The sequence below is a fragment of the Ziziphus jujuba genome, chromosome 12 (genome assembly GCF_031755915.1).
Source record: "Ziziphus jujuba cultivar Dongzao chromosome 12, ASM3175591v1".
In the NCBI taxonomy this organism is placed as follows: Eukaryota; Viridiplantae; Streptophyta; class Magnoliopsida; order Rosales; family Rhamnaceae; genus Ziziphus; species Ziziphus jujuba.
In genome coordinates this window covers 4,696,170-4,753,939 of record NC_083390.1, presented here as the reverse complement: position 1 = coordinate 4,753,939, position 57,770 = coordinate 4,696,170, and the positions used below count along the sequence as shown (strand labels likewise).

Below are 57,770 nucleotides of genomic sequence, written 5' to 3'. Positions count from 1 at the left end.
TAAAATTTTAATATATTATAAGTTCTATAATAAAATTTAATATAATATTTTTATTTCCTCCACATATAACTATTTTCTTAGTGAAAAAATCTACTGTACAATCAAAGAACGTGCTCCCTTTTTGATACAGGAATGGACTCACACAGAGATGAAACCCATCCCTATTCCAATATTAAAGTGGAAAGCAGGTACTCCACAAATACCATAAGTATTTTCCTTCTTAGTATCACGGGCTTAAAGTTAACATCGGTCGCAACACTAGGCCATAACCTAGCTCATGGCATGATGCCAAGCACTATGCCCCTGTTGAGGAAAATAAACATTTGATATTTTTTTTAGTAATAATAATGCTAAATTTATTAAAATCTTCGTTAAATTTATTTATTAAATGATATGATAACATTTAACTAATTTTTTTGTTAAATTTATTGATTTATTTAAACTTTTATTTTTAATATTTAAATTATATGAATATGTCAACTAATAATATTTTAACACGTATCATTTGATAAATAAATTTAATAAAATTTTTATACTATACAATATCTGTTTTTAGCAATTAATCATAGCCTTACTTTTTTAAGATGTGCTATTTGTACCGTCTGTATTGGGAACACTTTGCGACCCTTGGTTCTTCTTTATCTATTAATTATCACTGAAAAGGTATTTCTTTTTGTTTTTACTTATTTTATTTTACTTTTGTATATTTACGTTATACTTTCATAATTTGATATCTTTTAAATGATTTTTATTTTCTCTTGAATATAGGGTAGTATTAATTTAACACCATTAAAAAACTGTAGCATAATTGGTTATTAAAATTTTAATAAAAAAATTTAGTACATGAAGTATTGCTCTTAATTTATATCTAAAAAAGTAGTTGGCTTTGAAACAAAATTAAAATATTTTTGGGAAATTTAAAGAATATAAAAATCTGGAATTGTTTGTTTAGTAGATAGGACAACATATATTAACGTGATGACCGTGTATAAGATTTTCATTGTATTCTAAATGATCACACATTTTAATTAAAGATAATATATCTACATATATAGAAACAATTGAGTGATTAGTAGAAGAGGTGTAATTAGTCTATGTGATCAGTTCGTCTTTTTTATTTTTTATTTTTTTTATAATAGGTTTTTCCATTTATTTTGTTAGGTTAAAAAATATTAATTGTTCTTTTTTTTTAAGTGAAAATTAATTATTCTTTTGAGAAAATATATGCATCCAATTCAAGGTGAAGACCACGCGAAGTAATCAAACTTTTATGGGAATAAATTGTGTTTTGTACCAAAACTTGGACCAGCAACTATGCGGTGCCTCTCTCTCTCTCTCTCTCTCTCTATGGGCAGCCCCTTTCTCCTTCCTTTTTGAAAGAAAAATTAATTACTGTATCCAGGCCCATTATTTGTCTCTATTCTCCTTCTAATTTTGCCTTTACTCTCCTTTTGTATCCTTCATACCTGGATATATCAGTTTTTTTTTTTTTTTTTGGGGATAAATTTCATTTAAATCCCTTTTATTTTATATTAATTACATTTATAGTTTTTAAATGTAAGAAATTAGAAAAAAAACTGACAAATGAATTCTAAAAATAATTTTTGAAAAATATAAATTTAGTTGTAATTAGCATAAAATTAAAGAGGTTTAAATCAATTTTTTTTGGCCTGGAATGGATGGGTAACCAAATCTTGGTTGTAGTCTTCTTTCTTAAATGATCCCGTTATTTCACTCTCCCACATTTATGTGTGGGTTTGCCTGGACTGGATGGATAACCAAATCTTGGTTGTAGTCTTCTTTCTTAATTGAACCCGGTACAATTGGGCCCGCGCTTTAATTAATTGACATCTATTATAACAACTTGCTATTTAATTTTTTTTTAAAAAAAATTCTTATACATGCTTTCTTCTACACGAAAAAAATTTGTTCCAGCTAACAATTTTATCTTTACGACTTTTACAGGCAAAGGATATTTAGAATTCTTTTTTATTTTCTTTATTTTGCTGCATAAGCCATAAATAAATTCAATTTAGATTTCAAAAAAATTTTATAAATATTTTTTTAAAATGATCAATGCTTGCAGAATTCATAAGCTTTTATGAACTTTTATAAGTTTATAGAATTATAAAATCCTTTTATGATATAGAGATCCGTATGATTTTATCATGCATGTATCATTATTGACAACTATTTTTTGGAAGAAATCATTATTAATAATAGCACAATGATGGTTTGTTAAAAAACATCTTCAATATTGATGATTTCTTAAACTATACGGATATTCACACTATAAAATAACTATAAAATTATAAATAACTCTTGTATGGTTTTATTTGTTCATAGATTTTTGTAGACTTTTGAAGACTTTTGTAGAATTATTAATGACTCCAATAAACTTGCATAAACTTTCATTTTAAAATATTTTGATAGATTTTTATTAACTTTATAATATAATATAGATTACTTTGTATTACCAAATTATATTTGCCATATTAGTAATAATATTTTTTAAAAGAATAAAAAATATAAGTCACCTAAGAAGTAAAATTTGTTTACAAAATATGGTTGTGAAATTTTTTAATGTTTTTACAATTTTTTTGGTATTAAACATATAAATATGTGGGATATTTCACTGTTGGTACTAAGCAAAACTAAATGAAAGATATAAAAAAGAATGAGGAAAATAGCCATTGAACCATTTTTTCAAACAAAATCACAAGTTTATTGCGTTTTGATATATTGTATATATTTAAAAAAATCAATTGATTTTTAATAAAAAAAAATAGTAAGTTAAGCCCATAGATGTAATAAAAAAAAAATGATGGATTGAAAAAGATCATGTAATTCTTATAAAAAAAATGAAGAAATATTTATTTCATATCTTCTGTATATGGTAGACAGGGAAGTAGAGACAAGGGAGGAGAGGGAGAGGGAAAGTTTTTAAGATATTCTTACATTCATATTTTTCAAAAGTCTTTAAAAATTTTGTGATGAATGAGAGAAGAATTTGAAAAAAAACTTCTATGTTTCATTTAAAAAGTCAATTAATATCTATGGTTTATTGAAATCTATAAAAGTTGTTGATGATTTAAATATTTCTTGAGTTTTATATATTTCAAAAAGTTTAAATTGAATAACAGTAATTTTTATTAACTTTTTTAAAGTTTATAAAAAACTAAATTGAATATTGCATGATTTTTGTTGATTGTTTTGAAGTTTTTTAAAAATCACATTAAATACTTAGCTTATGACTTTTATAAGTCTTTAAAAGTCTATACTTAATACATTTAGACTTTTCAATTTCATAAACATCAATTTTAATCTCAATTAAATACATTAATTATTATCAAAAAATCTAATCTAAGAAAAATATTTTCTTAAGAACATTTTCCAAATTATACTGAAAAATATATTGATATGGATGATAAAAATGAAACTCATATTATTCCATTAAAAATTTAAATATTTGTTTTTCCATTTTATATTTTTAGTATTGAAAAATTAATTTTTATTAAAGAATTAACCGTAAAATAATATAGATTATCATGTCTCCCATAATAACTTGGAAGATAGTTTTCAAGACATAAGTTCTGCTTACCTACTATTAGCTTTTTAATACCAACCTTAATGGAAAAATTTAAAGAGATATAATTCTATTTATGGTGCCAACAAAAAGAGCATTTGTCAAGAATTACGAAAGAGGAAGTTTGAGAGACTACAAGAAAATTTTAATTGACAAAATATACGTGAAAAAATTGACCAGCACCACACGAATTGATTTTCATGACTCAAAATTAAAGTGATCATGGTTGTTATATTCAAATTAACTAAAAATTATTGCAGAGAAGAAAATAACATGTAGTGCTTTGCCACTAAAGTGTCCAACATTATATTATACAAGCAATATCCATTTTAGTCCTACCAAGCCTTAATTTATTCCACAAACTATATACAATTGAAATTGCAGTTGAAAAAAAAAAAAAAAAACCGCATGACCATGATTGAAGGAAATCAAGCGGAATCAATCGAGGAATAATAATTTTGTTCAAAAATGAACATATTTTTTTCCTCCAATGTAACCCACGCTTCAATTCCATCACCTAGTTTGGTATCCACCAAAACCATTGTGTTCTTGAACGCTACACTCGCGCTACTTACCCAAACAGGCTTTCCAAATCCGAAATCAGTCTCATATAATGGAAATTTGCACCAACTTGTACAGCTATAACGTTCCATTTCCTTAAAAGCTTCTCTCCTTTTGAAGAACTCACTGATCAAAGAGAAACCTTCTTCTCCTTTAAACTTGGATGCAATCCTGCTAAACTCGTTGACTGCTTCCTTCATCTTACACACCATGGTTCTCAAATCCATCGTGCTTTCTTTTATAACCACAGGAACTAACCAGAAAAGGTTCCCAATGGTGTTTTTAGGCAAAGGTGGCTTCATCCTCCTCCTTAGATCCACCGCCTGAAACAGCACCGATGGTCTCGACCCTGATAACGATTGGGAAGCAGCCATGGCCACTTTCAAGATCAGAGCCGAAACCACTTCGACACGGGATGGGTATAGTTCCCCAATTGGACCAACTTGCGCCTTGAGATTAGCAATCTTTGAGGCTTCGAACACGAACCTCTTCGTCTTCAACTTTCCTGGAGGTGGCATGAAATTTTGTCGTGACATGAAGGATGGTAGTCCTCTAGGCTGCAGCAAAGAGTCTCCTACGAACACCGGCGACGGCGGCAGCGTTGCTTCGCAGAAGCCACGTGCTGTGGAACTCCAGCTATGAAGGATGTTGACCAGAGAGGATACATCGGTAAGCTTGTGGGAAAGACAGACGCTAATGGCAATCCCTCCGCATTGAAAGCTCGTGAGTTGGATAAGAGCCATGCAACCTGGTACTAGTTCAAGGGTTTTCGGATCGTTGGTTGGAAGGAAATGGTTAAGCAACTCAGCGTCTGGTTGGGTGAGAACTTCAGAAAGATTGCAAGCCATCTTGGCTTCAACGAAAAGAGCTCCTTCATCATTGCAATCGATGGAAACAGCTTCGTCATTGAGACGGCCGGCCATGGGGTAGAAAGAAGTTAGGGTTTGGGAGAGAGAGTTCTTCAAGCGTTTGGAGTAGTAACTGTACTTGTCCAAACTTTTGAGATGATCAGTACTACAGTTGGTTTCGGTGTCATCGGCCGAGTAGAAGAAGATGATAAGGCCGTAGATTGGAAGTTGTATCTGATCCAAAAGAGAGAGTTTGAAGTTTTTGAGGTTATAAGGAGTTGGTGAGGAGGGTTTGATTTTATTTTTTGCTATCATGTCAACTTTCATCTGATCCATAGTATCGTTTTCTTGCTTTAATTGTTTATGATCTGCTGCTTCTTATGCTAATGTTGTAAATGAACGAGTTTCTTATTTATAGAGCCTTTCCTTTTTTAAGGTTTCATTTGGTATAACTTTATAAAAGTTAAAAAAGCTTTCGAGTTAAAAACCCATTTTTGAGAGTATTTGGATATTGGAACAACCCACCTCCACTTGTGTGACAGATTGTCGTGAGTGCTGATATCATCTCCAATTTGGGATCGTTAACTAATTTAGTCACCGTATTTGTCCTTAATTTGGAGTTGTTAACCGGTGCAAATATTGTCCTCAATTTAGTCCAGTACTCGGATATTGTCTTCAATTTGGGATTGTTAACTAATTTAGCTACTGTATTCGGTATATAACTGGTGTAGATATTGTTCCCAATTTGGGGTTGTTAGCCATCCCATTTAGTATAAGATTGTTAGCCAGTATAGATATTGTCCCCAATTTAGTTACAATTTTCAATATAAAATTGTTTGTTCAGAATGTTTCAGTATTAAGTGAAAATAAAAAAAGATCATAATATGAGTGAGCAGATAATTTTAGCAGATATAATAATTTTTAATTTATTTTATTTTGTTTGGTTCAAAAGCAGGGAGAATGTGTGTAATAACTGATAAGTTCATTTCCTCAAAGAAAAAAAAATGAGTGTAAAAGGGTAATTACAGTTAATATAACAGGATGGTAGAGGGGTACTGAGCCCATGCTCTTGACGCAACCTGAGGATAATTATGGTGGGCCATATTTCCGATTAATGGTATACATAAGGTTGGTAAACGACGCTCTCGAAGTAGTTGCAGTCCCCATGGAAATGGGCTCATTGATAATTCAAATATTTAAGGGCGGTTAACCATAACTTCTCAAAAATCCAACGAAAACTGATTAATTTGATTGATTGATTTTGTATTTAAAGAGATATCATTCTTAACCATTCGAAAGAGTCACAGATATCTTCTTGGACAAGATTAATAAACCATTGGAACTTGGCTTATTGACAATTCAAATATGTAAGTGTGGTTAAATATATCTATCGGAAAATCCAACCAAAACTGATTAATTTGATTGACTAATTTTGTTTTTGAACAGATGTAATTATATATTAATTGGTCGAAAGAGTCACAAACATCTTGTTGGACAAGATTAATAAACCAAGATATCCCATCTTCCAACCACACAATCATACCATCACAACCTAATGAATGAATTTTTGGCACTGGATCTCATCAGTGTATTAAAGAAGGGATCGAGTTGATACATGCATCCAGAGTACTGAAGATTTTTTTTCTAACCTACTAAATGTTGGGGGGTCTCAAGGCCAATAATTAGAGCTTCTTTTATCACCAAAAATTAAGTGGCTAGAGGTATCTATCAAAAAAAAAAAAAAAAAAGAAAAAGAAAAAGTGTCTAGAGGTGACAAGGTTGACAAATGGTTCACATAACGTTGAGAGAGATTTTGATTTTTCCTCTTTGCATAAAATATGGCGCAAATTCCATCTACACCCACTTAATTTTGCTATAATTACAATTAGATTCACACTTTTGAAAGATTATATTAATCTTCTTTTACTTTTTTATATTTATCAAAACGGATTTATTTGTTAGTCTTTTTTTTTTTTCCAGCCAAAGATGAAATAAACGTTAAAAATTAATATTTCATAATTAAATAATTAATGTTGTAAAAAAATATAATTATAACCTATAATTGTTAAAAAGAAACTCATGAAAACTAAAGGTAGAAGGTTAATGATAGTATTTAAAGTGTGTTTAATTATAATTAGGACAAAATCTGAAAAGCTCTAAATGAAAAATTCCCTATAATATAAAACTTTTTCCAAAATCTAAAAAACCCTTCTTTTTGCATAAAACTTTGTGAAACAACCCTAAATCACCTTTGTTATTAGGAGCTCTCTTTTCTTGACCAAACTATACCTTCAATTTTCATGCCCATGCTCTTGTTCCACACTAAAGAATTAATTAGCTCAGGCCAATATCCTTACCAGGGAACCTTAAGCAATCATATTAAGAACCATTGTTCTATCCACTAGCTGGACGGGTTTATTAAGAACAGACTTCGTGAAATAATGATTTACAGAAGTCGAAAATAAGCAAAAGAATATTTTCTACATGTTCACAAGCCCTGTGCATATTAATTTCCATTGTATGAGATAAATTTTGGATGGGGAAATCCTGTATTTGTTGGCTCCGCTTGTCTGATATGCAACCAAATTGTTGCTTTCTTTGATACAAAGTAAGGGATAGAAATGAGGATTCAATTAATTTGGATGGTAAGGACATGACTCTGTTTGAAGCAGACTAAGAGCTCCTTGCTATGTTTAATCTAAATTCGATCTGAATTCGTAGGTTTATATAATGATTATTTCAACATTTGTTGGTTTGGTCATTTTGTTTTAATTTTTGAAATTTATAGTCCTCTTGTTATGAACTTATGCTTTCTCACTCTCAATTTAGGCTGCAAATCAATCACTTCAATCTGACTTGAATCTCTGAAACATAGAAGACATGCTGGAAGTTGATGAAGAAATTTTGAGACTGTTTGCAAATGGAAAAACAACAAATGTATTTTTTTCAAAATTTTTTTAAAATATTTTTTTATTTCTGAAAAATAATTATGATATCAATACGATGTCATGCTGATGTTAACACCAATAATTTTAATTTCAACGTTAAAAATTGAACCAATTTGCAATGATTTGAAACTTAACATCCAATTTACACAATCAAAAGTTCAAAATAAAAATCACACAATCTTAAAATTTTAGAATACTAAGTATAATTTATCTTAAATAGTTTTAATATTATAAAATTTGTAAAATAATAAAAATATCCATTTTTAATGAATTTAATAAATTTATTATGTAGTATTGTGTTTTACCCGTTAATATATAAGAGAACAATAATACAAATCTGATACAATATTGCCAATCTAAAGATGCAAATTATCTTACGGGGAGAATTTGCCAATTCGACATTTTTGGGTGCGGAAATCAACTGTACTGCTGTTTTACTCATAAAAATGTCAATCCCTTTCATGACTACATTTGTCAAAAGTCCATTATGGCTGGGTTATTATTGTATCTTTCCAATAATATATGATTGCTTGTAAAATGCTAAGGCCAACCTTTTCGGTTAGTCAGCTTCATAATTAGAAAATTAACAATATGGAAAATATCAGCCTACTCACTATCATTTTAAGTTCATATTTCTTTGTGCAAACTTTTCGATAAGATAATCTTCTCTTTGACTTTATGTGTATCCTATTCTCTATATATACCACTAGTGGTGTGCCCTGCACTCCGACATTCAATTTCCGATAGTCCTTTCTCCGTCTTTACACAAAACCTTTCCTAAAATGAAGAATATTGATATCCAAGTGATCTCCAAGCAGAGCATCAAACCCTCTGCTCCAACCCCAGACCATCTCCGCCATTACCAGCTCTCTTTTCTTGATCAAATTGCACCTACAGTTTTCATGCCTATGATCTTCTTCTACCCTAAACAAGCTGATCATATCAATCTCACTAAAAAACAACTTGTGGACAGGATTAAGAATTCTTTATCCGAGTCCTTAACCTTATTCTATCCTCTTGCTGGACGAGTCAAGAACAAGCTCTACGTCGAATGCAACGACGAGGGAGCTTGCTACTTTGAAGCCGAAGCCAAATGCAAACTTTCTGATATTCTTCAGAATCCAAACCCTCAAGACATGAACCATCTTCTTCCATTCGAGCTGGATGACGTTAATGGCTTGCCATTGATCGTCCAAGTCACTTTCTTTGAATGCGAAGGAATTACCCTTGGTGTTGGCATGAACCATGAAGTTGCAGACGCTTTGTCTTTGATCAACTTCCTTAACACCTGGTCTGCTTTCTCCCGTGGAGAAACTGATTTTAGACCTCCAATTTTCGGGACTGCCAAACTCTTCCCTCCGAGAGACATGTCAGATTTCACATTGAATTACGGGATCGTAAAGGACAATATTGTAGCCAAAAGGTTCGTCTTTAATGCTGCAAAAATAGCAGCTCTCAGAAACAGATGCGCAGAAGAAAAAGACACCGATAATTATCAGAAACGTCCAACTCGTGTTGAGGCATTATCTGCTTTCTTATGGAACCGCTTCATGGCTTCCACACAACCAAAAGAAACCAGATCAAACAAAATCTACACAATATTACATGCTGTGAATATTCGTTCGAGGATGGAACCGGTTCTTGCTGAGAATTATTTCGGAAATATAAGCAGGGTTGCAATCTCGGTTCCGTCGATGGAAAAAGAAGAAGGGTTCGAAGGAATTTTGAAGCCGGTGAAGGATTCGATAAACAACATCAATCCTGAGTTTGTGAAGACACTGCAACAGACAGATGGTGGGCATTTGGAATTTCTGAAACAACGCTCTACGCAGGTCAGTAAAGGAGAGGTGATTTCTTTCAGCTTCACGAGTCTTTGTAGGTTGCCTGTTTATGAGACTGATTTCGGGTGGGGAAATCCTCTTTTTGCTGGATCGACCCGGTTGACATTTAAGAATCTGGTTACTTTTTTTGATACTAAGATAGGGGATGGAATTGAAGCTTGGATTAATTTGAAGGAGGAAGATATGGCTAAGTTTGAAGTGGATGAAGAGCTTCTGGAGTTTGTTTCCCCGACCCTGAATGCCAACAAAAATTTAATTAATTAACTAATTGAAGAATATGTGGATTATAGGTTGAAAATTGTTAATTTTCATGCTAAATAAAGGATATATATATATATATATATATATGTATGTATTATCATTGAACTATTTAGTCTTTAGTTTTGCTTGTTGGCTTGTATCCCATGTATAAGGCTGTGCATGGTATTGTTGAATATATACATTTGTACCTTTGTATTAGTTAATGTTATTTGGTATGGATCTTTATTAATCGTTTAGATGCCTCTTTTTATTATTTATTTATTATTTGTTAATGTTGTTGTTTCATGTAAGTCTGTTTGTGTTTCCAAGGTTCTAATTGAAGTCCGTACGTCAATGACGTATCTTCAACTTTATTCAACGTTTATTATTTTAAGATTAAAAAAAAAAAAAGGTTTTTTCATTCTTCCTTATTTCCGGAAAAATTGATCTATGCCAACTGGAAGCAAGAAAATAATATAATTAATTACATATCGGCAACCTCGTAAAGCGTACTAGGTAAATTACTTGTTCTAATTAAGAAAAACTAATTTACATTTATTCTTTGGCTTCATGTATATGTAATTCAAAAGTTTAAATATATAATATACATAATTAACTAGGGGTCTTATGGTTACTTCGAAAAAAAAATAAATAAAAAAAATAAATAAAATTTGGTTCGTGATAGCCCAGATGGGGCCCAGCATCTCACGCAACTCATCATCTGCAAAAGGTAAATTGGTTTTCTTCCATGGCTGGCTTTTGCCATCTCCTTTCTTCCGTAGCATAAATTTTTCGGCCCACTATCATTTTCTTCCTCTGTAGCGTTTTGATCCCCATACCTTTTAACTTTTTGAGACAGACCAATTTGCGGACTTGCACAAAATTTCAATTTTAAATCCCAATCTAGATTAGAGTTGGATGCATTGTAACACCCGATGAAGTGGGTATATTACTAAACTCTCTATCTTCATTATTCCTTTCCAATATGATTTGGATCTATTAAAATATTCCATAGTCATTTTAACATAAAAAAAAAAGAAAGAATCGATTTACAGAGCTAAGAAAACTCACTTTCTCTACCTAATGGTTTTATGAGATTTATGAGAGGGGTTTGACAATTTCTCACAAGGGATTATATTATTTTTGTTTTAGTTTTATTATTATTGTTTTTATTTCCTTTCAAGCAACATGCAGAAGATGGAGAAGAGAGCCTATGGAAGAAAGGCATATACAAAAGATTATTTTCCAAAATAAAAAAATAAAAAAATCAATTGGGATGGGGATCTTCGATGATCAAGAAGTTGCAAAGCGGTGAATAAAGTTTTATGCTATGGAAAGGAAAAGTAGGCGAAAAGCCAGTTGCCAGCGACAAGAACGAGTGTGTGAAAGATTTTACGTTTTTAAAAATAAAAAGTAATTGAAAAAAATGATAATTAGCTAGTCTCTAACATGTCCAATTTTAAACACATGGTAATCAATGACTTAAAAGTGGTACGAGCTGACATGATACCATTGATACGTGTAAGATTTTCTCTTTTGGAAGGCTCTTACTAATCACCATAAATGGGCCACGTTGCTCAGTAGAATAAATCTCATATGAATTAAATAAATTATCAATAAATTCACAATATTTCTCATCAACTAATATTGTCTCAATCATTACATCTTCTCATAGAAAAGATATGGATGGAGAAAAATAAGTAGAAGAACCTAATTGATTACGGTTATATAATCTTTCTCCAAATACAATAATTAATTTCCATGTTTTTTGGTTTGTAAGCTTAACAAATTAAGAAATTATATGAGCCAAACAATGCCACGATACGCAAAACAAGAAATGATAAAAGGAAAAAAAAAAAAAAAAGGTACATCAAGTAGGTTTGATTTATACTTTCTTGATGTTTTGTAAATTTAATCTCCTTAATTTTACACGCTATGTGCTTACTTTTTGACTTTTATGATTGTCTTGTATTCTCCAGTAATTTACTTATGAAATTTAACATCTTTCTATAATATATATATATATATATATAATAATAATAATAATAACATCTTTCTATAAAAATATATATATAATAATAATTTACTTTTCTTGTCAACGTTAGCATTTCATTGATTCAACCACAATATGATCTGCATAAAAGAATCTCATTTTCCAACAAAATGATAAAATCTAGACTTCAAATCAAAGAATTCAAAAGAGACTACATCATTAACAAAGCTTTGCTATAAGTTATAAGGTAATTATGGATAGTTAATTGTTCAAAGCACTAGCAAGGAGTAATGCTAGTATTAAAGTCCACATTCAACCCTGAAACCCGTGGTACATTTCACATTTACTACTAGAAATTTTCAATCTTCAGTCTCCATCTTCAGCATTGTCATACTCTTGCTTCAAGCTCAGTAGCTTTATCCTGAATTTTTGGACTCTCTGAAAATAGGGCACAAAACTACTTCATGAAAAACAAAGCAAATATACAGATGGAAATTAGAACAAATTTTCAATTTGAAAATTAATGCATAATTATTAATTTGAGATGAAACATGCATGTACAAAATGTTGGCTGTTGACTTATAACTCCTTAATAGCATTCACATATCAAAATCAGATGTTAATCACATCCTATGATGTAAATCACCCAAACAAGGCTTTTAACTTTCAACTCTTATCCTTGATTTCAATATCTTAAAGATCTCTAAAGAGTAAAGAAAATAATGACATCTTCTTGTTTTCTCCAACTAACTATCTAAAACTAATATATATCAATCAATTATCAAAGACGAAGAGTATAGATATTTGAATATCAACAGTTGTCCCGTGATGATCTCTGTAAAATTATTTTTAATATGATAATTGCTAATTGAATGCATTTATTGATTTTTATTCTAAAATTATAATATGGAAAAGTAAACAACTATTTAAATTGCCAAAATGTGAATAACTATAAACTTTGGTATCTACTTTAATTTGTTGTACTACTACTGGTTTTGGTATGGTTGGGTCTACTGTTATATTGACTTATAATATAATTGATGTCAATATTCCCTCCTTGCTAAATGCTTAATTTTCACCAATGAATGCTAAGAAAAATATGACGATGTGCAGGAGAAATTAAGAGAGGTACCTTTTTATAACATTTTGATGCAACTCTTTGGCCAAGCAACCGTACTTCCCAAAGCTTCAATGAGATTTTGAGGTTCATTGGTAGGTTTATATAATTTTAATTTCTCATTAAACATATGTTCAACCCAAATTTTCCAACAATCTCTACTAAGAGGCATGTGATGCACTTTTGCATATCGGTCTTTAGAAGCAATCTTTCCTTTTGTCACAACTTCTTCCACATCAAACTTTTATCAATGCAAGAGATGACATGTGGTATTTTCATTATGAACAGTATGTTGCATATTTCCACTTCCAGTTCCTTGTTGTGACTATAATTAATAATAAACATAAAAGCACAAGAGATAAAAGCTTATGTTAGAATTTGTGCCTAAACAATATTTTTGCAAAGATAATCAACTTACGTTGCTTATATAGTTACTTTTCTTATAGAACAAAAGGAATCCAAATGAAGAAGTATTTAGAATAGATGCATGGACTGAAGGACATCTTAACAAGAATGGTGAACCTATCAATGAAGCAGTCAATGACGCATTGGTATATCCTTTTGATCATTTTTGTCAAATTTAATAATCCAGCAAGTTACTCCTTTTTTTTTTTTTTCCTTGTCCTTTTTTTATGCTGTCTATTGAAGATTTGGTGTACTATTGTCCCACTTCCTGTTGGGGTGAGAAGGTTATGACCAAGAGCAAGCTAGCTTGAAGTGTTAGCAACAAGCAAGCTTTTGGTGATGCTTTTGGAAATGGTTGTGTATGAGTTGTGTTTTTAGGTTTTGGTTATGGTGTTTTCTGGTTTTTAGGGTTCCTAGAGTGTTCTAAGGTGTTGAAGAAGAGATGAGAAGAAGGGGACCACGTTGATTTTTGAAAATGAGGCTTAGATGTTTAGCCATCTCATTCATTTAACAATATAAGCTTGAAATTACAACTAGTTCACACATGCCAAGCATGTGAGCTTACAAAATGAGTAAAGTATTTGAAATTTAAAAAGTAAAATGGTCAACACCTAACTTTTCATACACAAAAGAGGTAAAAACCAGCTGCAACACGTCTATTCCAAATATAGTAAAAAGTGGCACATGGTTTGAACTAAGTTCCTATTGTTAATTAGTTTGGGTAAACAAACAAACTAGCTTCACCTACTTAGTTCCCCCTTTGTATCTGATTATGAAACTTGGTTTGAAGCATCCTTGGTTATCAATAAATATTATTTCAAGAGCTAGGAAAGTTTTGGAACCGGATCATGGGCCAAACAGCTCCAAAACTGACCCATACTCTGCATACTGGGCCCATCAGATACAACAATCTGTTTGGAATAGAAAATGAACTTTCCCATGTCATTTTGACCTGAAATTTGAACCATAGTCTTCTATATATGTATGTAGACATCCCTCAAACTTTTAGCCCAAAAATCCATTTGTAACCTGAGATATAAGATAAACAGTGGACCTATGTTGCTGGAAATTATGAATCCAGCACCATAGGCATTTCAAGTATAACGTTCCTACTCTTTTGTGCATATTTTTGCCTATGCTTTTGCATACATAACTTAGGCACAAAACATTATCAAAATATACCTTGCATCAATTAAAAACATACAAAAAATATAAATTCATGAAAGGAAAGGGGGTGATACCAAGGTGTGCATGCTAGCCGGTGACATGCACCATCAAGTGGCAAAATTGCCACACTTCAACACTCATCCTTGGCAATTTTGTATGAGACATGGAGAAGTTCTCTCAATATCTCAAATATCTTCTTTCCCAATGGCTTGGTGAAGATATCCACCAAGTTCTCTTCGTAAGTCACATACTCCAACTTCACTTCACCACTTGGTTCAAATTCCCTTAAGGAATGATACTTGATTGGTATGTGCTTGGTCCTCCCATGTTGGACTGGATTTTGTACAATTGCTATTGCTGAAGTATTGTCACACAATATTACCATGGCTTCCTCTTGCTTCAAGCTCAAGTCCTCCAATAATTTCCTAAGCCAAACACCTTGATTAGCACAACTTGAGCAAACAATATATTCGGCTTCTGCGGTGCTTTGTGCAACGGTTTGTTACTTCTTGGAATTCCATGAGAAAGGATCATTTCCAAGAGTGTAAATGTAGCCCGATGTGCTCTTTCTATCATCCAAAGAACCAACCCAATCACTATCACTATAACAAAACAAAGCTTCATTCATGCCATTCTTGTACCATACACCAAAATCACTAGTACCTTTCAAATACCTTAGGATTCTTTTTGCACAACTAAGATGATTTTGTGATGGACTATGCATAAATCTTGACAAAACAGCCATACTAAACATGATATCCGGTCTAATAGAGCATACATATAAAAGGCTACCAATTAAACTTCTATAGATGGAAGGATTTACCTTTGGAGAATCATCATCCTTCACCAACTTGGTGCCTTCATTCATAGGTGTGGCAACGCTATTACAATCCTCCATGTCAAAATTCTTGAGCAACTCCTTCACATAGCTTTCTTGATATACGAAGATGCCCTTGGATGATTGGACAACTTTAATTTCAAGAAAGTATTTCATCTCTCCAAGGCTAGACATCTCAAAGTTCAATTTTAGCTCACTTTTGAAATTACTCACTTCTTTCTCATTACCACCGGTCACTAGGAGGTCATCAACATAAAGAGACACCAACACCATGCAACCATAAGTCCTAATATACAATGTAGGCTCATTAGGACTCCTCCTAAATCCATGCTTTGTCAAAAAACCATTTATCTTGGCATACCATGCCCTAGGAGCTTGTTTAAGGCCATACAAGGCCTTGTGTAGCTTGTATACCTTCTCTTCACTTTCTTTCTTCACAAAACCTTCGGCTTGCATAACATAGACCTCCTCCTTCAATACTCCATTCAAGAAGGCTGACTTCACATTAAGGTGATATACTTTCCAAGACTTTTGTGTCAAAATTGCAAGGAGAAGTCTTATGGTTTCCATCCTTGCAACCAGTGCAAAAGTCTCTCCATAATCCACACCGGCTTGTTGTGCATATCCTTTGACAACAAGCCTTGCCTTGTGCTTGTTTATGGACCCATCCGGATTGTACTTAGTCCTAAAGATCCATTTCACCCCAATAGCATTCTTTCCCTTCGGTTTTGTTACCAAGCTCTAAGTGTCATTCTTGTTTATCACATTGATTTCATCTTGCATGGCTTGTATCCACTCTTTTTTTTCCATAGCCTCTTGGACATTGATTGGATCACTCAATGCCACATTACACCTTTCATAAATCTCATTAAGAGGTCTTGTGCCTCTCACACCATCACCAATCTCCAAATCAGCCCCTATGGAGATTTCTAGCTCATTCTCATCATATTCATCATCATGGGCAGCACCTTCATCATTTCCTTGTTCCTCATCCTTATCATGAGCTTCAAGCCGATTGTCTTCATCCATACTAACCAACTCCTCCTTACTACAAACCCATTTAGCTTCCTCATCAACTTTCACATCTCTACTTATCACAAGTTTCTTGGTTTCCAAGTTATACACCCTATATTCCTTGGTCACATCACTATAGCCAACCAAGACACCAACTTGTGACCTTTCATCAAGCTTTCCTCTCTTTTCTTGTGGTACTAGGATGTAACAAATGCTTCCAAATACCCTTAGATGGTCAAGAGAAGGCTTATACCCAAACCAAAGCTCAAATGGGGTTTTACTCCTCAAAGACTTGGAGTAAAGCCTATTTTGGATGTAGATGGATGTATTAACTCCTTCGACCCAAAACTTCTTTGGCAATCCACTTTCAAACAACAAACATCTAGCCATCTCCATGATGGTACGGTTCTTCCTTTGACATACATCATTTTGTTATGGTGTGTATGGTGTAGTGAATTGATGAACTATACCATGATCCTTACAAAGTTGTTTGAAAGCCTCACTTGTGTATTCCCCACCATTGTCCGTCCTTAACACCTTTATAGTGCAACCGGATTGATTTTGCATTAACTTCATAAATTCTACAAACTTCTCCAAAGCTTGTGATTTTCTTTCAAGGAAATACACCCAACACATTCTTGAGTAATTATCAATGAAAGTTATGAAATACTTGCTGCCATTTAAGGATGGAACACTCATAGGACCACAAATATCCGAACGTATAAGTCCTAGCTTCTCCTTTGATCTCCAAGAACAAGATTGAAATGGTAGCGTAGTATGCTTTCCTTTTTGACACACTTCACACACATGTTCTTGCTTCTCTACCAATGGCATGTCTCTAACAAGTTCATGTATGCCTACTAATGACTTAAAGCTAGCATGGCCTAGTCTTTTATGCCAAAGTTGAGAGGTGTTCTCAACTTTGGTGTTCAATGCAACCGATGCACCATTTTCATCCATATTCAACCTAAAATTCTTGTTCTTCATTCCAACACACATTAATTCATTTCCATGAGGATCAACTATAGTGCATGTCATGTTTGAGAAGTGTAATGCATATTTGTTCTCAAGCATTTAACCTACACTAAGTAAGTTCTCACATAAAGAAGGTACAAAGAGAACATCATGGATAGTTTTGATACCTTTGGTGGTGTGTATCACCACATCTCCTTTGCCTTTCACTTCCATCAAGGCTCCATTTCCAATTTTAACTTTGTTGTGGCTACTCCTATCTAAGTTTGTGAACCACTCATGCTTGTGAGACATATGGTGTGTTGCTCTACTACAATGATCCATCCTTCATCATTCTTGATGCTACTAAAACAAGTAGCAACAAACAACTCTTCGGATTCACTATCACTTGCATTATCTTTAGCAACATTTGCTTGTTGCTTATCTTTCTTGTTAGCCTTGCATACTCTTTCCACATGACCCTTTTTTTGGCATTTATGGCAAAATGCATCCGGCCTCCACCAACACCTTCTTGGATGATGACCTTTCTTCTTGCAATGGTGACAAGGTTCATAGGACTTCCTCTCGGGTTTGCTAGTTTCACCTTTCTCATTTATGACCTTAAGCTTGTTCTTCTTTTGATTTTTTGTCTTTTGATGTTGTTTAGACACAAATGCAGCCTCCATTGATTCTTCATGTCTAATCCTCCTCCTTTGCACCGTAGCTTGCAAGGCATTCACCAACTCAGTCAAGGAAATTTCATTTAGGTTCCTTGACTCCTCCAATGAAGATATCTTAGCTTCAAACCTCTCGGACAAGGAGATAAACACCTTCTCCACAATCCTTTGGTCACTTAATCTTTCACCTAACAACCTAATTTGATTCACCACATTAAGAAGCCTTGTGGTGAACTCCTTAACCGTTTCTTTGTCTTTCATCTTGATAGTCTTAAACTCCCTCCTTAGGTTAAGGATTTGCATTTGCCTTGTCCTTGCACTCCCTTGGAACTCATCTTGACTTTGTCCCAAGCTTCTTTGACACTCTCACATGCCATTATCCTTGTGAAAATGGTATCACTAATACAAGAATGAATGGGGTTGAGAGCCTTGAAACCTTTAGCCAATTCCTCCTCATGGTGCTTGATTTGGTTGACCGTTGCCCCTCGTCTCAAAGGCTTGGGTTCTTGGGGATTTATGGTGACCTCCCAAAGACCATAAGCCTTCAAGTAGGCTTGCATCTTGATACTCCAAATGTTGTAGTTCTCCCCATTGAAGATAGGAGGAGAAGGAGTTGAAAAACTTGAAGAAGCCATGTGAATGTTGATTTCGAGTATGAAGGAATATGAAAATATATTTGTGCTTTCAAGTATCTCTTCACTCTCAAGGAATGAACCAACCCAAAAACCTCACGAATCTCACAAAAATGTGCCTTGCTCTGATACCACTTTATTGGGATGAGAAGGTTATGACCAAGAGCAAGCTTTCGGTGATGCTCTTGGGAATGGTTGTGTGTGAGTTGTGTTTTTAGGTTTTGGTTATGGTGTTTTCTGGTTTTTAGGGTTCCTAGAGTGCTCTAAGGTGTTGAAGACCACGTTGGTTTTTGAAAATGAGGCTCAGATGTTTAGCCATCTCATTCATTTAACAATATAAGCTTGAAATTACAACTAGTTCACACATGCCAAGCATGTGAGCTTACAAAATGAGTAAAGTATTTGAAATTTAAAAAGTAAAATGGTCAACACCTAACTTTTCATATACAAAAGAGGTAAAAACCAGCTGCAACATGTCTATTCCAGATATAGTAAAAAGTGGCACATGGTTTGAACTAAGTTCCTATTGTTTAACTAGTTTGGGTAAACAACCAAACTAGCTTCACCTACTTAGTTCCCCTTTGTATCTGCTTATGAAACTTGGTTTGAAGCATCCTTAGTCATTAATAAATATTGTTTCAAGAGCTAGGAAAGTTTTGGAACCGGATCATGGGCCAAACAGCTCCAAAACTGACCCATACTCTACATACTGGGCCCATCAGATACAATAATCTATTTGGAATAGAAAATTGACTTTCCCATGTCATTTTGACCTGAAATTTGAACCATAGTCTTATATATATGTTTGTAGATATCCCTCAAATTTTTAGCCCAAAAATCCATTTGCAACCTGAGATATAAGATAAACAGTGGATGTATGTTGCTGGAAATTATGAATCCAGCACCATAGGCATTTCAAGCATAACGTTCCTACTCTTTTGTGCATATTTTTGCCTATACTTTAACATACATAAATTAGGCACAAAACATTATCAAAATATACCCTACATCAATTAAAAACATACAAAAAATATAAACTCATAAAAGGAAAGGAGGTGATACCAAGGTGTGCATGCTAGCCAGTGACATGCACCATCAAGTGGCAAAATTGCCACACTTCAACACTTCCAACTCAACTTCAAGCTCATCAGCATTCAGTTTAGTTGTTAGTTGAATATTTGATCAATGACTATAATACAGCTGTGAGAGTCTATGTAATTATTTAGAGAAGTACTATAATCTAGCGGTTTTTGTTATCTACATTTGCAAGTCTTAGCTGAATTTGCATTTTACAGGAAAAATTACAAGAATGTAGTCTATCAACTTTGAATCCTCCAAAGAAAAATTCTATAAGAAGATGCTATTGCACAAATATGTGGACCTGAACCTTGTGGAAGAGTTAGAACGTTAAATACACTACTAATTGAATTGATGATGTAATAAAATAAATTATCCAATTTTAGAATTGACCTTGTCATGGCGGAATCAAGCATAGCCCTTTTCGACTCATCGTATGCACAATTGTTTGATTCAATCTCGTTTTTCTGAACCTCTTGCTTAATATTGTCTAGATTATGAAATAAAACATTAATCATTAAAAATAATTAAAAATAAACATGACAGTTTGAAATAAATTTGTTACTTTGAATTTAGAAGAAAGTCTATATTTCACAAATGACTTCCATTCTATATTTGAGTTCACATTTGTTGGCCTAACAAGGGCAAGAGCAGCTTTCTTATTTGGTGCTTTACCAGGTTGTTTCATCCCTTTGTGATCTTTGCTTCATATTGTCTCCAATATTTCCCCATCAGTTGGAAGACTATTTTCTTTCGTGAATCATCCAAAATGAATTTTTGCTTCTTTTTGTTTTGTTTTGTTTTGCTTTTGTTTTTTTTTTTTTTTTGGTTGAAATATATAATTATACAAAGTAATATAAAAGTGAAAAAAGACAAATAGAAATTGGATAAGTAGCATACCTGAATAAAGTCTCAAAGTTCATTCTTCTTTTTCTCATCAACTGATCCACAATAGGAATATACTCCCTTGTTATGGCTCCAACGTAAGGTGCGAATTTGTCTGTATAAGTATCAACTACTTGACCCCATTCATTGAATTGAATTGGCAATTTGGTCCTCTTGTCTTTTTCAGTTCAATATTTTGATTTGTGGCTTGTGGGTGTTTCTCAATATCAGCATATAGTGAAGACGAAAATGAAGAGTATTCAACTTCGCAAGACATCCTAATCCCCTCATTTCCATTACGAGTTGCAGCAGCAAATAATGCTTTTTGTTCTTTGGGTGCTCTCTTCTTAGCTTACTTAGAATACTTTGCAAGAATAGAAAAGCTAAACAAAGAAATAAAAGTATTTTTTAAAATAAGCAAACAAACTTTTTCAGTTTAAAAGTTACTTCAGGATTGTCCATCATTTAGGTAATTTAGGGGGAAAAAAAGGAAAAAGTAAAAGGAAAGTATATGTTTGATATACTATAAAACAATAAAGTTAATTGAAATCATCATGAATATATTCTTACAACAATATTACAACAACCTTTTAAATATTTTTCAAAGATTTTACCATGTGATTGTCTAGGGAAATTGATCAGCAATAAACCCAGCAATTTCTAAAGTGCTCAGTTTTCACCACCATTACATCCACATCAGTTTAAGGAACTGAACAAGAGACATCCCTCTCAAAATGAAGAAACAATGGGTAGTCACTTATTGGGCAAGTGTATGTAATCAAAAATTGCTATGGACACAATATTACCTTTTGGATACGTGGCACACTAACAAAGTTGCTCCAACTATGAATATGATCACTTAAGAAAGAACAGTAATTTCACATCACCCTCTATCGGCAGCTTTACTATTATTTAATTAGAGGATCTTCATCATAAGCTCTTCAATCAGTACAAGTATAGAAGATATTCATGAATCATACAAGTTGTCGGAGGATATAGTATAAAAGTTAGAAAGAGGTTGATCTTTAAACATTTTATTAAACCCAACAGCTTAATCAATAGCTTATACAGAGGTGTGTATATATTTAAAGAGAATATGAATTACAGCCATATAAGCAGAATTAAAGCCAAAAAGCAAAATTTACGTTGATAAATGCACCATTCTTTATCCATCATCAAGACCAAAAAATAAAACCAAAATGGAAGATAAATTGAAGCACTGCAAATGGATTTAATCAAATACATAAACTACTAGAGTATTTGATGATGATCTTATTGAAGTAAATGGAGTTCTTACAAATAAGATGTAAACAGGACATTCAACTGGCATGCAAAATTTAAGAAATATAAGCCATCATTACAATTAACAACAGAAGATAAATTTTATGACCATTGAATGAGATAATTTTGAATGGAGAACTGTGAGAAACTAGAATTCCAAGAATTGCTTAATCATTGCAAACCATTCCCTCACATATAGAAATAAAAGGCTCTGTTCTTTCATTGATATGCCGAGGAGGTTTAAATACAATTACATGATAACTATACAAGGTATATATCAAATAAAGTTACAAACAGATATGGAAAATATTACAGCAAATACAACAAGGTAAATCGTGTAATATGAGAATATTAGGTTGGTGGCATAATTTCCTTAATAAGCTCGACATATTCCAATGCAGAGGTATTCGAATCGTGTTTGCATTTCTCACAAAGCTCAGTGATGCATTTTCTTTTTTCATGTTCATAAAAAACCTGGTCGGCCATTGAATGTGGAGATTAACCAGATTACATAGTTCATCCTGAATTTGTTTCAGCCACACTGTTTCCTCGGAAAGATACAGCCGAGTTCGATTTGCGAATGGGTATCACGAAGAAGAATATAGTGTCAAAGAGGTTCGGGTTTGATGCTTCTGCAATAAAGGCACTTCAAGCAAAATACGAGAAAAAATTAAGATGTTGAGCTTCGAGGGTCGAGGCACTGTTCGTTTTCATATGTACACACTTTATTGACTTTAACAAAAATGAACCAGGACCAAAGAAGTTCTACAACATGCTACGTTTAGTCAACCTTTATCCAAGATTCGAACCGCTGTTAGCGAAAAATTCTTTCGGGAATCTTTACCAGATAGTTGTCATAGGTCTGACGTACTTAAGTTTCAGGGAGGAGTGTTATGGTCTTGCTAGAGAGGTAAGAGAGGAAATAAGGAAGATTGACAATGAACATGTGAAGAAACTGCAACAATATGGTGATGAACACCTAGATTTTATGAAGGCAGGAAGTAGGAAATTCATGAAAGATGAGCTGATGGCGTTTAGCTTCACTAGTTTGTGCAGATTTCCTGTTTACGAAGCTGATTTCGGATGGGGGAAGCCGATATGGGTTGGTTCGCCAGCCTTGACTTTCAAGAACCTAGTTGTTTTTATGGATACCAAAATGGGTGATGGAATTGAAGCTTATATTAGCTTGAAGGAAGAAGATATGGCTAACTTGAAGATGACCAAGAGTTCCTCACATTTGTTTCTCCACTAGTACTACTTGGGTGATTAGGAAAGAGTTTGTAGGTGTTTGTTGCTAAATGCTTTTAGCGCACCAAAAAAAAAAAAAAAATAAAAAAAAAAATGATGGTAATAATACCCTGCTGTTCTTTCTGTTGTTACTATGCACTTCTTTAAATTAAATTTGTTTGCATGCAACTTCTCTTTAAAATAATTTTGTGTTACTTGATAATAATGTTCGTCTTGAAAGAAATTTTTTTTTGCAACTTCAATTCAAGAACCATGTACAGTTTCCCTTTTTTTCATATATATATATATATATATATATAGAAACAATAATGATGAAAATATTAGCGCGAGCAGGAAAGATACTAATTCTAAAAAGTTTTATAGTCTAATCCTACTGCACTGCCTATCCAATAAAACAAAATTTGTAAAAATATATATATATATATATATATATAAAGCTAAAAGAGACGTGGTTTGGTTTTATATTTAGAATTCTTGCACTTGTGTATTTCTTGTTACGATGAAAAAACTAACCTAGCTTTTTCTTATGCTGCCAGCTTTCTCGCTGCAAGAAAACTCTTTTCCACCTAACATCAAACTGTTTATAATATTGTAAGTTTATAATCTTTTTTTTTTTTTTTTTTGGGGACAAAATATATAGAAGGTGGACTAATTCAATGCAGTCAATATATAATTGTTCCAAAATATGTGCCAAGGGCAAAGTTATTGTTTCCTGATAAAAGGTGATTTTGTTGTATAAAATATATATAGCTGCAACAAAAAAATTATTTTGTTTTCTATTTTTGATGACTAAGATGGATCACTCACTATATATATATATATATATTGTTACGAAAAGTAGAACAAAAATAATAGCAATAAAATAAAACAAAACACACACAGATTTATGTGGAAAACCTTTGACGGGAAAAAACTACAGGCAAAGAGAGGCCAATCTTTTTATTTATGAAGATTGGTATAAAAGGTGAGCAAATAAAGCTGCAAAACTACTACATCGGAAAAAACCCAAAAAAAAAAAAACAAATATATATATATATATATATATATCTATTGTAACACCACAGAGCCATATTTTTTCTCTCAAAATAAATTCACCAAATGGGTCGCAACGCAAGCTTTTCCGATCGGATCAACAAGAATTCAGAATACCAACTCTAACAATCTCCACCTTCACATGAATTCCATTCAAGGAATAAAAAACACAAAACTCCAATCTTCAATAAAAGTTGCCATCCTTTTCCACAAAAGCCAAAGCTTAGCAACGAACACCAACCAAGTCCAAGCAATGCTCAAACTTGGCTACTGGAAGTGCCTTTGTCATCATGTCAGCAGGATTATCATGAGTACTAACATTGCTAACAACAATATCACCACAAGCAATAACATCATGCACAAAATGATACCGAACATCTATATGCTTTGTCCTCTCATGAAACATCTGATCTTTCGTGAGAAAGATTGCACTCTTACGGTCACAAAAAACTGTGGTAATTTGCAAATCATCACTAAGCTCACCAAATAATCCTTTGAACCAAATAGCTTCCTTACAAGCCTTAATAATAGCCATGTACTTTGCCTCAGTAGTTGACAACGCAACTGTATTATGCAAAGTAGCTTTCCAACTAATAGCATAGCCACCAACAGTAAACACATACCTAGTGAGAGATCTTATTTTATCCAAATCTCCAGCAAAATCAGAATCTACATACCCAATGACTTCATCTGTAGTCCTCCTAAACTGCAAACAAACATCAGAACAGTCACGCAAGTATCTGAAAATCCACTGAACTGCTTTCTGATATTCTTTACCAGGTTTCGCAATGTATCTACTAACTGACAAACTGCATATCCCAAATATGGACATGAACAAACCATAGCATACATGAGAGATCCCACTGCACTAGAATATGGAACTCGAGACATATAGTCAACATCATCATCTGATTATGGAGATAAAGCAGATGAAAGCCTGAAATGAGCTGCTAATGGTTTACTAACATGTTTGGCATTCTACATATTGAATCTACTAAGAATTTTCTCAATATAGCCTTTTTGACTTAGATACAATCTGCCTGCCTATCTATCTCTAAGAATTTCCATTCCTAGAATCTTCTTCACCACTCCCAAATCTTTCATCTCAAACTCTCTACTAAGTTGGGCTTTAACCTTTCTTGTCTCTCTCTTATCCTTTGTTGCTATCAGCATGTCATCCACATACAAGAGTAAGTAAACAAATGACCCACCATCACTCCTCTTAAAATAAACACAACTATCATAACTGTATCTCTTAAAACCATTAGATATCATAAATGAATCAAACCTTTTGTACCATTGCTTAGGAAACTGTTTCAGACCATAAAGAGACTTTTTCAATAAGCACACATAGTCCTCTTTACCTGAAACTACAAAGCCCTATGGTTGTTGCATGTAGATATCCTCTTTAAGTTCACCATGTAAGAATGTTGTCTTCACATCTAACTACTCAAGCTTAAAATCATGCAAAGCCACAATACCAAGCAAAGCTCTAATTGAACTATGCTTTACAACTAGTGAAAACATATCTGTAAAGTCAACACCTGGAACCTGACTATAACCCTTTGCAACTAGTCTTGCCTTATATCTGGCTTCTTCAACTCCTAGTATCCCTTCCTTTATTTTGAACACCCATTTGCAACGAACAACTTTCTTACCCTTGGGCAATCTTACCAAATCCCATGTGCCATTCTTATGTAGAGACTCTATCTCCTCCTGCATAGCAATCATCCACCTGCCAGAATCATCATAACTAACTGCCTCTGAATAAGTAGAAGGTTCTTCACTTGAATCAATACTCTTTGCTACATTCAAGGCATAGGCAACCAAATCAGCCTCAGCATATCTCTGTGGAGGTCTAATATCTCTTCGAGGCATGTCCTTAACGATTGAATATTGTGGTGCTGGAGGTGGTGGTGTAGAGATAGTACCACCATGTGTCTCTGAACTAGGTTGAGGTGTCAACTCTGATGTAGATCCCGACCCAATCTGAAACTCAACCTGTGTACTGGATTTCTGCTGACTTATATCATAATAATCACTAGAAGGCAAGTCTCGCAGCATAGCATTTTCATCAAAAACAACATCTCTGCTAATTATGATCTTACTAGTTTCAGAACACCACAATTTATATCCCTTCACACCAGGCTTATAACCTAGAAAAACACACTTAACAAATCTGGGCTCCAATTTCCCATTATCAACATGAGCATATGCAGGACATCCAAAAATCTTCAAATTAGAGTAATCAACAAGAGTACCAGACCATACATCTAGAGGAGTCTTTTTGTCAATAGCAGTTGACGGAGACCGATTAACGAGAAAACAAGCTATAGAAGCCGCTTCAGCCCAAAACGACTTTGGTAAACCAGCATTAGAAAGCATGCATTGTACTTTCTCCATTATACTCCTATTCATCCGCTCTGCTTCACCATTTTGTTGTGGAGTTTGACGAACTGTATGGTGTCTCATAATTCCTTCTGACTTACATAAGACATTAAACTCGTCAGAACAAAACTCCAAGCCACTGTCAGTGCGCAAATGTTTTATCTGCTTCCCCGTTTACTTCTCTATCATGGTCTTCCAATCTCTAAACATAGCAAAAACTTCACTCTTCTGTTTAAAAAAGAACACCCAAAGTCTCCAAGAGAAATCATCAATAATGGTCAACATAAAACTAGCACCTCCTTTAGAAAGCACTCTAGATGGTCCTCATAGATCAGAATGTATATAATCAAGTATACCGTTGGTGTTGTGAATGCCTTTTGTGAATTTGACTCTCTTATGCTTCCCAAAGACACAGTGCTCACAAAACTCCAATTTGCTAATATTTTGATCGCTAAGAAGTCCTCTTTTGCTCAACTCAGCCATACCATTTTCACTTATGTGACCAAAATGCATATGCCAAAGTCTAGTGACATCAGAATCTGATAAAGAACGTGTAGCAACAGCCGCATCTCCTATAACAGTAGAGCCCTGCAAGACATATAACTTGGCAGATTTTCTCTGCCCTTTCATCACAACAAGAGCACCTTTACTAACTTTCAGAACTACACCTTCACCAGTGTACTTATGCCCTGTCGAATCAAGAGTACTCAATGAGACGAGATTCCTTTTCAAATCTGGGACGTGTTTCACATCCCCCAATGTCCTGACAACTCCATCAAACATCTTAATTCTAACTGTTCCAACACCTGCAATCTTACAAGATGCATTATTTTCCATCAACACAGCACCCTTAGATACAGTTTCATATGTTGAAAACCAATCCCCATTGGGACACATATGAAACGTATAGCCAGAATCTAGAATCCACTCATCACACGGTTTTGAGTTATTATCAAAAACGATAAGGAGCTCTCCATCACTGTAATTATCTTATGCAACACTGGCTTGACTAGAATTGTCTGATTGTCTTCCCTTTTGATTAGCAGCAGCCCTCTTATTCTTGTTCTGTCATTTATAACACTCTGATTTAATGTGTCCCTTCTTCTTGCAGTACCTACACACCTTTTTCTTATTACTTGATTTTGATCTGCCTCTACCGTCACCACCAAAATTCCTCTTTTGCGTTCTACCTCGAATAACAAGACCTTCTACCTAAGTCTCGGATCCACTACAAGCTGCTTCATCTTTTCCTTAGAGAATAAAGCATCATAAACCTCTTCCAAAGTCAGAGTATCACGACTATACAAAATCGTATCTCTAAAAGTATGATATGAAGAAGGCAATGAACATAGCAAAATCAACCCTAAATCCTTATTATCATACTTAACCTCCATAGCCTCTAAATCAGCAACAATTTCCTTAAAGATAGTTAAGTGATCAGCCAAGGACATACCTTCAGACATACGATGAGAATACAATCGCTGCTTCAGATGCAATTTGCGAGTCAAACTTTTCGTCATGCACAATTGCTCCAATTTTAGCCATAATGTAGCAACAATTTTCTCCTTCAAAATGTCCTGTAGAATATGATTAGAGAGATGAAGTTGAATTTGAGTTAGGGCTTTATGATCCTTCTGTTGTTTCTCCTCCGCGGTCCAAGACGAGGGCATTTTATCAAACCCTAATAGCGCATTTTCCAAATCCATATGCACAAGAATAGCCCGCATCTTAACCTGCCATAACGCAAATCTGGTATCGCGATCCAATAGCAAAATATCATACTTCATGGATGTCATTGTCGAAATCGAGTCTAGCTCTGATACCACTTGTTATGAAAAGTAGAACAAAAACAATAGTAATAAAATAAAACAAAGCACACACAGATTTACGTGGAAAACCGTTGACGGGAAAAAATCACAGGCAAAGAAAGGCAAAGCTTTGTATTTATGAAGATTGGTACAAAAGGTGAGCAAATAGAGCTGCAAAACTACTACATCGGAAAAAATCCCAAAAACAAAAATATATATATATATATATATCTATTATACGAATGAAATAAACTTAAAAATTAGAAAAAACCACCACAGAGTCCCATTTTTTCTCTCAAAATAAATTCACCAAAATGGTCGCACCACGAGCTTTTTAGGTCGGATAAACAAGAATTTGGATCACCAACTCTAACATATATATATATATATATATATATATATATTGTATCATGCTACTTGAAAATTAATTAGCAATTTGAAGGCCTTTCTAATATTCTCCAGCAGTCATTTACAGCACTAGTGCATGCATTTTGTCAAACAGAGCATATACACTATAGGCAGGTTGCCTTTATTAATTCCACAAACAAATAAATCGAAATACAATAAATACATAAAAATATAATCAATTATTACGCCAATAAATAATTAACCAGATACGAATCCTGTCTGTTGTCAAAAGGACAGCATGCTGAATCCAGATGCCTCTGATAGTTACCTTGAAATGAACATATTTTCTTCCTCCAATGTAACCCAAGCTTCAATTCCGTCACCTTGTTTAGTATTCACCAAAACTATTGCATTCTTGAATGCTACGCTTGTGCTACTTACCCAATAGGCTTTCCAAATCCGAAATTAGTTTCATATAATCGAAATCTGCACAAATTTGTCTACCTCATCATGTTATAAAGCAATTTCTTTAATATGATGAGTTGGCATGCCTATTGTTATACTCGTGAAACATCTGGATGTGATCATTAATTTAAAGCACCAAAGATATTTTTGGTATTGATGATGTATTATGAATTTTCTATATTTTGGTGCTAATAAACACTGTATTTTCTTTACTTACAATAATTTTTAATATTTATGGACTATTTTATTATCATTGTATTCTAGTTATTGTATTTTTTAAATTTTTTTATTATATTATTTATCTAATATGCAAAAATTTGTATTCTAAATTAAATATTTATAGTTTCTATAACTTTATCGACATTTCCATCGATATCTTATATCATTTCATAAAATCATAACCTCGATATTTCTGTCGATACCGATATTTTTATCACTGAAGAAAACACATAATCTAGAAGTATCGGGCTCAAAATATTTCTCTTCTTAGCTATCCTTGTATTACGGGCTCAAAGTTAACGTGGGTCACAACACTAGGCCATAGCCTAGCTCATGGCATGATGTCAAGCAGTTTGCACCTCGTCATGAAAATAAATATTTGATGTTCAATAATACTAGAATTATAAAATTATTCATTAAAATTTTATTTATGAAATGATATGATAATATTTAATTAATTAATTTTTTTAATTCACTTATCTATTTAAAACTTTACTTTTTCATATTTAGATTTGATGAATATGTTAATAATAATATTTTAAATGAACATTTTAATAGCTGTAATATTAATGTTTTTAGTAATTAATCGTAGCTTGCTTTTTGTGCCGTCGGCATTGAAAACTCTTCGCAACCCTTGATTCTATTTATCTATTAATTACCATTGAAAAAACTTTCCTTCTTGTTTTTGTTTATTTTATTTTGCTTTTGTACATTTTGGTTAATTTATATCTTAAAAAAAACGGTGGGCTTTGAAATGAAATTAAAATATTTTTTTTTTGGAAATTTAAAAAAAATATAAAAACCTAGAATTGTTTGTTTAGTACTGGAATGTATAGATAAGACAACATATATTACCGTGATGGCCGTGTATAAGATATTTCATTGTATTCTAAATGATCACGCATTTTAATTAAAAATAATATGTCTATCATATATAGACACAATAGCTGGGTTCCTTTTGGCTATAAAACTTTGACTTTTAGCCCAAAAAAAAAAAAAAATAGTTTGTCTATTTGATCTTGTTATGTTAAAAAACTATTAGTAAAAGAGATGTAATCAGTCCATGTGATCAGTTTGTCTATTTTTTAAATTATTACTTTGACAATAAGTTTGTCCATTTATCTTGTTATGTTAAAAAATATTAGTTGTTCTTTTTTATTTTAAATGGAAATTAATTATTCTTTTGAAAGATGAACATTTTATGGCAATAAATTGTGTTTTGTGCCAAAACTTGGACCAACCACTATGTGGTGCCTATCTCCCTCTGTCGGCAGCTCCCCTTTCTCCTTCCTCTTCGAAAGAAAAATTAAATTATTCTATCGAGGCCGATTATGTGTCTCTACTCTCCTTCTGTTTTCCTTTTTACTCTCCCTTGATTACATTTATAACTTTTAACTGTAAGCAACTAAAAAAAATTAATAGATCAATTCCAAATATAATTTTTCAAAAATGTAAATTCAATTGTAATTAAAATAAAATTGAAGAGGTTTAAATCATTTTATTTATTTTTATTTTTTTATTTTTGGTTTACAGTATCACAAACCTCAAATCGATAGTCAGTGTTGCAGCATGCCACTTTTCGAGGCAACCGCTTTCACTCTCCCACATCTACGTGTGGGTTTGCGTGAAATGGATGGACAACCGAATCTTGGTTGTAGTCTTCTTTCTCAGTGGAACCCCTGCATAAACTTGTTTTTGCTATCTGCGGTTAGTCTTCTTTAATTAATTGATACCTATGGTAGCAAACTGCTATTTAATTAAATAAATAAAAAAATCTCATACATGCTCTCTTCTACAAGAAAAAAATTTGTACCAGCTAACAATCTTATCATTACAATTTTTAATGGCAGAAAATTACCTACAGGTGTATTTAATTTAGAATTTAATGAATTTAAATAAATTATAAATTTTAAAAAATTTAATGGATTGTTATAGAATTTTACAAATCTTATAAAAAATTTATAAAAATCCAATGAAATCTTTAGGATCAAAGTTAAATTTTATATTGATAATTTTTTTCATAATTTCACTTTTAAAATCATTTTAAATCAACTTAAATCTAGTATTATTTAAAATCCTTTAAAATTAATAATTTTTTGAATATCTTTAGATTGTAAAAGAATTTTACAAAGTAATAATTAAATGCATTGGAATTTTAATTGACTTTTATAAAATCTATTAAAATCTGAATTTAATATCATTGAATCCGTATAAAATCCTTTAAGATTTAAATTAAATATCTGTAAACTTTTAAAATCCTCAAAAAATTTAAATTAAATATACCTTAGATTTCTTTTTTATTTTTTTTATTTTAGTAAATAAAACAATGAATAAATTCAATTTGGATTTTAAAAGAACTTTTAGATTTTTTTTTTTTAAAGTAACCAACTTTTGCAGAATTTATAAACTTTTATGGACTTTTATACCATTTACAGAGTTATAAAATCCTTTTATGATATGATATCCACATGATTTACTCATAAAAATGTCAATCCCTTGTCTAACTACATTTGCCAAAAGTCCATTATAGCTAGGGTTTTATTGTATCTTTTCAATAATACGACATTGCTTATTAAATACCAAAGCCACGTTTTGGGTTAGTCAACTTCATATATTAAGAAATTAACAATTTGGAAAATTTACCCTCACTATCATTTTAAGTTCATATTTTTTTGGGAGAAAATCTTCTCTTTTGACTTATGTATATAATTAGAGCTTCTTTTATCACCGATAACTAAGTGGCTAGAGGTGACAAAGGTTAACAAATAGTTTGCATAACGTTGAGAGATTTGATTTCTCCACTTTGCATAAAATCTGGCACAACTTCCATCTAAATCGATTTAATTTTGCTATAATTACAATTATTTTCACTTTTTTGAAAAATTATCATTAATCTTCTTTTAGTTTTTTATATTTATCAAAACAGATTTATTTGTTATTTTTTCCAGTTAAAAATGAAATGAAGCTTAAAAATTAATATTTTATAATTAAATAATATTAACAAAATATAGCTATAACTTTTAATTGTTAAAAATGAACTTGTAAAAACTGATAGATAAGAGGCTAATGATAAATTTTTTAAGAGTGAGTTTAGTTATATTTAGGACAAAAATTATATTCATTTTTGTTCTAATAAAATTATTTTTATTGGACCAAAAATTCCAATTCTATTTTAATTATTTTTTTGTCTAATTTTATGTCCAAAATATTTAATTATGATTTTGTATATTTTAAGTTAAATAAAAAATGAATGGATAAATTTTTTCAAATAAAAAAAAAACTATAGATATAAAATGGAAAAATAGCAAAAGTGTTTTTTTTTAAAAAAAATTTAAAAATATTTTTATTTTTGAAAAATAATTATTACTTCAGCATAATGTGGTGCTCATGTCAACAGTGTTAATTTTAATCTCAACATTAGAAATTGAATGAATTTGCAACAATTTTAAAACTTCAAGATCTAATTTGCACCATCAAAAGTTTAAGGCTAAAGTCATACTGCCCCGAAATTTTAAGATATCAAAGTGCAATTTATCTAAAGTAGATTTAATATTATAAAACTTACAAAATTACAAAGATAATCTTTTTTAATAAATTTAATAGATTTATCATGTATTATTATATTTCATCCATTAAAACTCGTTAACATATAGAATTATACTAATATAAACCTGATACGATATTACAATCTAAATTTACAAATTATTGTATAAGTTTATATCATATTGTCGAATATGATTTTGCCAATTCTACATTTTTGGGTCCGAAAATCAGCTATATAGCCTCACTATTTTTTTTGGAAGAAAATCTTCTCTTTGACTTATGTATATCCATTTTCTATATATATACCACTACAAGTAATGGGGGGGGGGGGGGGGGGGGGGGGGGGGGGGGGGGTGGGGGGACGCAATAATTATAGCTTCTTTTATCACAAAATCTTTCTTTTATCACCAACAATTAAGTGGCTACACGTGACAAACGTTGACAAATGGTTCGCATAACGTTGAGAGAGACGTGACAAACGTTGACAAATGGTTCGCATAACGTTGATAGAGATTTTGATTTTTTCCACTTTGCATAAAATATGGCACAACTTCTATCTAATTCGATTTAATTTTGTTATAATGACAATTATATTCACATTTTTTAAAAGTTATCATTAGTCTTCTTTTAGAATTTTATATTTAACAAACAGATTTATTTGTTAGTTTCCTTCTGGTTAAAGATGAAATGAAGGTTAAAAATTAGTATTTTATAATTAAATAATATTGTAAAATATATAACTATAACCTTTAATTGTTAAAAATTAACTCGTAGAAGCTGATAGATAGGAGGTTAATGATAATTTTTTTAAGAATATGTTTAATTATATTTGGGACAAAAAATTATTTTAATTTTTGATCTAGTAAAATTATTTTTATTGGACCAAAAATTCCAATTCTATTTTAATTATTTTTTATCTAATTTTATGTCCAAAAGTATTTAATTATGATTATGTATAATTTAATTTAAATAAAAAATGAAGGATACAGTTTTTCAAATAAAAAACTATAGATATAAAATGGAAAAATAAAAAAATGTATTTTTTAAATTTTTTTAAAAAATATTTTTATTTTCAAAAATAATTATGACTTCAGCATAATGTCATCCTCATGTCAACAACGTTAATTTTAATCTCTCAACATTAGAAATTGAATGAATTTGCAACAATTTTAAAACTTCAAGATCTAATTTGTACCATCAAAAGTTTTAGGCTAAAATAAAATAATCCTAAAATTTTAAGATATCAAAGTACAATTTATCCAAAATAGTTTTAATATTATAAAACTTACACAATTACAAAGATAATCCTTAGTAATAAATTTATCATGTATTATTATGTTTTACCCATTAAAACTCATTAACGTATAGGATAATACAAATCTGAACTTGATACGATATCGCAGCCTAAATTTACAAATTATTGTATAAGTTTGTATTATAATGTCATATAACATTTTGCCAATTCTACATTTTTGGGTCCGGAAATCATTTATATAAGTTCATATATTTTTGAAGAAACTTTCTCTTGGACTTATGTATATCCCTTTTCTATATATATACCGCTACTGGGTGTGCCCTCCCCCACATTTAATTTCCATTAGTCCTTTCTGCGTCTTTTACACAAACCTTTCCTAAGATGAAGAATATTGATATCCAAGTGATCTCCAAGCAGAGCATCAAACCCTCTGCGTCAACCCCAGACCATCTCCGCCATTACCACCTCTCTTTTCTTGATCAAATTGAACCTACGATTTTCATACCTATGATCTTCTTCTACCCTAAACAAGCTGATCATATCATTCTCACTAAAAAACAACTTGTGGACAGGATTAAGAATTCTTTATCCGAGTCCTTAACCTTATTCTATCCTCTTGCTGGACGAGTCAAGAACAAGCTCTACGTCGAATGCAACGACGAAGGCGCTTGCTACTTTGAAGCCGAAGCCAAATGCAAACTTTCTGATATTCTTCAGAATCCAAACCCTCACGACATGAACCATCTTCTTCCATTCGAGCTGGATGACGTTAATGGCTTGCCATTGATCGTCCAAGTCACTTTCTTTGAATGCGAAGGAATTACCCTCGGTGTTGGCATCAACCATGAAGTTGCAGATGGTTTCTCGTTCATCAAGTTCCTTAACACCTGGTCTGCTCTCTCCCGTGGAGAAACTGATTTCAGACCTCCAATTTTCGGAACTGCCAAGCTCTTCCCTCCGAGAGACATGTCAGGTTTCACATTGAATTTCGGGATCGTAAAGGACAATATTCTAGCCAAAAGGTTCGTCTTCGATGCGGCAAAAATAGCAGCTCTCAGAAACAGATACGCAGAAGACAAAGATACCGATAATTATCAGAAACGTCCAACTCGTGTTGAGGCATTATCTGCTTTCATCTGGAACCGCTTCATGGTTTCCACACAACCAAAAGAAACCAGATCAAACAAAATCTACACAATATTACATGCTGTGAATATTCGTTCAAGAATGGAACCGGTTCTTGCTGAGAATTATTTCGGAAACATATACAGCATAGCGGTCTCGGTTCCATCGATGGAAAACGAAGATGGGTTTGAAGAAATTTTGAAGCCGGTGAAGGATTCTATAAACAACATCAATCCTGAGTTTGTGAAGGCATTGCAACAGACAGATGGTGGGCATTTGGATTTTCTGAAACAACGCTCTACGCAGATCAGTAAAGGGGAGGTGATTTCTTTCAGATTCACGAGTCTTTGCAGGTTCCCTGTTTATGAGGCTGATTTCGGGTGGGGAAATCCGGTTTTTGCAGGATCGGCCCGGTGGACATTTAAGAATCTTGTTGTCTTTATTGATACTAAGGTAGGAGATGGAATTGAAGCTTGGATTAATTTGAAGGAGGAAGATATGGCTAAGTTTGAAGTGGATGAAGAGCTTCTGGAGTTTGTTTCCCCGACCCTGAACGCCAACAAAAATTTAATTAATTAATTAATTGAAAAATATGTGGATTAGAGGTTGGAAATTGTTAATTTTCATGCCCAAAAAAAATAAATAAATAAAGATATATATATATATATATATTTATATTATTAAACTATTAGTCTTTAGATTTGCTTGTGGGTTTGTATCCCATGCACAAGGCTGTGCATGGAATTGTTGGATGTATACATTTGTACTTTGTATTATTTAACTTTATTTGGTACGGTGGTACGGATCAGTTTGCATGTCTCTTTTTGTTATTGATTTATTAATTATTGTTGTTGTTTTATCTAAGTCTTGTGTGTGTTTCCAAGGTTCTAATTGAAGTCGACTAGTCGAGTATCTTTAACTTTATTCAATGTTCATTATTTTAAGATTAAAAAAAGTATTTTCATTCTTTCTTATTTCCGGAAAAATTGATCTATGCCAACTAGAAGCAAGAAAATAATATAATTAATTACATATCGTGTAATAACCCATACCAAAATATTTTTGTTGTACAATTTTGATCAAGTGAACAGTATATGGAGCTAAAGTTAACCTTTTCTATGATTAAGATTTTTGGTTTGACTGATGTATCATTGTGTAGAGCTCACCGATACAAATTCATAGACTGGTGCCACGCTAAATTCTAAGTTACGGATAAAAAATTATGGTTTTGTAAAATTTCAAATATCAGTGTCCAAATCAGTCCCAGATTTTCGTCTGTTAGTAATCCAAGGCTCTATATAAATGTTGAAAAGTATGCCCAGCAGGAAACAAGTTTCAAAATATCCATTTTGTCCTCCAAACCCAAGAAATTTCTTTCCAAACCCATGGATCCGAATCAGGTCTTTTCAAACCCATTTTACACCCAACTGGATCATCGCCGTTTTGCCCAATTTCGGCCACCCTCCTTACACATGCGCCAGCTACTCTTGTTACTCATCCCTGGGAGAAAATCTTCAGTGCAACGATGGCACCAGGTCAACTGGTACCACTCCAAGCGATATTATGCCATGTGTAAACAATTTGCCAAATCACTACCATTGTAAGCTCATCTTTCTAATTTAATTTTTTACTTATTGAAAAGGTAAGTATTTTGAACCTTATTTTTGGTTTTTGTGCTGCCCCAAGGACCCTTCTTCTTCTTTGTCATCTTCAACTGTGGCTTCTCCCTCCAGAGAAGTGAACAAAAGCTTAAAGCCACCTCCTGACAGCTTAAAAATGACAAAATAAATAATTCATTTTTTTTTTATTATGTGAAACTTTAAAATACCAAGAGGGATTATAATTTCTTTCTTATATTTAGAAAATTATCATTCTATGAGAGATTACCCATTAATCATAAAATCAAGTTTCTTATGACAAAAAAAAAAAAAAAAGAACTTTAAATTTATAATTCATGAGAGAACTAATTCGCCAGAAACCCCATTATCTTTAAAAAATGCCATTTAAATAACTAACAATTTAGAAGGAGATGGAGAAGAAAAAGTTGTAAGATCATTCTCCAAACAATATTGGAGCGACCTGGTAGGATACACCTCAAGTCAAACATAAGGAATCACAGCATAATATTTAGCTAAACAATTAGCCACATTGTTTGCACTTGTTGGAGTGAAATTGCAGCTAAAATCTCTATGGTACTGAAATAATGGGAGGTGGCTTAAGCTTTTATTCATTTTTCTAGAGATGGAGAAGCCACAGTTGAAGATGAAGAAGAAGACGAAGAAGGGTCTCGAGGGCAACACAAAAACCAAAAACAAGGTCTTTTCAATAAATAAAAATTTAATTAGAAATGTGAGCTCCGGTGATAGTGACCTGGCAAATTGTTTACACATGTCATAATATCACTTGGAGTGGCACTAGTTGACCTGTTACCACCATTGCACTGAAGATTTTCTCCATCTCTGGGTGACCTCACCGACCAAATTTAAAGCCAAACCATCTGCTGACATGCTGGGATCGGCAATTTGAAACTGACGGTGGCCTTTTGACGTTTTCTGCTCATTTGGCCTTTTTTTGGCCCTTTTAGGCCAATCCATAGACCTTTTTAACCATTTTTGGATCCTCTGAACTCCTTTATGTGGTCCATTTGCCAAGATTCCTCACTGTTTGAGAGATACATCAACTTATACTTTGGCTGAGTATTGTGAAAAGTTTTCCGGCCATTGATGACACTTTTAGACTAAGGCGAGTACACCACTGCATTCCTTATCTCTTGGGGCTTTCTTGTCAGGACCCTTCTAAGATCCCTCACTGAAACCCTAGACAAGCCCTAATCCCAGAGAAACACTAACGAACCTTCCAACGGAAAATCTGACAGCATCTCCTCTAAGGGTAGGACTTACCACAAAATTTCCTGCACATGAAACACACTCCAATAAACACCACCTTATTCCTCCCACCTTACTACAATTTGTTTCCACAAATTTACAGCACTCCAAAATAATAACAGGGAATTAATGCAGTATTTAATAAAATGTATCCAATACAGTATACAGAGCATTATACAAATAATTATGAAGTTAATACAATGACTGATGAAACAATACAAGATGGAGAGGAAAAAGGGAGGAAATGCTTCTTGGACTTTCGGCAATGAACTGAGACGTCGGGTTTGCCCCGGACAATCAACTTCTACTAACCTGGACCTAAGGGAACGGAATTTAAAAACATGAGATACTAATCATTTTAGTGAGTAACCCAATCTACTATACAATAATAATAATAATAAAAGGGTAAAGAACTTAGTTAATTGATTAGTAAGAAATAAGTAAATAAATAATAGGTAGTTAAAAATAATATTTTCCCTCAAAACCCTCACGATTCACTCAGTTGGAAAAGTTTCATTTTTAAAACATTTTACAAAACCCGCTATTTGTATGCCCCGAAAACCAAGGAAAACAATTAGTAAATAGTTTTCTAATAAAATACGATGATTCAATAATCCAAATTTATAATGAAATAAATTGAAATAAAAATAACTTATAACAATTACTAAATAACTAATGCATATCATAACAATTAATACCGAAATATTAATAAACTCACATTAAAACAATTCATGAAATAATTAAATAATTAAAATAAATCAATTTATTGAATAATTAAGCAAAAGAAAAATTAAATCAAATTAAAACCTCCATTTGAAATAAATAATAAAAACAACATTAAATATATTCTTAATTTAATTACAATTTCAAAATATTTATTTTGAAAATCATGTTCCGAAAACTACTTGATGCACCCACTATATACCAGTGGCACCAACGGTATCCAGCGTCCCGACCACTGCCAGACAGGAAGTTAAAGAGAGAAACCGGCATACGGTCGCGTGGCGTCCCACTGCGCCGCTGCAAACAGGCATCCCGGCCATGGAGGGGCAGCCTACCCTCATCCGATGGCAACCATAGGACAACCCCATAATCACCTGTGCGCTACTCACACTCACCTGCGCACTCACCACATCCACCTGCGCACTAATCATATCCATGTATAAAGAACACCAGTACGTGTATGGTATATCTAAGAATTATAAAACCAATATATTTATTTTCAAATCTCAAAATCTCATAAATATTACCGGGTTTATTCCATTCAATTAAACCCGTAAATTTTCCACAATTCCTTTATAAATCATCGTCATAAATTCATCGTATAAATTCTATCAATTTCAAATCCATCAACTTTCAAATGCGTCAATTTTCCAATCCACAATATTCAAATGCGTAAGCATAATTTTTAAAATAATATCCTTAAATCCTTAAAATTCAAGATAGGCATAATTTCATTATAATCCCATAAAATTTTTCAAATTCATAAATCCATATAAATGCATTTTCATTGCTTGAAATAAACTCATAATAATTTCAACAATAATCAATAATGCTAAAATCATAATTTCTTTAAATATCAAATTTTCATAAAATGAATTTCCATAATTTATCAAAATCCAAATATGCTTTAATGCACATATACATTTCAATTTATTCAAATTGTGCCATCAAAATTTCAAATATAATTTTGGTAAATATTTAACACATAAATATTAAATCCAAACATTTAATTATCACAAAATAAATAAAATTTAACACCCGAAAATAATTTTGAAGGTGGGTCACTCACCTCGAGCACGCAATTAACCCAAGATCCTCCATGGAATCAATTCCACGATGCACACATGCTCCTAGAACAACAATATTACACAACTCAAATAAATTAATATTTTATTCAAGTAAATAATACCCAGTACTCGGGGGGTTTAACACAAATGGTATTCAAAATTCGCAAATAAGGTGTCTATGGAAAGCTAAGATGATGAGGATCACATTACCGGCCTCCATTGACCCCAATTCCACCGGTGGTGGTCGGAATTTGCCTTGGAAGTATCGGCCGAACTTCACCTCCTCATAACTCGCAAACCACTTCGAATTTAAACAATTGAAGATCGTATTTGAATTCAGAAGACCCAAAATAGGGGGAAAGGGGTGGAAAATTGGATTGGGCTGGCCAGAAATGGCGAGAATCACCGGAAAACTCAAACCCACCGCCGCCGACTTCACAGGCCCGATCTGGTCAGTACGTGTTGCCATCCGGCCACTAAAATCCGGCCAAAACGATTGGTCAAAAAGAGAGGGGGAGAGAGTCAAAGGGGAGAGAGAAATAAAAATCCCTATGTGTGTTTTGTTGGTGCTTGACGGGCTCGGGGAAGAAGGAGAAGGGAAAGAAAGGAAAAGAAATGAAAAGAAAAGTGTTTCCCACGTGGGGAAAAGGAAGAAAAAAAAAAGAAAAAGGCAAAAACAAAAAGAATAAATAAATAAATATTAAAATTATAAAATAATAATATATAAAATAAAAATAAAATAATATAATATAGTTTTTTCTTATTGTTGACATGTGTCACTTCTAAAATTTACACATGGTGCATCCCACTTGGTGACACATGGCATACTATTCACATTTTTAAAAATAATATTAAAATAATACTGTATTTGAAAAATTTTGCAGGTCTATAACTTTTCAACAAAATGTCCAAATCAGGTGTACCACTAGTCTACGGACTCGTATCGACGAGTACTTCACATCTGTACATGAGTCAAAACTCATATCTCCAAAAATAAAAAGACTCCGGCACCTTTGGATAATTTGGACCTCAACTTGTTTTGCTAATAACTTTCAAACCGTAGCTCCGTTTTCGAAGTGCTACTAGTTTATAAACTCGTGCTAACGTGTACTTTTTAACGGGATCTCGGTCCATGTGAAATTCCATAGGAAGCAAAAATTCAATATTTGACCCCTTCTCGGTCAACAACGGTCAAACCCAGTGAACCTCGATTAAATTTGAGAAATTTCTGGTGTACTTTGGGACGGGATATTACATTTTTATTGATATAAAGTTTGTGAATTTTGAAGGTCGTTTGATAATTTTCCATTTTTAGATCAATTAGTTAAATGTCGGATAAATTGCGACTGTGTTTAAACAAAATTGAGGTTGGATTAGTGAAATTAGATATTATTAGGACCCATTAGATGGTTAAATTTCGAAAGATTAGCTTTTTGGTGAAAAATTCCAATTTTGGATACCGGATCCTAAGAGTACGGAGTATAATTGGATCGTTCGGTATCCAATTTATGTAAATTTTAGTGGTATAATTTATTTTAAGACATTTGGTTCATACAAGTGTCTTTAGTTTAGTTGTTAGAGCCTGAGAAATATTTTATTATCTTACAGATACTCGTATTGAGTCTGGAGACGATTTTACAAGAGAGCAGGAGTGAACATCTATAGTACTGTGAGTGGTTATATCATTTTCAAATGTTTTGGGGATATAGTATAATATATTTATGATTTAAATATTTTATGTACATACCATTTGATTGAAATGTTTGCTTTATGCATATAAAAATATCTGCTTTCACATATATATATATATATATATATATATATTATTTTATATGATTTTTGACAATATTTTAAGTGATTTTCAATTCTAATGAGCTCATAAATTGACTTATGGTATTTAAATATCTTGGTATTTGAATTGAGGTTTTAAATCATTTTGAAAATTAATTGGCTTGAGAAAACATATTGAAATTTATATGATTTTAAGTATGTTCAAATATTTTATAATTTTATGTGCTTAAAATTGGTTTATGGTGAATTTATTTCATTGTGGTATTACTGATATTAGCATGAAATGATGTTTGAAAATTTTGAAATATTTAAATAAGCGGTTGAATTTAAATATGAAATTATGATTTATGATACAATATTGTTTGGAAAAATATATATGATCATACAAGATTATTTAAAGAATACTGTATTGGTTATTTTTAATTGATGTACCATATAATACCAATGTCTCATATCAGTATTATATTATATCGCACGGTTTGTCACGGTACGATGAGGTTGGGTTCATCCTGATGGTTTTGTTATTGCCATGGACCGTAAGGTTCCCGACGGTTTATTATTGCCACAGTGCAGTGAGATTGGATTCATCCCACATGTTTATTATTGCCACGGGCCATGAGGTTGGGTACGTCTCGACGGTTTATTATTTCCATGATACCTTTAGTATATTGAGGGTCGTGAGGTAGGTGTATCCCATGATTTATAGTTTTGTATATCGTTTGGTATATTGTATATGCTTTGAGTATATTGTTGGTTCAAATATGGTGATTATTACTACACTTTCATAATTATTTTGTTAAATTATTTTTATAATATTTTATGCTCAATATTTATATCTTGATTAACATATTTTATAATATTATATTGATCGTTCATTTTATACCTTTGAGTATTGATTCTGTAACATTAAATTGGCATACAAGTTTGGATTTTATGAAATAATTTTTAAACAAGAAACTTTTCTAACAAGTGGAACAAGAGATTTTGAAAGAAAATTTTATGGAAATAAATTATTATTTTTCTATTATACTATGCCATTCATTGAGATTTCTTTATCTCACGTTTTTTTTTTTTTTGTTTTAAATTCGTTCCCGTAGGTCCAGACAGTTAGTAGCAGTCTACCTTGCGCATCGCTTGCCACTTTGTTCTTTTCACAACAGCAGCAGTACTTATATTTCTTTATCCATTATTATCTTTCTAGACTTATTTATTATCTATTTGTACTTCTAAACTTGCAACTACTCTTAGAATGTTTTGATTTAGATATTAGACTCAGTAGAAATCCGATTATATACATGGTAGTTATGGCTTGTAGTACAATAGGCCAATTGTGGATTTTTATGCTGTTGTAGTTTTTTATGCTGTTGTGGTTTATTATATTTATATTGAGGTATTATTGATATTGCTTGTATCATTGTCCACGTTTTAAATGGGGTTCCATTGGATATTATTTAGGGATTGTCCAGTAAAATTTCACCAAACGGGATCGTCCGAGAAATTCTGAGAGGATTCCTGGAACGGATCTTGTCATATCGGCACCCTCGTAAACCGTAATACATAAAATACTTGATCTAATTGAGAAAAACTAATTTACATTTTTACTTTGGCTTCATGTATATGTAATTCAAAAGTTTAAATATTCAATATAAATAAATAATTAGGGGTCTTATAGTAACTTAAAATAAATAAATAAATAAATAAAAAATTTGGCTCGTGATAGCCCAGATAGGGCCCACCATCTAACGCAACGAGGAGTAATTTTTCGGGAGGAGAAAATCTTGTATGCAATGGTACTACCAGCTCAGTTGGTACTATTTCAAGTCATTGAATCCTATATGTTTAAAATTTATCATATGAGAGACTAGCTCATCATCTTTAAAAGATCAACCATTTTGCACGCTTGCGGTTTTCTTCCATGGCTGGCTTTTTCCATCTCCTTTCTTCCAAGGCATGAATTTTACAGCCCACCACATTTTCTTCCTATGTAGCTTCTTGATCTCCATACCTTTACCTTTTTGAGACAGACCAATTTGCGGACTTGCACAATTCTTCAATTTCGAATCCCAATCTTTAGAGTTGGACGCTTTGTAACATCCGATAAAGTGGGTATATTACTAAGCTCTTTATCTTCATTATTCCTTTCCAATATGATTTGGACTTGAAATATTTCATGGTCATTTTAATAGGGGGGAAAAAAAATTCGATTTACAGAGCTAAGAAAACTCACTTTCTTTGTCTAATGTTTCTGTAAGATTTGTGAGAGAGTTTGACATGAAAAGGAAATAAAGAGTGAGGAATAGCTTCTATGTGAGATAGGGATGGAGAAGCAGGCAAAAAGCCAACCGCCAACAACAAGAATAAGTGGGTGAAGGATTTTACGTTTTTAAAAATAAAAATAATTGAAAAAAATGGATGATTAGCTACTCTCTGACATGGCCAATTTTAAACACATGATAATCAATGACTTTGAATAGTACCAGTTGACCTGGTACCATAAATACATGCAAGATTTTCTTTTTTGGGAGGCTCTTACTAATCACCATCCAGAGGGCCACATTGCTCTATAGAATAAATCTCAAATGAATTAAATAAATCATTATTAAATTCACAATATTTAATATTGTCTCAATCATTACATTTTCTCATGGAAAGATATGGACGGAGAAAAATAAGTGTAAGAACCTAGTTGATTAGGGTTAGATAATCTTTCTCCGAACACGATAATTAATTTCCATGTTTTTTGGTTTCGTTAACTTAACAAATTAAGAAATTATATTAGCCAAACAATACCACAATACGCAAAAGAAGAAATGATTAAAAAAAAACAAAAAAAGTACAAGAAGGAGGTTTGATTCTTTACTTTTCTTGTTGTTTTGGTAAATATAATTTCCTTAATTTTACACGTTATATGCTTACTTTTTGACTTTTATCATTGACTGGTCTACTTCAGTAATTTACTTATGAACTTTAACATCGTTCTATAAAAAATATATATATAATATTAATAGTTAGTGCCTAGTCCTCGTTATTGTATATATAAAACTTCAATTAATATCAGCAAAATATATATATTAAAGTTCAAAATTTCGATTTTGATGGAAATATTAAATGTTTAAAATATAATTTTTTTATGAAAATGTGTATCGAATATTGATAAAAATTTACAAAAAATAATGATAATTTATTTTAAAAAATAAAATTTTTTGTTAAAACTTTAACATTAATTTATTTAAACAATCAATTATCAAATTGATTATAAAAATTACAAAAGTATTGAATAGATATTATATTTCTCTCAATCAATTTAATTTATAGTAAACTGTAACAATCATAAATAAACTATTATTGATAAAAATATGCAAAAAGCAAAGTATATATTTGATAAATTATTTATTAATTAAGATAAAACAATCATCATAATTATATTATATTTCATAAATACAATCTCAATACTCATAGAACTCTTAGATAATTGAAAATTATTAGTAGATTTTTCGTTCTCATTTTGAGATATGAAATATGAAAAGCAATTATTAAGAGATGTATCTCCTTAATAATTTTTAACGTAATTATTAATATGTCAACCATAAAGATTTTGTATTAAATATAGTTATTCTTCCTGTTTAGTACAATATATTCTATCATTATTTTTATTTTTATTTGCTTAATGTTATTAATTTAAATGTATGAATATCAATTCTACATAATATTGTATTTACATGTTATTATTTTCCATTCTTATATAATCAATTATTAACTTATAATTATGGGATTCTAAGGAATCTATTTTATACAAAATGTATATCAAATAGTTATATAGAACTAATTAAGGTTATTGAATTCAATTCATGTCATTTTATTTATATCGTTAAATACTTAAAAAATAATTTAAAGGTTAAAAAAAACCATCACTAAAGTTAATTTGGTAAAATAATTTACCAAACATCAATAATATTTTTTAAATTTATAAATATTTCTAAAATTTCTATAAATTTTTTTGAAAATTTACATGGAAATTTCAAAATTTTGATGGATATTATGGATTTTTTTAACTAAATTATTAAGAATTTGATATAGATATTTTGATGAAAATTTTCATATAAATTTTGGTAAAATTTCAAAAATTTCGATGGATATTATGAAAATTCTAACTCTTTCCATTTGAAACCTAAATTTTATTTCAACCTTTTAAAAAAAAAGAAAAAAAATTTCTAGGAAATTTCGAATATTTTAAACCTTGTGATACATTTTAAACCTTGTGTATCTTGTGTATCACAAGGTTTAAAATATCTGAAATTTTCTCAAAATTTTTATTTTTTTTAAAGGGTCGAAATAAACTTTTATATTGATTTATAACATAAATGATGTAAATATTCCCTCCCTACTAAATAAAGTCTCAACGTTCATCCTTCTTTTTCTCATCAACTGATCCCCAATCTTTAGTTACAATAGGAATATACTCCCATGTTATGGCTCCAATGCAAGATGCGAATTTGTATGTATAAGTATCAACTACTTGACCCCATTCATTGAATTAAACTGGCAGTTTGGTCGTCTTGTCTTTTTCAGTTCAATATTTTGATTTGTGGTGTTTCTCAATATCAGCATATAGTGAAGACGAAGATGAAGAGTATTCAACTTCGCAAGACATCCTAATCCCCTCACTTCCATTACGAGTTGCAGCAGCAAATAAACCTTTTTTTTCTTTGGCTGCTCTCTTCTTAGCTTGCATAGAATACTTTGCAAGAATAGAAAAACTAAACAAAGAATGGTGGTGTGTGGTGGGAAAGGGAAAAGGAAAAGGAAAGTATATGTTTAATATACCATAAAACAATGAAGTTATTGAAATCATCACGAATATATTCTTACAACAATAATACAACAACCTTTTTGTTATTTTTCAAAGATGGAATGTGATTGTCTAGTGAAATTGATCAGCCAAAAAAAACCCAGCAATTACTAAAGTGCTCAGTTTTCACCACCATTACATCCAAGTCAGTTTAAGGGATTGAACAAGAAACATCCCTCTCAAAATGAAGAAACAACGGGTACTCACTTATTGGGCAAGGGTGTGCATATATGTACTCAAAAATTGCGATGGACACAACATTACCTTTTGGATACTTGGCACACTAACAAAGTTGCTCCAAATATGAATATGATCACTTAAGAACAGTAACTTCAGATCACCTCAATGGGCAGTCTTACTATTATTTAATTAGAGGATTTTCATAAGCTATGGACACAACATTAACTTTTGGATACTTGGCACACTAACAAAGTTGCTTCAACTATGAATATGATCACTTAAGAACAGTAATTTCACATCACCCTCTATCGGCAGTCTTACTATTATTTAATTAGAGGATTTTCATAAGCTCTTCAATCATTACAAGTATAAAAGATATTCATGAATCATACAAGTTGTCAGAGGATATATAGTATGAGAGTTAGAAAGAGGTTGATCCTTAAACATATTATTAAACCCAACAGCTTACTCAATTGCTTAAACAGAGGCGTATATCCTTGGACAAATAATATGAATCACAGCCAACTAAGCAGAATTACAGCCAAAAAAGCAGAGTTTACCTTGATAAATGCACCATTCTTTATCCATCAACACGACCAAAAAATTAAACCAAAATGGAAGATAAATGGAAGCAATGCAAATGGATTTAAACAAATACATAAATTACTACAGAGTATTTTATGATGATCTTATTAAAGTAAATGGCTTTCTTATAAATAAGATATAAACGGGACATTCAACTTGTATGCAAAATTTAAGAAGTACAAGCCATCATTACGACTAACAACAAAAGATAAATTTTATGACCATTTAAATGAGGCAATTTTGAATGGAGAATTGTGAGAAACTAGAATTCCAAAAACTTGCTTAATCATTGCAAACAGCTCCCTCACATATATAATTCATACCACCACTCAACAATCTACTAATCAAGAGATTGTCTAGCATGGAAAATAAAACAGTTCTCTTATCCGATAAGTGAACTTTAGACTCTTCACTCAGACCAAGAAATCCAAATATACAAATTAAAATTATGAGGTGAAGTACAAAAAAGGCCCTAAAAATAATGTTATGAGATTGTCTATATTCAAATCTTCATGACTAGAGTGTCATTGTCATGGACCTCTTGTTGGTAGTTATTTTTTCTTGGTGAAAACCTCGTGGTGGTGGTAAGTTTCATCTATACAATTCTGGTTCACTACTATGCTCAGAGATTTAAATTTAATAGCTTATGATTTAAAATCTGAGAAATTCAATGGATTCTTCTACTGACATGAATTTAATTTTGAGTAGAAGAATTCTTCTTTTTATGACATACGACACTGCATACTAATTTGGACAAAAAATATGTCGACACAGAGTCCAAGAACAATTTAGCCAGCATATATAATCTTTGCACCAACCAAGCGCAGAACATAGAATGGATAAATTGCGTCGGATCATAAATTGGTTCATCAATTTTTGTCTGCACGAACCTTTAGATCAGAGTTAAAAAAGAAGAACCACTAACTATAAATATATGATAACGCAGCTTGCAAATTAGTTGGAAATTTGAAGGCTTTTCTAATATTCTCCAGCAGTCATTTAAAACACTAGTACGTGCATTTTTATCAAACAGAGCAAACTATAGGCAGCTAGCCTTTTATTAATTCCACAAACAATAAATTGAAATACAATGAAAACATAAAAACGTAATCAATTACACCAATAAATAATCAATCAAATACGAATCCTGTCTGTTTATGGAAAGGAAATCAAGCTGAGTCCAGAAGCCCCTGATAATTACCTTCAAAAATCAACATATTTTCTTCCTCCAATGTAACCCAAGCCTCAATTCCATCACCTTGTTTGGTATCCACCAAAACTATTGTGTTCTTGAACGCTACACTCGTGCTACTTACCCAAACAGGCTTTCCAAATCCGAAATCAGTTTCATACAATGGAAATTTACACCAACTTGTGCAACTGTAACGTTCCATATCCTTATAATCTTCTCTCCCTTTGAAAAACTCACTGATTACTGAAAAACCTTCTTCTCCATTAAATTTGCTTGCCTTCAAGCTAAATTCATTCACAGCTTCCTTCATCTTATACACCATGGTTTTCAAATCCATTTCGTCTTTTATTACCACTGGAGCTAACCAGAAAAGATTACCAATGGAGTTTTTCGGCAATGGCTTATTCATCCTTCTGCGTAAATCCACTGCCTGAAACAGCACCGATGGTTTTACGGACCCTGTTATCGATCGAGAAGCAGACATTGCACCTTTCAAGATCAGGGCCATAACAATTTCAACCCGAGACGGGTATTGTTTTCGGATCGAACCAACATTGGCTTTGAGGCCAGCAATCTTTGCAGCTTCGAACACGAACCTCTTCGTCGTCAATTTTCCAGGTGGGAGCATGTAGTTTGGCCGTGGCATGAAAGATGATAAATCTCTCGGTGGCAGCAAAGAGTCACCGATGAACACTGGCGACGCAGTTTGGCTGTACCCGCGCATATTTGAAGTCCAGCCATGGAGGAAAGTTATCAGAGACGATACGTCGAACAGTTTGTGGGAAAGACAGACGCTAATGGCGGTCCCTCCACACTGAAACCTCGTGAACTGGATAATCCCCATGCAACCTGGAGCAAAATCACGGGTTGTGGGATCGTTGGTGGGAAGGAAATGGTTCAGCAATTTAGCATCCGGTTTGGTGAGAAACTCAGAAAGACTGCAATTCACATTGGCTTCGACGAAAAGAGCTCCTTCATCGTTGCAGTCGACGGAAATTGCATCTTTGAGCTTCCCTGCCATTGGATAGAATGAAGTTAAAGTTTCAGCGAGAGAGTTCTTCAAGTGTTGGGAGTTATTTCTCTCCAAACTGTTTGGTCGACACTGATGATGATCACCGATGTCGGCGTCTTCGATTTTGGTGTCTGCAGAGTAGAAGAGAATGATAAGACCATAGATTGGAGGATGGATTTGATCCAGAAGAGAAAGGTTGAAGTTTTTCAGATGAGTAGGAGTTGGAGAAGAGGGTTTGATCCTCTGTTTTGCTATAATATCAACTTTCAACTCCATTTCTTTTTCACTTACTCTTTCTTGCTTTGTTTGTTTGTTTTTTTTTTTTTTTTTTGGCTGTGCTTCAGTTAACGTTGTAGCTGTGCATTCTTATAATGGGGGTTTACAAATCTCCGACTTGTTTAAATTACTCAAAGAAATATTGCAATTTGCTGTTGTTAGCCTAAAATGGTTTACAAATCTCCAACTTGTTTAAAATGGTTTCAACTCACTAAACATTGCCAACTTGCTGTTAATAGCGTAACCATTATTCCTGGCTAGCTGCTTATTTGACTTTTCAAACTTGAGACTAAACTATTCGGGTTATCTGAGTTATTTCATAAGGTCAACTACTTAAAAAAAAAAAAAACACCCAATGTCATTAAAAAACTACTAAAAGAAGAAAGTCAATAGCTAAAAGTATTTTTTATATAATGTGTATTTTGCAATTGATGTATTTGGCAATATTTCCAAGTTGAGAGATTGTGTAGCCTCAATTCTTTTTTATTTACGTTAAAATTTCAATATATGTAATAAGTGCAATTATAATTTAATTTAATATATATATATATATATATATGTCTTATATCTACACTACCATTTTCTTAGCCAGTTCATGCCAGGCAGCTTGTACCTGCTTAGAAAAATAAACATTTGATATTTAATTTCTAGTGATTAATCTTGTAGCTTCCTCATGGAGACACTTGGCAACCCCCCTTTATCTATTAATTATCATTGAAAAGCACATTCATTCAAGTTCAATCGCTTTTTTTTTTTTTTTTCTATGTATTCAGTAGAGATTTAATTTTATTTTTTTTAATATAGAATTTGAAATTTGGATATATTCAATACAAATTTTTAAAGACTCCATATAGTTCGATAGTATTTAATATATATTTTTAAAAGCTTTTAAAAAATCTATAAAAGTTGTGAGATATTCATTTAAAATGTTTCAAAAGTTTATAAAAAATCATGTTGTATTCATAATATTAATGATTTTTATTATTAATGATTTTTATTAACTTTTTAAACTCTAGACATCTATTGACTTTGAAGCCAAATATGGGAGTATTTGTTTAAAAGATTCTCCATCTTTTTACTTTTGAAGACTTTTGAAATAACTATACTAAATTTATCCCACAAGCTATTTTGCTCTTTCCTTTCTTAATTGGAAAGAACTCTAGTGCTTCCGGAGGTCCCATTGGTTATTTTGGTTATTTTCTACTTCTTCGAAATCAAAAAGCCAAAAAAAAAATATATATATATATATATATATTAGATTGCTAATTTATATACAAAGTGGAATGAATAAAAATATAATTGATTTACATTTTACCAAACAACAATCTTTTTACTAATTTTATTTAAATTTCACATGTTTCATCCATTTTTGATAAAATAATATATAATATTGATAATATATTAATATCTTTTTAGTGTTATGTCAAGAGTGAATTAGGTCTACTATCTAAAATAACATTGTTTTATATAGTTAAAAATAAAATTTACAATAATGTAAACAGTTTTAGGAAAAAATAATTCAGTCTAATCCAATGCAATTCAACATTCAAATAGGTAAACTTGGGAATATAATTTTTATTAACGCTACATGCATCATATAGTCTACCAAATTTGAAATGTTTGATTTCACAGTCTCAAAAATCAAAATTTTCAAACTCTTAACTTTCCAAAGGAAACCTTCTAATCTTTGTCCAAATTTCGGTTTTGATGCAACTCCATTTTATTCTCACTTTGGTTAAAGAAGAAGGATGCCTCTGCAACACTAAAATAAATATGGCCATAGCAGCAAGAAAAAAAGTTGCTTATGGATTTCTCATCATAAACATATAGGATTGGTAAACGACCCACATGAGACATCAAATACAAAAATGGTTCAACCTTTAAACAAGCATATACTAAATTATCCATTCTTAAAAACAAAAAAAAAAAAAAACAAAAAAAAAAAACAAAAAAACAAAAAAAAGAAAAACCGAAAAGAAGTTGACATGAGCGGGAAGGTCAATGGGCTAGGTAAATTCCAATAATAGTATTATAAACTGAAAAAGCACTTTATGACCTTGGGATAGATTATTTCACATGAGAATGCCTCCTCCTCCTCAGTCTTTGCGACCATATCAATAAATTGCTTAGCATCCAAATGCTTCTTGCTTAGAAAAATGTCCACAAAAAAAAAAAAAAAAAGCCACACACACACACACACACGACTGATTGAACTATTTTTATGTTTTGCATTGAGAATTTGAGTTGTAAAAGCTAGAAATTACATTGAAAAATGTGTAAAATCTTTGGATTTGGACTCAAAACTAATTAAAAATGTTTCAACATTGTCAAATGCCCGAAATTAAAGGATAAAAAAGGGTAAAAATAAATGTCAACGCTTTTTTAAATTTATTTAATTGTTTATTTTTATTTTATTTTATTTTTAGAATGAGAAATAAACAGAACCTTTCAACTACAAGGAGGCTCTGGTCAAGGAGAGAATATAACTTTAGTTGGGAAAATTTTATTATTAAAATCAAAATATATAGATGCTTCCAAATGATGGGTCTCAATCTCCTAGCGCCGTTTAAAATAATGCTTAACATCAACCAGTACTACCTGTTTCCCCAATTTTATTAATCGGAAAATTTCTTGCTTTTTCGCTGTTCTTCATCAGTGAACTTTGTCGGTTTTCGTCTTCTTATGTAAGGAGGCTTTCCTCTGCCCAACTTGTTCAAATTGTTCTGAGAAAATTGTTTCAAACTCACCAAAGATTGCCAATTTGCTGTTAAAAAAGTTACTCCTAGGTAGCTGGTTATTTTTTAAGAGGCTGAGAGACAGTGTGTAATTTTTTTTTTTTTGGCAACACTAATTCATTATAGTTGGAGGAGCAGTGGGGAATTTCATCTAGATCAAGGTTTTTTTTCCATTTTTTTTTTAACACTAACATTAAAATTTTAATAATAAGTGCTATTATAAATTAATATAATATTTTTTTCATATTCACAAAGTACTATACTTCTTAGCTAGCTCATGCCAAGCAATTTATACCTGCTGAAGGAAACAAATATTTGATATTTTCTAGTTATCGATCATATCCTTGCTTTTTTGTAGCTTCGGCTTGGAGACACTTCTATGTTAATTATCAATTTCAAGCTCAATCACTTTTAATTATTATTTAATTTTGTACATTTTTGTTATATATTCAATTTCATATCAAAAAAAGGATGGATGAATTTGAAATAAAATTAACAAATGAAAGATATTTTTATAATTTAAAAAAATATATAAAAACCTGAATTTTTATTTTATTTTATTTTATTTTATTTTTGTTCTTTTTGCAAAGAAAACTTAAAAGAAAAGAATCATGACGAGCACTAAGTAACTTTATTGGTCTCCCTAGGTCCATAGAAACATTAAAAAGAACCCAACCTTCCTAACAAAGACTTAATTTTTTTAACCAAAAAATAATTTCCTTCCAAGTACCTGGAATATATATACCAGAAATTGTTTGTTTCGTAGTGGAATACACAGAAAGCACAACATATATTAAGGTGATAGCCGTATATAAAATTTTCATTATATTCTAGACGCTTGTACGTTTGATTTTGTAGATAGATATATAAATACATAGACATAATCAAAGCGATTAATTAGTAAAAAAGATTAATTAGTAAGAAAGGTGTAATCAGTCCATCTAATCAGTTTGTCGACTTATCTTGTTAGGTGGGAAAAAAAAAAAAAACAATTATTCTTTCGATAGATTATATGAATAAATTGTTGTTTAATTAATTGTTTATTCTTTTTTCGCGATTTCTTGTACTATTTCAAAAAATCTTATACATGCTCTGTTCTACAAGAAAGAATATTGTACCTAACAATCCTATTACTAATTACAAGTTACAGAGACAAACAACGGCCCCACGCGACACCACTCTTATATGATTAGCGTTTTAATCCTAACCTATAATACTTTTAAGCGCAAAATTTAAAGAGATGCAAACTGATTGGACGACCTCGTACATTTCCATATCTAAATTTATTTATTTTTTTTGTGAGAAACATATATATAAATGTTATTCCACAAACAACAGTTGAAATTACACAAACAAATTAATTGAAATTACAGTAAAAAAAGAAAAAAAATCCTCAAAAAATAACAAATAAGAAATTATAATTTTATCATATACGAGAAGGAAATCAATCGGAAATTAAATCAGGAATAATTTTTATTCAAAGATAGACATATTTTCTTCCTCCAATGTAACCCAAGCTTCGATTCCATCACCTTGTTTGGTATCCAGCAAAACTATTGTGTTCTTGAATGCTATAGTCGTGCTACTAAACCCACACGGGCTTTCCAAATCCGAAATCAGTTTCATACAATGGAAATTTACACCAACTTGTGCAGCTATAACGTTCCATTTCCTTAAAAACTTCCCTCCCTTTGAAAAACTCACTGATTATTGAGAACCTTCTTCTCCTTTAAACTTGATTGCAATCTTGCTAAACTCGTCCACTGCTTCCTTCATCTTCCACACCATCGTTCTCAAATCCATCTCGCTTTCATTTATAACCACCGGAAGCACCCAGAAAAGGTTCCCGGTGGAGTTGTGAGGCAAAGGCGGCTTCATCCTTCTTCTTAAATCCACTGCCTGAAACAGCACCGACGGTCTCGAGGACGATGACGATCCTGTCATTGATCGAGAGGATACATCGGTAAGCTTGTGGGAAAGACGGACGCTAATGGCGATCCCTCCGCATTGAAAGCTTGTGAGTTGGATAAGGGCTATGCAACCCGGTGCTAGGTCTAGGGTTTTCGGATCGTTGGTTGGAAGAAAATGGTTGAGCAACTCAGCTTCAGGTTGGGTGAGAATATCAGAAAGATTGCAAGCTATGTTGGCTTCAACGATTAGAGCTCCTTCCTCGTTGCAATCCACAGAAGTGTCGTCGCTGAGACGGCCTGCCATTGGATAGAAAGAAGTTAGGGTTTGAGAGAGAGAATTCTTCAAGAGTTTGGAGTAGTAAGCACAGTTGGTTTTGGTGTCATCGGCAGAGTAGAAGAAGATGATAAGGCCATAGATTGGAGGTTGAATCTGATCCAAATCTTGCAGCCTTGTTTCACTCTCATCTGTGACATGTGTAGTTGTAGAACCAAGAACAAGCCTTCCGATTGATTTTTCAGGCAATGATGGCACGACCCTTTTGCGCAAGTTCACATATTGTACCAAAGCATACTGCTTTGAAATTACCCTACCCTGGGTGTTTGATCTCTTAGCAGCCATTGCACAATTCCAAAGCAGAGCTGTAACGGCTTCTGTACGCGAAGGTCGCCGCACCGAGGTACTAACAACCTTGGCCTTAAGAGCGGCAGTCTTTGAGGCACTAAACACATACCTTTCGAAGTCGGTCCAAGGAAGAAGAAGGCCGAGAGATCTTATGGGGAGAAAAGACGATGGTTGATCAAATTGAAGAAGTGGAAGTTGCGTTTGAGAACGTCCGAGAGCAATTGCTGCCCAGTCTTTGATGAATGGGCAAAGAGTGTATGCGACTGCAAAACTATGAGATATGCACAAATCCATTGCCAGGCCACGACACTCGAAGAAATTGAGTTGAACGAGTAGCAGTGGCATTGTGATAGCTTTCAAAGACGTAGTTTCTATTGGAAGGAATTGTTGTAGGACTTCCATAGCAGGATGTTGAAGAAAGCTGGAGAGAGAGCTATGAAATTCAACCTTCAATACATGGAACTCCATAATCATCACATTCAATGGAGATGTTACTCTCGATCCTTCCAGCAAATGGATAGAATCGAGTTAAGGCTTCCGATAGAGATTTCTTTAGTTTGTGTCTCCTTGCTTCTGTTGCAACCTGGTTTTTGGGGTACAGAAGAATGGGTGAGAAATAAGTTCCAGGATTTGGTAGAGGATGGTTTTATAGTTTCTCTTCCAATAATCTCAATCTTCATCAATTCCCCTGCCATATCAACTTGGATTTCGTAGAGGATTTGCAAGGCTAGTTGTTATTTATAGGCGATGACTTATAAGATCTGTTTAATTAACCGACAAAAGTATCAATTTTTGTCTTTTTTTTTATTTTTTATTATTATTTTTTTTTATAAATCCCATCGTGTCCACCAATGATACTATTTCACTTTATTTAGAAATATTAATAGAGAAATTAAAAAATATAATAATAATAATAATAATAATAAGAAGTGAAAGATAACAATCCTATTCATTTGGATGGAGTGAGACTCTCCCAATGGTTACAATCGAACGAAGATAGAAAATTTCCATCCATATCAAATAGGATAAATTTGGCATTGCGGCAGTGGGCACAGCTGCCTAAATCTGGAATTTCATTTACTAGTCTAATATTTTATTTAGAAAAATGGGTTAAGTTTCTCTTTTTTTAGTTTTTTTTTAAATGGGTCAATTAAACTTTACTGTGGCACAGTGACATAACAACTCTAACTTAAACATATATTTGAAATGATTCAACCTTTCTACGTTTTAGGTGCTCAACATAATTATATGTATATATATATATATATATATATATGGTGGAAATGTAATCGATTAAAGGCAAAACCAACTTAGATTAAAAAAAAATAAAAATAAAAATAAAATGAGGTGGAGTTTGTGAATAAAATCTTCAAAATCATGAATAGATGCGAATTTACAATGCCAACCTTTTCCAAATCCAAATAAAAGAAAATTTTAATAAGAGTAAAGGAATTCCCTTTTAGCCAACTTATATTACCAACCCAGACGTCTGTCCCGTTCTGCCTGTCCCCGCCATTGTCCCCGATGAAATATTGACCTCTGATTTTTAAAAAAAAAATTGCAACAAATAATTTCCTTACTGCCATTTTCTATTCCGTGGGCCCTTTGCATAATTTCGGTTATTGCCTTTCAATATTTTACTAAAAAGTCCTTCTTTGCATTGGTGTTCTCTAACTAAATTGCAATTTTTTTTTTTTTCTGAAAAGAATTTGCGAGTTAATATTTCATTCTTCCATGATGGCACATCCACAATTCTCTTTTCCACTTTTTATTTTTTTTTTTATTTGGTATTCAGACCTATGGTTAAAAACTTAAATTAATTATATAGTTTTGGGGGCATTTGATAGCATAACGATGGGCTTTTATGGTGGATTTTCTCACACTTTCTTTCTCTTTTTTTCCTCCTCTCTTGGTGGGTTTCTAGATCTAGGTGAGAAAGGTACAACCATTTTGTATATGGCTATTACTAGTAACCATTGGTGGGGATGGATATTGAAATTTTTTAGATGATTTTTTTTCCAATTTTTTTGAAATAATTTTCTAGAGGATTTGATTATTTTCCTATCCAATTTTTAAAAACCAATTTTTTTCACTTGTTTTATTATATTTCTTTGTTAATGTTTTTGTTAATGTTTTTAAATGAAGTGGTATTATATTATTGGTGGACATAGATGAGGATGGAAAAATTAAATTTTGGACCCATGAATATTAATATGTTCCATGCAATACTTGCACATACTCATCAATTAGTGGATTGGTATTAGTATATTATTAAAATTCATTAATACAACATGTAAAATAAGATTGTATATATAAACTTTGCAACAATGGATGTAAATGGACACATTATTGTGGAAATCAGCCTTAAATTACATGTAATTTGAGGGAAAAGTACACATAATACCTAATCAATTACATGTAATTTAGCTTTGATCTATACCATAATGTTTG

The 57,770-nt window shown here is 32.1% G+C and overlaps 4 protein-coding genes across 4 annotated transcripts; 2 read left to right on the top strand and 2 right to left on the bottom strand.

Annotated features, from left to right (window-relative positions):
• Positions 1–4,014: 4,014 nt before the first annotated feature.
• On the bottom strand, positions 4,015–5,331 carry LOC107428467 (acyltransferase Pun1). Its single transcript, XM_016039000.4, has one exon. The coding sequence runs from the start codon at positions 5,329–5,331 to the stop codon at positions 4,015–4,017; it is 1,317 nt and encodes a 438-aa protein (XP_015894486.3).
• A 3,295-nt stretch (positions 5,332–8,626) lies between these two features.
• Positions 8,627–10,281, top strand: LOC107428425 (stemmadenine O-acetyltransferase). Its single transcript, XM_025078110.3, has one exon. The coding sequence runs from the start codon at positions 8,726–8,728 to the stop codon at positions 10,046–10,048; it is 1,323 nt and encodes a 440-aa protein (XP_024933878.3). The 5' UTR covers positions 8,627–8,725; the 3' UTR covers positions 10,049–10,281.
• Positions 10,282–34,660: 24,379 nt separating this feature from the next.
• On the top strand, positions 34,661–36,273 carry LOC107428424 (stemmadenine O-acetyltransferase). Its single transcript, XM_016038955.3, has one exon. It carries the CDS (start codon positions 34,749–34,751, stop codon positions 36,069–36,071), a length of 1,323 nt encoding a protein of 440 aa, XP_015894441.3. The 5' UTR covers positions 34,661–34,748; the 3' UTR covers positions 36,072–36,273.
• A 12,293-nt stretch (positions 36,274–48,566) lies between these two features.
• Positions 48,567–50,215, bottom strand: LOC107428423 (stemmadenine O-acetyltransferase). Its single transcript, XM_016038954.3, has one exon. It carries the CDS (start codon positions 50,050–50,052, stop codon positions 48,742–48,744), a length of 1,311 nt encoding a protein of 436 aa, XP_015894440.3. The 5' UTR covers positions 50,053–50,215; the 3' UTR covers positions 48,567–48,741.
• Between the last annotated feature and the right edge of the window lie 7,555 nt (positions 50,216–57,770).

What these genes read in the sequence shown, in the direction of transcription:
- LOC107428467 (XM_016039000.4), bottom strand. Translation starts at nt 5,331, where the DNA reads ATGGATCAGATGAAAGTTGACATGATAGCAAAAAATAAAATCAAACCC.
- LOC107428425 (XM_025078110.3), top strand. Translation starts at nt 8,726, where the DNA reads ATGAAGAATATTGATATCCAAGTGATCTCCAAGCAGAGCATCAAACCC.
- LOC107428424 (XM_016038955.3), top strand. Translation starts at nt 34,749, where the DNA reads ATGAAGAATATTGATATCCAAGTGATCTCCAAGCAGAGCATCAAACCC.
- LOC107428423 (XM_016038954.3), bottom strand. Translation starts at nt 50,052, where the DNA reads ATGGAGTTGAAAGTTGATATTATAGCAAAACAGAGGATCAAACCCTCT.